Below are 72,089 nucleotides of genomic sequence, written 5' to 3' on the forward strand. Positions count from 1 at the left end.
ATACTTTTTTTCTGGAAGGTGAAATAAAAATATTATTTACTTTTTTCTTTTTAAAAAAATCTTTATTGTTGAAGTATTATAGATGTCTCCCCTTTTCTCCCCCACTGACCCCCTCCTCCACACTCCCACCCCCCTCCTGCTTTCCCCAAACTATTTTCTGTGTCCACTGATTATGCATATATGGTTCTTTGGTAAACACTATTATTTTTAAAAGAAACATAGCCATTAACCAGGTGAGGTTTTACTTTGTATTTCTTTGATTACTAGAGAAATCAAACATTTTTGCATGTTTAATGACCTTTTTTGTCTTTTATATTTTTATTCAGATTCTTCATCCCCACCCCCCATAATTTTTGGTGTAAGCATTTTTGTCTTAATTACTGTCTAAGAACTCTTTGTACTTTATGTTCTTATCTAAAGACAAAATACTGAAACCACGAGTAATAAGGCACATGTTTTTCAGGAGCAAGTAGGGATAGGAAGAATGTGAGAAGGATAGATAGGCAGCAGACATTCAAGTAAAGATGCTGCTCATGGCCTTTCACACCTTCTCCCCCTTTAAAAATTGTCCCACCCATGGCTGTGGTACCTAGGTGGCCAAGTGTTATCCCATATGACTTTAAAGATCATAGTTGATGGGATGTCTACTCAAAGGTCACCAGTTAATAGGCTGCCAAGGGATTTATGAACTGCACCGGAATCTCTCCCTAAGGAATTAGAATAGCAAGTAGAAAAAAAGATTGCCAATTAATAGCAGATCTGAAAGGACAAACATGCAGAATATGAATAAAGCAGATTCATGGTGGAGCTGTAGAGAAAAAGTGTCCCAAGTTCCTGCACCCGAGAACTCTAAAGCCATCTTCCGTAGAGAGCCGCATCCCAGCCTCATTTCAACAGGGCTGTTTACCTTTCCCTCTTCTTCCTCTATGTGTGTCCCTGTTTCTTGAGCTTCCCTGAGCAGATGTCTATTACTCACATTTAAGTGAACTTGAAGAATCAGAATGATTCTTAGGAAAAGTACCTATGATAGAGATTAAAACTGTCTTAGTTACTGTGACTCTGTACTATCCCAACAGTCATTTTTACAGTTAATTCTTTCTTTTAGCAATTTCTCCAACATAAAATCATTGAGCGTACAGTCTATATTAGAAATTGGGCTAGGTGGTAAAGGAAATCGGTGATGAATCAGACAACCTCTGTCATCTAGAAGCATATAGTTCAATCACACTTTTCTACATAGCGTGGTCTTTCATTACTGCAGATTGTCAGATCAATGGTGACCAACTAGTTGCTAGGCAACTTGAAAGACAAGAATACAGGATGGATGCAGCTTCATTCTGATATGAATTCTTTGAAATGTTTGTCAAGAACTGTGAAGGGTCTGAAATTTTCTCCACTTTAAAGCTGTTAGCCTGTCAAAATTTAATAGATGCTGGCAGAAGACATGTGACTTTTGAGTTAGAGACAAAGGACTTTATTACTCACAGCAAGGCAAGAAACATAAGTTTTATATTTGTTTCTGGTCCCCTTGCCCATGATGGCAATGCAGAGCATCCCAGGTAGATGTGCCACAGCCAAGGAACACCAAGAAAGGGGACACCATGTCTTTTACAGTGGGCTGCAGGAGAACCTACCTGACATTTGCCCTGTAGGGAAGCATTATATTCATTATACTGGGCAGTAACCTGCCTTTCACTCTGCAAGGAGACACACACTCTCTCTCTCCCAAGGTTGTTGTTCACAATCACTGCACACATCCTCGAAAGGGTAGACCAAAACAAAGGCCTTCAGTGCCTTTGCTCAAAAGACATTTTGCAGAAACGCCAAAGACCCACAGAAAATTGTGTCCCAACAATGTTTTTTCTCTGGATACTTAAAAAAAAAAACGATTCAAACTTTTGGTTCTTATTTCTACTAATCCTAAGTATCTACTTACTATAAGATTGTCCTATATTCCTTAGTTTTTGCCATTTCCTGTTTATAGATATACTAGTCAACATTTTGTTTTGTGTGACAGAAACTAACTTTCTTTAACTTAAGCATAAAAGAAAGTTAATGGAAGAATATTGGATTATTTAATAATTCAAAGAAAAACCAAAAACGTGGTACCATTCTGGGACCTTATCAGAAGCTGAGAGTTGTCTCTAGAGTGTTGTTAACAGGCTGAAACTTCAGTGGCTCTCAGTCTCTGCTCTTCTCCACTCCAAGTTTTGTGTTTTTTTTATTAATTTTTTTACAGCTGTCCCTCCTTTTCCCCCCATTGACACGCTCCACTCCACTCCCCCCCTTCACCATACTATTGTCTGTATCCATTGGTTATGCATATATGCATATAAGTCTTTGGTTTATCTCTTCCCACCCTCCCACCCCTCTTCCCTCTGAAGTTTCTCAGTCTATTCCCTACTTCCATATCTCTGTATCTATTTTGTTCATTATATTCCACAAATCAGGGAGATCATGTGATATCTGTCTTTCTCTGATTGGCTTATTTTGCTTAGCATAATACTCCCCAGGTCCCCTCCATGTCGTCTCAAAGGGTGAGAGGTATTTCTTTTTTACATCTACATAGTGTTCCATTGTGTATATGTACCACAGCCTTTTTATCCATTCATCTACTGATGGACACTTGGGCTGATTCCAGATCTTAGCTATTGTAAATAGTGCTGCTATGAACAGAGGGGTGCATATACTCTTTCTGATTGGTGTTTCAGGCTTCTTGGGATATATTCCTAGAAATGGAATCACTGGGTCAAATGACAGTTCAATTTTTAAGTTTTTGAGGAAACACCATATTGTTTTCCATAGTGGCTGCACCAGTCTGCATTCCCACCAGCAGTGTACTAGAGTCCCCTTTTCTCCACACCCTTGCCAACACTTGTTTAATGATTTGATGGCAGCCATTCTGGCAGGTGTGAGGTGATATCTCATAGTTTTTTAATTTGCATCTTTCTGATGATTAGTGATGCATTTTTTCATATGTCTCTTGGCTATTTGTGTGTCCTGTTTGGAGAGGTGTCTATTCAGGTCCTCTGCCCATTTTTAAAATTTTCCCCATTTTTTAATTGATTGTCTTCCTTTTGTTGAGTTGTATGAGTACTCTATATATTTTGGAAATTAACCCCTTATCTGATATATCATTGGTAAATATGTTCTCTCATAAAGTGGATTCCCTTTTCATTTTGACACTGATTTATTTCGCTGTGCAGAAGCTTTTTGGTTTGATGTGTTTTCATTTATTAATTTTTCCTTTGTTTCTCTTGCCCTAGGTGATGTATTGATGAAAATTCTACTACATTTCATGTCTGAGATTTTGCTGCCTGCATTTTCTTCCAGGATTTTTATGATTTCATTAGTTACATTTAAGTCCTTTATCTATTTTGAGTTTATTCTTGTGTATGGTGTAAGTTGGTGATCTAGTTTCATTTTTTTGTATGTACTTCTACAATTTTCCCAGCACCATTTATTGAAGAGACTGTCTTTATCCCACAGTATGCTCTTGCCACCTTTGTCTCAGATAAGTGATATTGTACATAGAAAAACCTAAAGACTCCACCAAAAAACTACTAGATTTAATAAATGAATTTGGCAAAGTAGCAGGATACAAAATCAACATCCAAAAATCATTGGTATTTTTATATACCAATAATGAACACACAGAAAAAGTAAATTTAAAAAAATTCCATTTTCCATTGCAACGAAAAAAATTAAGATACCTAGGAATAAACCTAACCAAGGAGGTAAGACCATTCTCAGAAAACTACAGGACATTGAAAAAGAAATAGAGGAAGATATAAAAAAGTGGAAACATATACCATGTTCATGGATTGGAAGAATTAACATCATTAAAATGTCTATACTACCCAAAGCAATCTATAGATTCAATGCAATCCTCATTAAAATACTAAAGGAATAGTTCACAGATCAGAACAAGTACTCCAAGAGTTTATATGGAACCGAAAACGACCCTGAATGGCCACAGCAATCTTGAAAAAGAAGAACAAAGTTGGAGGGATCACAATACCAGACATCAAGTTATATTACAAAGCCATTATAATCAAAACAGCCTGGTACCAGCACAAGAACAGGCATATAGATCAATGGAACAGAACAGACAAACCCAAAATCAATCCACTCCAAGTTTTAAATTTTCAGAAGAGAGAAGTTGATGGCCCAGCTTGGCTACAGCTCTTCCTCTACCTTTCCAATCCCCAATAGGAAAGGGCCATAAATGCACAGACTTCTTAAACCTGGGCTGCTCCCAAATTAGGAGAGATTCTTGGGAGCTTTGGGAGCCTTCCCAATTGCTTTATACTCTATCTAGATTTGTTTGGTTGATATTCCACTGCTCATAAAAGAAATACAGTCATTGTTTTGAGCATTATTGCATTTATTTTTAAAAAGTAAATTAAATATAGTTTTGCTTTGTGTGTCATTTTTTTTGGCCATCTTCTGTCATTTCTCAAAAAACGTTTTTTTTTGGAGTCCTTTTATGGACTGTTCTAAGCCAACTTAGTGAGTCAAGAGTTTTAGGTAAATATAATTAGCCTCTGATGGTTGAAAATAGATTGACCTATATGTATTTTACCATAAATTTTGCTATTAAGTGTTATGCTACAAGTAGAGCAAAGCTTAGCCCAAATTTTGTTAATATTAAATATGTATAAGCTAGTCATACATCTTTAAGTCCATAATTTCAACAATGAAAATTTATTTTTAACATCTTTTATGCTGTTTTATATATCCTCTGGTATAGATTTCAATAATGCTATTGGAAATACCAGAGTAGCGCCCTGGCCGGTTTGGCTCAGCGGTTAGAGCATCCACCTGCGGTCCGGAGAGACCCGGGTTCGGTTCCCGCTAAGGGCATGTACCTCGGTTGCAGTTTGTCCCCGGCCCTGGTTGGTCGTGCGGGTGGCAGCCACTCGCTGTGTCCCTTTCACATCGATGTTTCCCTCTCTCTCTCTCCCTCCCACTCTATCTGTGCAAAAAAATGGAAAAATGTCCTTGGGTGAGGATTAAAAAAAAAAAAAAAAAAAAAAAAAACTATGCAATGGAAATACCAGAGTAGCCACCTTTTTAAGGTGTAGATTTTCCTAATTAGGGTGTTTCTGAGGTTACTTAATCAGCCCTCAAGTGTGGACTAATGTTACCTTATTAATCACATATACATAAAACTTCCCATGGTAAGGTTTTAAACGTAAATTACCAGAAAGATAATATAATAGGTCAGAATTTAGTCATGCACTCACGCTAATTTTCATATTCCTTTGTAATTAACATTCCTCCTGACTGGATTAATTAGGTTTGCAATAAGTAATCACATTTATAATACTGCAACTGTTCTCAAATTAATTGCTTACATGTTCAATGAGCCATTACATGTTTTCAGTTAAGCAGCTAAGAGAGCCTATGTTTTTAGAGCTGTGATCCTAAACATTTTGGGGAGAAGGGTACAGAATCATCCAAGAATGTGTCAATAAGATGATCATAGCAATAAATGAGAGGTTCCCAAACTTTGGGAGTACATAAGAATCACCTCAGTGTGTTCATTGAAAATACAGATACATTGGCTCCACCCCCAGCAATTCTGGTTAGGTAGAGATTGTGGAATGTCTTGGAAACGTTGAGAAGTATTGCACACTGTCTTCCTAGAAAAAGGCACCTATGCACATGCTTCCAACTTGACCAGTGACTTTAAGGCAGAGTTTCAGAATCCTATGGCTTTAGTCTAGTACAATTTTTCTCAAGACTGACTGCATATTACAATCACCAAGGGAGTTTTAAAACAATATTTCAGACCAATTAAACCATAATACGAGTAGTATAGGGTGACTAATCTGTCTGCATGTTCTTTTCCCCAACCCAGAATGGAGACTAGAGATTTTCCCCAACGTATCAATCCATTGTACTGAATTAGACTCACTTGACAGAAACATAGCAGAAGTGATAATAAAAAAGGAGCCCAGTTACCCCATAAATCTTATAAAATACACAGTTTAATTTGTGTATTGGTGAGAAGGCACATCATTTTTGACATTGATTTGTCTTTCTCTCTTCAAAGGTTCAAAGGATTTAGTGGACTTTGTACTCTGATAGATAGCTCTCCCAAGCTCAAGAGAAGAAAAGTAACCCTCTTTTTATAATTTATTATGGCAAGGTGAGTGTTTATTGTGACATTTTAGTTGAAGAAAATCTAATAAAACATGTGGAGCTTCAAACTGGCCATAAGTTCCCTGTATTTTAATGGCATGCCCAACAATAACTGAAAGTAAATATTTATTATGAATAACCCAGAGAAATGGTTAAATAGACAATTTTATAGATTTTATTGGAGGAAGGTTTTTTAAAAAAATTCTTTTGATTAGAAACATGTATATCATAATGAGCAAACTAGAAGATGGAAACTTTCATGTAGTTATATTGATAAAGTTTAAAAAATTACTTTAGATTTCTGTATTACAGGGCGAAGGAGACCTATAATCAGTGACAAAAAAACCATGTTGGAAATAACTATAATCAAAGCTTCTTCCGTGTTTCTTTGAAGTGGATTCACTTATAATATTATTCATATAGACATTTGGAGCACTGGCAATAATAGGTGATTTAATGATATTTAAAGCCCTTGAGTAAATGTAATAGGCTGAGAAATTTCCCTGAGGACATGAATTTAATAATTATGATCACTTCTTGTGCTGATAACTCTTGAGTGAGGATTTCCACTACCAGAGACAAAGTTTTAGAAAATCAAATTGTGAAAATTAAGTGTCAGAAGTTTGGCTAATTTAACATGTATGAGTTACAGTCTGTGTAGGACTGGATTCCAAATAAGCAAAAATACCCTTTCTAAGCTCAGAAAGTTTTCTCTCCAACACTGGATGCACCTAATGGCACAAGGCAGAGATCAGTTGAATGCAAATTGTTCTTTTTATCAGAAACTTTACTTTTTTCCCTGTGAAGATGGAATTGTTGGATTTTTTTTTTTGTAAAAAGAAATGGTTTTCAATCTTTTAATAAAAGCACAGTGCCTTTTTATTGGATTGTGGAGGACTCATCAAAATTGTGAGGGTTTGAACCTTTGCCGGAATCTCTCTGTGGTAGGAGAAATCGAAGTGTAATTGAATTGTAGATGTGCTATCATTTTAGGTCACTGCTGGTGGAGAAGATAGGACTTGTGGAAAGGTGATTACTTTTCTTAGCTGTGGAGTTAATGCAGGGAAGATGCAGCCTCATGGGGATAATGAGAGCATGGTGCTGGATACCTACTCTCCATCAAATTTACAAGTTGTAGACATTCCTATTTCTGATCCTAACAATCCTGTGGGTCATGTGATCATTATCCCCATTTTATAGATGAGGAAATGGTGGAGACAGGATTCAAATCCAGATAGCTCTGCTTTCGACTCCTCTGTTCTTTGTGTCACCATCCTCTTGTCTCTGTTTCATATAATCCCTAAAACCTCTTGCTTAAATCCTGAAGGGTTACTCACTGCATTTGGGGGCAACATTTGTAGTATTCGACGGTTCTACTCATCCAAAAGTCCATTCTCCTTTTGAACTCATGCTTGTCTCCTTGTGATTTCTACTTACCAGAGAGATATTAAGGTTAGATTAGAGAGGGTAAGAAGAAAGGGAGGCATTGACGAAACGAAGGTAGACCACGGGGAAGCTGAAGAGAAGGCTGTGTGTCTGGGCAGACAGGAAATAGGCACAAGAAGCAGTTGTTCTGTCTTCTCCTCCTAAAATTGAGTTTTCGTTCTCTGATGGTGTGTGCCTGTGGCAGAAGACTGGGGTGTTCTATTATCCAGTCAGCAGGGGGAGCAGTGAACTTGAAGCGACATCCCGCAGGGAGAGAAAGGCGTCCTCTCAGCACCCTGGTTTATGAGTAGGTGTTCTTATCCTGCCTGGCATTAATAGATTCCATTAAAAAAATTGTTTCTGTTGGTTTTTTTTTTCATGCTGTTTATAGTTAATTAAGACATTGGACACCAAGAGTAATTTTGCAGTAGGAAAAAATATTCACGTTAGTGGTAAAATGCATTCTGTGTTAATGAATTTCAGTTCTAAGGATACCTTTCTAGAATTTATTAGGATTGTTAATTCTGGCCAGAATTACTCTTATACCTTGGGCTCAGAGTAATCGCTCTGCTTAGGGGCAGTCAGATGAGGAGGAGACATTTGGTTCTATGAGGTGATCTGAGGGTCCCTGAAAAACATGTTCTAATGTTGATCCTTAGCACCTTTTATGGTGCCAGGAATTGCAATCCTTTTAGGTTAAGGCTTCTTTTTAAAAAATAGATAAGTAGCCCAGCTGGTGTGGCTCAGTGGATTGAGCGTCATCCCATGGACTGAGAGGTCCCAGTTTGATTCTTGGTCAGGGCACATGATCTGGTTGTGGGCTCCATCCCCAGTAGGGGGCGTGCAGGAGGCAGTCCATTGATGTTTCTCTCTCACATGGATGTTTCTATCTCTCTCCCCCATCCTCTCTCTCTAAAAAAATCAATAAAAACATATTTAAAAAATATATAACTAAAATATCATATTTTACCTAAAAGGACCAACACGTTAATTGATCTCCATTACTGACTTTATTTGGAAAGTTTAATACACCTGTGGCAGGTGTATTTTGATTTTGCAAAGTACAAGTCTGGTTCATGAAGCATCTGCCAAGCCTTGTTGAAGGATGGGACAGGGAACAGACAACAGGGAAGCGGAAGAATGAAAGACAAACCTCTATTTTCATTGGGGCTCGTGCTGGTTGGTTTTCCTAGGTCTTAGAGTAGGAGAAACAACATGTTCAGAACAGTCTAAGTTTAATGAAGTGAGCACTACTTCTTTGGGTTAGTAGTTCATAACATATTTTTTGGTCATGGACCCCTTGGAGTATCCAAAGAAAGTTGTAGGCCCCAAGAAAAATTCACATATACACAAAAATTAGCATTCTACTCAGGACTTCGTTGATGTCCCCCTCCCCAGCAGTCCCTCATGAATCCTTGTTTAAAGCAGTAGTCTCTCCAGTGGGGGTAGGGAGGAGCATGCACCCTGGGGTGTGTACAAAATGATCCAACGGCGTATGGGATTTTCTATTTGTATCGACTCTCTGCCTTGTAAAGTTTTTATTCCGTGTAGGTTTCACGTTGCACATAGTATACTAGTACCATACTACACATACAACATTTATATATAAAAAGATGAACAAAATCCATTGTAAGTGCTCACATTTTTACTGATAGGGCAGCACAACTCAACATTGATAGACTACCAATTTAGAGAATGATGTTAATTAAATTTAAATTACAGTCTCTTCTCTTCCTAAATTGGACTGCCAGGGATGGGAGAGATGACTATCCGATCCCTGGCACTCCAGGGATATTAATCAAGAGGTGACTACTGGTGACTGGTGACTGGGAATTTTTGACCTAATGATGACAAGTAACATTCGCCCACACTTCGCTAAGCACTTTCACACCTGCCCCACTGATCCTCCTGCTGGGCGAGAGGTAGAGGAGGTATGCTAATGGCAGTCTCTGAGAGCAAGTATGTTTACCAGCTTCTCAGATAACTTAAGACACTTTCCCAAGGGCCAGTGGTGGAGCTGGTGCCCATAACCTTGGCTGCTGACCACAAATTATGTGCTCATTCCACTGAACTGCAGGGATAAGTCAATCATCAGGGCTGCCTATGGCCCCTTTGCTGCAGTTACTGATGCTCCCTGAGGACACCGAGTTGTTGAATCCCTGGCTGATCAGGCACAAGGATAGAAAACATATTTTAGCTACTTGATCAGAGGGCCAGGAAGTTGAGCTAACAATTCAGCATTGCTCCCTCCTGTTGGTACTGTAATACCAACATATTTCAAAACAGATAGAGGGCTCTGGAAGGGTTTAGATACATCTGTGTACAGAAAAGATTTATAATGGGTTATTAAATGGGAGTTTTGAGGCTGGCTTCACGGAAGGTGCCAACCACAGTTTCTCCCAAATTTCCCCTGGTGCCACTGTTGAAGGCGAAGCGCTCATCTAGACGGATTGTTGTTCTGACCCGAAATGACATTTCCAACTTTTCTTATACATAATCCAATTTCTGAACTTCCTTTTCAGTGATATTAAGTGGAATAGCATGAAAAAGACTTTTGGCATTAAAGATAATAAATGCGTTCAGCATTGCTCAGGTGTCTTTGCTCTTTGCCAGTGCATTAACCATATTGATTTTAGAATTTTAAATGACCCTTTTACCAGACTTGATGAATATCTCCTCCTTTCATCTTGGTTACCTTGCTCCTTCTCTCTTTCATGTGTGATGGTCTTCCATCTCACACGGGCACAAGTTAGAGAAGGCTGACCTTCACATGACCAAGGGTCAGGAGATACTGTGAGGAGAGTCTCTCTGGCCTGGAGACTCGTCTCTAGAGAGGGGGCTGGCCATGCAAGGGTCAAGCTTCCGGTACATCGCCCAGGCCCTGGGGACAGTCACAGTGGACCTCCTGGCTGGGTAAGCACCAGACTTCTCATATGTGACTTCCAGAGAGAAAGCATTTAGACAGAGGGCTTGAAGGTGAAATGAGATTTCTGGCAAGAGCTGGCCAGCTCGATCCAAATATCACTGGTACGGCATGAGGCTCAGGTTAATTTCCTGAGATTCCCTCCCACTAATTAAGAGTGTCCTCTGCTATCCTCAGAGGACGCTGTGTTTGAAACGGTGTTCACACAGTATTTTATTCTCTCTGTGCAACTGAGCTGCGAGAGCCCCGAGGATGCTGCTGCCCCTGCCCCTGAGGAGGTACGGCTGTGTGCACTCCGCCCCAGGGTCCCGGGGTGGCTGGGACAAGACGAATGATGACTCCTAGCCGAGGGTTCTCCTTCCGTTAGAAAATATAGGTGGGCAGAAGGTTGATGAGCCGTTACCTGGAGCTGCCATTCTGCAACCAGGATCGTTTCCACGTGTTGACTGCTTATTTCTTTTCATAATATTTTGAGGGTAAATTTGTTGTGGATGATTAAAATACTATAACTGTATTACAGCACATGTGGAAAATTTAGCATAAAAATTATGTTATTACTAGGTAAATGCACCCACTCTTTAACATTTTTGTATGTATTTTAATATATTTCTGAAAGTATACTTGAATATTATATTTAAAGATTATGATGTTATAATATTACAAACATTTTTCTTTTGTTTAATCATCCTCATAAATGTTAGTGGGATAACAAAATGTATTTCACTATTTTCCTATTATTAGATACACCATTATTTATTCATTACTGGTATGTTTATTGGATATACCATCACTTGTTTCCTCTTTGTTTTCTATCAGATATACCATTATTTATTTAACTATTTTCTGGTAGTCTCACACCAATGATGAAAAGATTTTTAAGTGACCGTTGGCTTAAGAAATCTACCTATTTGGATTCAATTTATCAAATGTCATTATTATTATCTAGCATGGTGTTTGGCTTATAGTTGGTACTCGATAAGTGTTGGTTTTCTTCCTTCTTGTCTTTCTCCCCTATTTATATCATCCTTATTGTTGTATCTTGTACTGTGAGCCTAGGGACATAGCATATGTTTAATCCAGAGATTTCTAACTGGTTATCATGCACGTTTGCCTTGGCTATTTTCAGTCACTAATTTGTGGGGAGTTACTAGTATTGTGATCCCAGAGGTTTAGTTTTCTTTATATAGTTTGGTCAGGTATGTTGATTCATTCTTGCCAGACAGAGAATATTACAGCAATAAAGGATTTTGGAAATCACCTTAACCAACGGTTTCCCAATTCGTGCACATCAGAATTTTGCAAGGTGCTTTTAGAATACCGATTCCTTACATGTCTTAATTTGGATAATAAGAACCGAGCATCTGCATTTTACTAACCATCCCAGTGTTTGATTCAGGGAGCAGAAGGATCATAATTTGAAGTTACAATTTGGTTAGTAGACCTTGCTAACTTTTTAGAGTTAATGTTTGATTTTCATCATGTTCAGTCTTTTGCTTTAAAAACTAATTGAATCTTGAGATGACTTATAACAGGAGGCAAATATTACAATCACAATTATGTTCTGCAACAGGAAACAAGCTCTAAATGAATCTTAACATTTTACTTGACACATCACTATGTTTAAGTGGATTAAAGATGTCATTGAAAGGTGCAGGGAAGGAAAATGAAGTTGATTTGGCAGGTGGGTGTTCATGGTACTATTATCCACAATTGTATATGCTGATTGACAGCACACACATTACCTCTTAACAGGCATTGTATTCAGTTGCATCAGATTTAAGTGTATGGCATTTTTACTGAATATTTGAAACTGTTTTAGTTAATAGTATTAATTGTGCATAGACCAACTTCCAGCCACTCTTTCAAAGTGCTTAATGGATAATAAACCAAAAGGTTCTATGGCCCCCTTCTTAGAGTAAACGTTAAGTCAACAATGCCATGTTGCTTAGGTCTTATGTATTCTGAGTAAGGCAAATATTTAAGAGTTCAGAGAAGGGATCTCCTCCATATAATAGATAAAGAAAATGGAGCTCAGGAAGGTGAAGTACTCAAGGTCAACGAGCCAAAAGGAACAGAGCCAGAATCAGTGCTCAGATCTCCTGGTCCCGTGTTCTCTGCTCTTTCTACCTGCCAAACTGCCCCTTTGCATAGTTTCTAGCTGATGAGAAACACTCGGTCTAATGGCTGGTAGAGATGCCATAATCCATATTTATGTTGCAAAGAGCACTGAAGCAAGGAATTTTACTCAATATTTTCTTTTGGAAAACCAAACATGCTTTATTTCATTTTTTCACAATTTATTTAAACATCTCACATATACAAAATAGGTACAATTTAATTTTTCTGCTTGTCTGAGAAACAAGGCTTCTTTGGAACCATGGGAGAGGATGGAAATGAGATTGGCAAAGAACAAAAAAGAAGAGGACAATGTTGGGCAAATGATCTGCATACTTTTATTCAGGGATAAGATGGAAATTACTGATGCAAAATCAAATGAAAAAAATAAACACACAATACAACTCAATACAGAGAAGTATTTCTTCTCGAATTCTTCTAGCACCATCAACATTCTTCAAGTATCTGAAATACTATTAATTAGCACCTTTGTGTTTTGAACAAAACAAAACAAGTACCTCAGCTCATCTCTGTCTGGGTCAGCACCTAATGGTATGGATCACACTCACAGGAAAGTGTTTTGAGGTAGTTTAAACCATTGGAAGTTTGGGTTTTAAACTTCCCTCTGTGGAAGACATTCAAAAGCCACAAGTGGTGCAGATGTTCATGGTTTTTATTTTTCAATTTTTATTTTGGTTTTCTTACAAAGGTTGACATTTTCCACAACAGGTGTAAGAGTGTTGAAAAAAAATTCCAAATCATTTGGGGAGGAAGGGGAGGGAGAGGGAATTAATTAAATTGTATTGCACAATGCTCTGATCAATCCTTCTCCTTCTCTTTTGCCCACAATTTAAGCAAGTAGATGTGCAGAAGAAATGGAAGGATTCAGCTTTTAGTTAAAAGGAAGAAAAAGAAATGGCAAAGAGAGAAAGTTGTTTTTTAGATTTCCTTTCTTTTAATTTAGGTTGAGTTTATTTATTTGAAACAGACTGGGCCAATGTCCAAACCGAATTCTTGGTCAGCGCCACCGATGTCCAGAAGTGCAATGTCAAGGAAAGGCAGACGAGATGGCTTATTTGTCTTGTATTCGATGATTGTCTTTCCCCATTCATTTGTCTTTTTCTATTTAAGAAAGAGAGGGGGAAAAAAAATACGTAAAGCAGCAATATTGTGGAATCGAATATCATCTGAACCTTGTTGAACATGTGTCCCTGATCAATAAGTGCATCTGTGAAACAGAAGCATCAGGGGTGTCTTTAGGGGGAGAGGCTTCCTACTACTCTAGTTAAAAAAACAAGATTGCAATACATATTCCAAGTGATTTATATCTCCATTATCATTTTCATTGTGTGTGTCTGAGGTGGTGGGGAGAAGAGCTGGAGCGTATGCACTATTGCTATTAGTGCATTTAAATTTTTCTTCCATCTATAGCATGTTGTAGAGAAAACGTGAAAAAAGTTAAATGTAGGCTATACTAGTGAGTAAAATAAATTACATATAACTATAAATTATAGCTTGCATCCTTTTAAGCTCCAGTAATTTTAAGTGACGGGTATATAGTATCATTTACGGAAAGAAACTAATAAAAAGAAAAACGACTAATATATGGACATGTTATATATTTCAGTATTTCGGAGAATTTCAGAAGGCAAGATCTGATAAGAATACTCTGGATTTACCATCTGAGTTTAAACAAATATATTCATGAAAAATGATTAAATAAGTTAGGCCCCTCATTGTTCTGTTCATCTGCTGATCTAAACCAGGACTCCGCCCCTCACCCCCCAAGTAAGTGCTATTCAGTATCCCCATATTTCACTATTACTTACAGAGCAGCCGTCTACAAGAACGGTGTAAGTGAACCTGCTGTTGCCCTCGGAAACAAGTTCAACATCATTGGAGCCTTGCAGAATGACAGACTTCTTCAAGTTGCCAGTTTCATCATCCATGTATGCAATGCTGTTCTTGCAGTGGTAGGTGATGTTTTGAGAGGCATGGTTGGCCAGCAGGCGCATGAAGGCAAGTTGGGTAGCCATTTCCTTGGTAGTTACTCCTTCAACATTATATTCAAACTACAGAGAATGAGATGGAAATTCCAGTTAAGTGGAGAAGGACTCAGATACTTAGAGTCAAATTTGCAAAAATAGTATGGTATAGGGAAAAATGATGGAATCAGATCTGTACCTTTAGAAGAAGGTACTTTTAAAGGAAATAAAATATATTTGTCTTTGAAATTTTAGTTACCTAGAAGGGACATGGGAACAACCAGGCTGTGGCAAGGTCATCTCAAAAAGCGACCTCTTTCAGACAAGCCTTTTGGTCATGTTTCTTATTTAGAATAAGAGAGCAGGGAGATAGAAATGTTTGTCTCTTTCTTTTTCTGTAATTCCCACCAGTAGACATTCAATAAATTGGTGAAAAGGTAGATTAAACATTTAGAAAAGCTCGTGTTCTGAAAATATATACGCATGGCCAGTATCATTAAATGACATTAGTCAGTTTCTCCAGTGATTATCAGTTAAGTCAAATTTGATTACAAACTGAATTGTATGAATATGTTCCATCAATGGGTCTTTATTGTGTAATCCAAGATAGAACTGGAACCCCAAAAAAAGGAGGTTCTTTTAATAAGCCCATTTTGGTAAAGGATTCAAAAACAAACAATCCTAACAAAATATTGTTTAGCAAGGGAAGGAATGTTTATAGGGTTCCTCACCTGGGTACCACCATTGATGGTTTCTCCTAACCAGATGTGCTTCTTGGCCTTGGAGCTTCTGTACCAGTTCTTGGCTGCGATGTTTTCAGGTTGGGCCCGGATGCAGGTTTCGCCAGTAGAGAAATCACAGTATACTTTGATGGCATCCATAGTGCATCCTTGGTTAGGGTCAATCCAGTAGTAACCTTTTAAGAAAACAAGACCCAGACCATAAAACCTCTCATTAAATGGAGCATAAGTTCTAATAATTACTGGTCAAAGATTTGGATTCTCATCAATAACATTTTTTATTGTACTGTTATATTGTCTACCCCACATTTAATAGGAAGAAGGAGGCTATTTTGAAGATTAGACAGCTTCTCCTCCCCTCCCCTCCATGAAAGATCAAATCAGGGTACACGGGAACCTGAAAAGGGATATAGCTATATAATTTATATATAAAAATATATACATATTAAACTTGAGAATGGGGTATGGCTAGGAGAAAACAATGCTTCATTAATTGAGTATGGTTTCACCCAATGCAATTTTTACCCAAATACTTCTCATTCTAAGTATCAGTGGCAACTGATTTTAAAAAGCCCAACTTGTGGGAAGGGATAGTCTGGCTGGGACATCTTGACATACCACTGCTCCACTCTGGGTGGCTGAGTCTCAGGTCACGGCAGGTGCGAGCTGGGTTCTTCCTAGAGCCTTCGGGAGTAAGAAGGGTCTCAATCTGGTTGTTGAGAGATTTCAGAGTAGCATCGACTTCATAATCCTTGGGTCTGAGAGAAGGTGGTGAACGAGGCTGGTCAGCCCTGTAGAAGTCTCCATCGAAACCAAAGTCATAACCACCACCACTGATGCCGGGGGGCCCAGGAGGGCCGGGGGGACCAGGAGGACCCTGCAAGGGTGAAAGTGAGAAAGAGGAGGCTTTGTATTTGGTTACGTTGAGATACATCAATGACAGCAGGTCTTCAGATGGGCATCACACAAAGGCATGTTTTAATAAGTGAAAAAGAGGATCGAGTCATGTAAATAAACAACTCGCTCCCAGGCATACTTGCAGGGATGGGCTTAAGCCACTCATTCCATACAGACCACGTTTAGAGATTTTGGAAAACATGGAATAAGGGGACTACTTTAATGTGTTGATATAATTCTGTTGGTTTAGTCTGAAGAAAACATTCCTTAGGTCAGGATGATTTTTAGTCTTTCCCCAAATAATACTTACAGCAGGACCCTGGCTACCCTGAGTGCCACGGATTCCAGCAGGTCCGACCACACCGGGATGTCCATTGCGACCGTCTTTGCCAGGAGGGCCAGAGGGACCAGCAGGGCCCTAGGGAAGGAGGACTGTGTGAGCCAGTGAAGACCCCATCAGACAGCAGAGGCCTGGGGCTCACTGCCTGCCACTGGCTTTATTGCAGAGATAAATGTCTCTTAGATTAACCTACCCGAGGACCAGCAGGACCCACAGAGCCAGGAGCACCTTGGTCACCATGATGACCCTTAAAAGAGAGAATAGGAAAATCCCATATTCAGAACACACGTCAGTAAATAGATTTTAAAAAACAACTGACTGGAAAACTTTAGTTTCAATGAACTCTGGATTGAGAAGATGTAAAATGTAAAACGGGGCTCTTTTCTTTCATTATGTCTATTATATTCAATTATTTTTTTCCTGCAAGCTATTTCAACAGTGTAATATTAGTCAATCCTCTAATATTTATTTTAAGTGAGGTTGAGGGACATTGTTGCCAAGAGATATAAATCTATGTTTTTTTTTTTTTTTTTATTTCCCTTAACCCTCACCTTTTCATGTTGGGATGAAAGTGTATTATCTCCGAGAGATGAAGTTAGCCAGAGAATGGGAAATGAATATGATATAGGACGTTTTAGAATAATACCAGTGAAAATCTCGGAAAAATAATTTTGAGTTGAAGTACTTTAAGATCTGCATGTATGATGGATCTCTACATTTTACTTACAGCAAGACCAGGAAGACCTTGCAATCCATTGTGTCCCTTTAAGCCAGGAAGACCTCTGGGCCCCTTCTCACCAGGCTCCCCCTTATCACCTCGAATACCTTGTGGGCCCTGTAAGGAAAGTGTAGGACATTTACCTTTTTAGAAAAATGACACTCACTTCTCAACAAATATTGTTCAATCTGCTGACAAAGGTAACTCAAGACATCCAAAGGTCTGAAAGCCATGTGGATGCTACTTCCCTCTCAATCTATTTTACTTGAGCTGTCTGTAAGGTTGGCTAGACCTTTGTGATCATTTAATACAAACAAACAGAAGAGTTTTGAAATAGGAGAGATTTGAAAGCTATTTGTAGCAATTCTCAACATGGACTAAATTAAGAAAACAGAGCCTAGCCTATATAGTATTTATTTTTCTTAATGGACAATCTAGACTGCTCCTAAATGTTAATTTGTAAAGAAATCGTCACCATGTACATACACTAGGACCTCTTGGACCAACAGCACCGGTGGGACCAACAACACCAACAGGACCCTGTGAATTGGACAAGAAAAACACAAGTCATCAGCATGCCCAAGATCGGACTCCCAGGCCCTCACTGGTTCCCAAGTGTGGGGCAGTCAGAAGTGAAGCCTATGAGGATGACAGCATTACGGGACTGGTATTGACAACTTACAGGTTCACCACGGTTTCCATGTTTGCCAGTGGGACCCACAGAGCCTTGAGGACCAGGTGCACCCACAGTGCCAACGGGACCAGCATTGCCAGGGTAACCACGCTCTCCCTACCAAAGACAAATGAAGCTTAGCATTAATCTGGCCTGTAGTTTAGTCCCTTTTAAATCAGAAGATAAAGAGGCACACCGACCTTGTGTCCAGGTTGACCATCGCGGCCTGGGGGACCATCGTTCCCAGGGTTGCCCTGTGAAGACACCACAGCAATAAAGGCACTTAGTGAGGCTCTGTAGCTCTCCAGCTCCTATAGTTCAGCTGTTCTGCCTCCATCACTCCTAGAGCTCAATAGCGCACCCCCTTTCAGACTGCTAAAAATGCAGACAAGAACTTTCCAACCTATATTTTCTTAGAGGTTTTTAAAAAGATTTTGGCCAACTTTGAAGTATGCTATTTAAAGACCTATCCCCAGCCCAAGTAATTTTTCTTATTGTCAATACTAGAAATGGTTGGTGTACATAGCTATTATGGAGAAATAGACACCATGTTTACAAACTTGGAACAAGTGAACCTCAGATCAAAATATAAAGTTGCACACAATGAAATATTGCTAGGTTTTGTTTTACAAATCAAGTGTTGGACTCACATCACGACCAGCTTCACCAGGAGCGCCGTTGACTCCAGGATTACCCACAGCACCAGGAGGACCACGGGCCCCTGGTGGACCTGCAATGCCGAGAGGACCAGGCTCACCCTAAAAAGGCAGAGAAGACAAAACAGCATTTCTCTTATTGAACTAAGAACCAGTCTCACATTCCCAGAACCACCCTAGCCAGGGGTTTTCAGTGTAAAAAAAGACTGAAAATGAATACACCTCTCCTACACACTTAAGATGGTCAGCTCTATGTAGTTGTTTTGGAATGGTCTCTAAGGTGAGCCTCGCTTCACCCTATAGCCCAAATGAAATGAATTCATGAGGCTGAACATATATGGAGATGAGATGGTCCTAGTTGCTGTCATCTATAAGGTTTAATGGAATGATTCAGAACTTTCAGAGTTTCATTCTTCCTACAGGATAAATGATGCCAGCACTTCATATTGCAGAGGAGTAAATGCAATTAGAGCTTATATCATTCTTAAGCATGTAAAAAGAGCAAAAATTATTCTGCATAATGTTAAGCTGTGTCTTTATCGCATGTGTCTAAGTAAGGGGGTATTAACACTTCTTAGAGAAGTGACATGTGATCTGTATAAAGAAAATGCCATGAATAAAAAATCTCAAGTGGAGTTATTCAGTGATCAAACTGTCACATTTGAAGTGGCAGCTTTTAAAATCCTTTATTATGTTAATGAGACTAAAAATGGTGTCAAACACTCACCAAAGATCCGGAAACACCTGGTAGACCACGTTCACCTCTAGAGCCTGGGAGACCCAGAATACCAGGAGCACCAAGAAGACCCTGAGGACCTGGGGTGCCAGGAGGTCCCTGAACAAGATGAAAAATACGTGCGTGTTACTGGTAAAGACCATAGCTGATAACACAGGTTGGCTTGAGGATTGTGAGAATGAGCTACCCTCAGGTTAGGACAAATCCCATTAGCAGGACATATCCTTAGATATCTTTTCTCTAGTGATGAAGTGAGTTTCCATCCTGGCATGTGTATTTTTGTACCTGGTTCCTTCTTGAGACCAATGAAACAACATTAAAAAATATGTGGTTGAAATTAATGAAGCCACCTGGGGTTATGGAATAGAGTTTTTATAGAATCTATGCTAGGAAGCAAATTTTGACCTTGGCTTCCAACGGAGTCAGGTTTAATAAAGGCACATTTCAGAGTAGCAATAATACTGGACAATGCATGTTTTAAAGACCTGGCAGGTTACTGAGATTGACTAATATATGGTAGGATGACCACTGCAATGGGGTTCTGTTCTAATCCCAGTATCAGTAAGGTGCCCTCAATAGCTTAAAGGGCTATTTCAGTAAAACAGTGAGTTTTCTCATTCATTGTCATCCCCATCTAGTGCCTTCTGAGCATCTGCTGAAGCTGACTCCTCAATATCTGTTAGACATATTTCCTGGCTCCCCTCGGCTCTACTTGAGAGCCTGCAATGCTCATTAACAAATATACACCATTTGGAAATTTGTGTAAGGGCTTCATTTTGATGCAGCACAAGGTATTAGGAAAGAGGACTTCTAAATCACTTACAGCAGTTCCAGGCTCTCCAGAAGGACCCTTTTCACCAACAAAGCCAGGAGGGCCACCTGCACCTGTTTCTCCAGTTCGGCCAACTGGACCTTGGTCACCCCGAGGCCCACGAATTCCTTCTTTACCAGCAGCACCAGGGGGACCGGGAGGGCCAGTGATACCCTGTGGGCAAATGTACAAGGTCGTTTACTTTCTGTTAATCATCATGCATCTGGAAGAGAGCAGCTGAGAGTCTTGATATTCAGATGCAGGATGAAACAACAAAATAATATTGTGGCCATTTGGGGGAAATGTTTAGATTTTCTAACCTTCTTTCTTTTTTTAAAAATATTTTTTCTTTATTGATTTTAGAGAGAGGAAAAGAGAGAGAGAGAGAGAGAGAGAGAGAAATATCGATGAAAGAGAACATCGATTGGCCACGTCCTGCATGACCCTCACTGGGGCTTTGACCTACAACCTGGGCATGTGCCCTGACTGGGAATTGAACCTGCGACCCCTTGCTGCATGGGTCGACGCTCAACCACTGAACCACACTTGCCGGACCTAACATTCTTTCTTATAGAAGGAAGCAACTCCCATCTTCCTCCTCCTGAGCTGCAATAAAATGAACTGAAGCAGAAGCTACAGCAAATGTCTATGAGGAAATGTGGTACTGTAGCACCAGGGACCTGGCATGTTGCAACCAGGCAAAGTTATAAAAGTTGGTTGTGAATGAATGGCACTTTAGGCTTTGGAGGACTGTAGTCATTTCTTTTTGAAGAAAGCCAATGCTAGCATTTTGTTCATAAATGAGCAATCGCATATGCTCTCAACTACCTTTAATTAAATACAGGGAGTGAGATTTTTCTGTTATGAACCTGTAGCAGGAGTCCAAGAAATCAACATCTTTGCTATTTCCTCCCCCCTGAAACCTTAACTGGAACACTTAGTCCTTGGTAATTAATTAAATTCTCTTGAGTCCTGACAGAAGAGTCTGAATCAGAATTAAATTAGAGGCCAAACCACCTTTAAATTCAGGAACAATTATACCTTAACAACGGAGGCAGAATGTTGGCCATAAAGGGTAATTAGATATAATAGAAATATCTGATATGTGACTAAAACAGTTCTGTTTTTTATTTTTTGAAAAAGACCATGCCCCTAAAAGGGAACTTATGTTCCCACGAATAAAATCCTCTTGAACTGATATCATAAAATGTAATTTGTGATGATTTCGCCTTAATGGTTCAGAAAAACTGATTTCAAACTAAGAAAGTAATAGCTAAATATTAGCAGCATATTTTTACAGAGAGTTTATTGCCAGTGTCCCACCAGAGGCCAGGTCTTTTGGCTAGAGTAAGTGAAGACATATTTTGAAGTGATTTACTTACACTGGGTCCAGGGGGACCAGTACGTCCAGCAGCACCAGGGAAACCAGTCATGCCCTAAGAACCAAGCACATTGAAATTCTACAATGAACACCTACTTCAAAGATGTGGGTAAAATGGAAACTTCTCTACTGACAAATCCTCAATACATGTGACAAGGGATGAACCAAAGAGTAGGTAGTGGCAGCCTCATATAGGGTATTACTTAATCAGGACCCTAAGACCCTTCATCTCTACTGTCTTCCCCATCAACATGTCTCCACTTGCAATATCCATATTTTTCATGAAAGCGCTGATGGTCCTTTTCGAAATGTTAGCATATTACCTGGCGGTTGTAAGAGCCAGAAGCTATGACACAATGCTATGATTACACATTGACGTGTACATTTTAATAACTATCTTAACCATCTGGCTGGGTGCTAACTGAATAAGTAATTTTGTTTACAGGGGAAGCTACCACAAAAGACAGAGTGCTAATTGTTGTCCAGTGAAAGAAGGAAGGAGTCAATGGAGTTCACTCTTGGGGAGCTCTGGGTCCCTAGGGAGTTGGTGTGATAGCATTGGATGCCAAAGAAAAGTACTTGGTCAGACAGAAGAAGGGAGGCGTCAACAAGAGGATAAGGGTACCAAAGAAATGTTTTACCCATTTCACAATCAAACTACCAGGGTTAGGGGTTATTACCTCCAGTGAAGTGGTAGCAACAGACATCATGACACTGAGTTACACTTGGGATTAAGGTACTATCTCATGCACCTGACCTCAACGCCAATGTCAGAATTTCTTTGAACAGAGTTAGCTTGAATCTCAAGTGTCTTCTTATTTTCGTCCAAATTTACCAAAAATGTTCAAAGTTTCAAGTTCTCCCTAGAGATTTTGAAGAAAGAAAAGTTATCGGAGTCCATTTTAAATACTTACAGGGGGGCCACCGTCACCACGACTTCCAGCAGGACCGGGGGGGCCATTTGGACCCTAAATGGAAACAGAAAGAAAAAGAGGGGATCAAATCACAAAACCATTCTTACAAATGTCATTCTTTCCTTCAGCGGTCATTCCCATGTCAATTAGAAGCAAACACAGAAATTAAAAATAATGATCTGTGTCATAAAAGAAATATTCTTACTTCAATATTACTACCCTATGGGATTATCAAAGAAAGGTAACATAAATGAGACTTTTACAAATTGTAAAGCAGTATGCAAACGTTCATTCTTATTTTAAAAATCATCTTCTATCTGGCATATTCCCTGGTGTGTATAGTTAGAACTTGATTGATGTGTGTGTAATTATAAGATTTCATAGGCATTACACAGGCTGTATTGACCATCAGTGAATTCAACTTACAGATGGTCCAGCTGCTCCAACGGGGCCTGTGGGACCAACACCACCATTTTCACCCTTGGGTCCTTTGGATCCTCTCTCTCCTTTAGCACCAGGTTGACCAGCAGCACCCTGTTGGAAAGGAACAATTTTATAGTTCAAGTATGCTAACTCACTCACTTGCCAACTTGGGGTACTTTCAGATTAACATTCATTATATACTCACAGCAGGGCCAGCAAATCCATTGGGACCAGCAGGACCGACCTCACCACGTTCGCCCTAAGTGGGAGAAGAGATGTTTGTGTCTTAGCATCTTAGGTTCATCGATGTGTAAAAGTTAAGAGTGTCCAAAATGACCCAGGTTTCTACTTACAGGGCCACCACGAGGACCAGCAGGACCAGCAGGACCAGCAGCACCGCCTTCACCCTAGGACAAGACCAAAGGTGAATTTGCTAAGTTACACACACAAATGCTCCCAGAGGTGGAAGGACAGGTCGCAGTCCTAGACAGCTATCCCTTGTCAGAGTTAGCAGTTGCGTGGAGAGAGGTCACTAATGCGCATCTCACAGAGTACAATGAAGTACAGTGATACCTCGGTTCTCGAACATAATTCTTTCCAGGAGGACGGTCGAGAACCGAATTGTTCGAGAACCGAAGCAATGAAACCCAATAGGAAAGTGGACTCCACAAAGCGTGACTCTCTCTCTGCACTCACACTGATGACGCAAGCAAGGCACGCTGGGCCGAATGAACACCATTCGGCTCATCTCGGAAGTTCGAGTTCCAAGTATTTGTTCGGATTCCGAGACAAAAGTTTCTCGAATCCTGATTTGGTCGAAAACCGAGGCGTTCGAGAACCGAGGTATCACTGTAGTTCTTACTCTGCTTTGATGTGTGTATCCATTTTGGGGGTTGAGTGATATTGGTCACACACTGGCAGAAACTCTATAAATCAGTGCCTACAATATCAGGAGGAGGACATTTTAATTTTTAGATGAACACAAGGCTGATCTATTTGCTGCAATCTGTGCAAGGCAATAAATTAGGTCTATTTTAAGTGTTCAATGTGAAATGAGCACACTATGTATTTCATTGATTTTTAAAAACCAAATTGCAGGCTTTGAGAGTAAGACTTTAAAATAAATACTAGGGAGTAAGTGATCAGAGAGCTAGCATATAGATAGGAAGGGGGACAGAACTTGAAACAGCGTTTGTTTCCTGCTGCCCCATCACAACACACAGGTTTTTAAGTAAGTGTGTTTAAAACCAAGCCGTAAACATGGATTGCTGGGGCTGTGGGGGACGGAGGCAGGCGGGACATTTTAGATACTGCTATTGCAACTCAGTGGAAACGCATGCTTACCCGGTCACCAGTGGCTCCAGCAGGACCAGGGGCACCGATGGCACCAGGGGCACCCTAGTGCCAAAAAAGGAGACAAGTCTTACTGGAAACACTCCCATACCCTCAAAAGTGACCCCTGCTATTCCCCCCTGCCGTGCTTATACAGTGGCTGACCACCTAACCGCACAGTCTGGGTGGACAGCAAAAAAGCCTTTGATGCATTTCAGTTCTGATTATCAAGATGGTCAGAAGCCACCCCCCCAGGATGAGAGTGCTCCAGTGGTAAAGGTTAGGGGAATGTGCAGGCAAGGACAGGTTAGGAATTGGGGAGAACCGAACTCTCTGCTCTTGTCGTATTCCCTGGAGAGCAGCACCTGAGTAGCCTTGTTTGGAACTGTTAGAAGTGTGTGATTCACAGAAAAGACTATTATGAATGTGCCACAGCGAGCTGTCAGCTCCCAGAGAGACATGAGAAGAAGGGACCAAGGTAGCTTACGGCCCGTGAGAGCCATGATGACATTAGGTGTGGTGGTTATACATTTATGGGGTTGTCTTGGGCATCTCCAAGGCATTAACAGGATCTTGTTAGGACCTTCTGGCTTCTTCAAAATGTAAGTTACTGTTTTTTCCTAACGCCGTATAATAACTTCGACAATCCTTCCAAGTTCCTGGAAGCCCAGTGTTTGGTTTGCCGTTATACTTTGGTCCCGTTAACAATGAGGTAGGTAGAAAATTTAGACTATGATCTTCACAGGGGTAAGTCCTATTGACTTTTTCTGTTGGAATATGTCAAATGATACCCAGGAGGGAAGGAAGTCCTTCTTTTGTCAGTTCTACTTGGGAAAGCGTCTCAGCTCAGAGTGAGCGAGAGGTACAAACGGATCGTCTGAGTACAACCAAACGAACAGGATTTTACTCACTCGGGCACCGTCTCTGCCTGTGGTGCCGACTTCGCCTCTCAGGCCAGTTTCGCCCTGAAAATACAAAGCAGGAGCAACTTTTTTTTCTTTCCTGATTAAATTTGTACATCAAAATTAATCGGAAGTGTTTCTTACAGAAGATGCTTTAATACCTCGGTCATTTAAAATCTTTCGTGATTCCTTGATGCCCTACCATTCTACGAGATGTTGAAAAAAAATCAAGGACCTTTTCAGATGATCGTTAAATATTCTCCTCTAATTTTCAGACCCCTCCCGAAGCACAATCAGGCAACGTACAAATTCATGTGGACGGAATGATAAGGCGACAGCACCATGGGCTTCGGTGCCGGATCGCTCCCATGGCATAACTAAGGCAGCAGCACGGTTCACAGCTGTTCAGTATAGCTTCGTGCCATTAATTAGGGCAGAATGAGGCATTATTGTTAGTGGCATTAAAATGAGCCTCATGTATTACTCAACACCATCTGTTTGCGTGAAATTCCATGGTAGCGAGGAATTCTGCCAGATTAATGAGTTTAGAAATGCGTAGGTGCTGGGTGGCACAGGGAAACACACGCGTATATCAAAATGCTACCAGACCACCCGCCAAGAACTGCACAAAAGTAGGCAGCCTTCTTGCTGGAGTTCATCCACAATATGTAGTAAAGCCCAGCACTGAGAGAGGGTACCTTTTCTCCCTTGCCTCCGGGCATACCAGCAGCACCTCTCTCTCCTGGGAGCCCACCAGAACCAGAGGCACCAGGACTGCCAGGAGCACCGACGGCACCAGCTTCGCCCTGGAATCAAACACACGTGAAATCAATTCTTTCAGTGGCAAAAGACAACAAAGAAAACTCCAACTCTTGAAGGATTCCAATTCAAACATGTAATAGCTAGCATTATTGACTACTCAGAGACACAGAGCAGGGCTATAAAAGGAGGGAGAATGTTAATGGAGGAAGATGCTATTATGACCGGGACTAAAGAGAGGGCAGTGGCTATTGGTCTTGTGATTTTTTTCTATAACCTGCTCCCAATCCTCCTAAGGGAGGCAGGCAGGGAAAGGAAAGAAAAGGATAAGATAAGGGCAGGCAGAGGGGGCAAAATACTTGCCAACCAACCTGTTTGAAGAATAAGACTCAGCCCAGAGAGGAACAGAAAGAGACCCTACCAATTGAGGAGATGTTTACGTTTTAATCTCCCTAAGAGTGGGGATTACAGCTTCCATTTTTATATCAAGCTCTGTAGTTCCACATACTTAAAACCTGTTGGCTAGCTTCTGAGATGAAGCTCTCTGAAAGTAATACCTCACAACCATATTTACTTCCTGATTTCCTCTCTCTCTCTTAACCTTGTTTTTATTTTTATTTTTTCCAGTATCCTTCCACATACCAAAATAGCTTTTTGCAACTAATCTTCAAATTTTTTTTCCTTAAAGGTAAGAATAAAAAGTAGTATTAGTTGCCTTCTCTTTATTGTAGTTAAAGTGATCTGTTTTTCAGAAATGTCTAATTTCACTTATTTAAAAATCTAAACTATAGTTCTATTTTGAAACAAAATTTCAGGCCTATGTTTTGGGGATGAATGTACTGTGCAGTTAATTTTTATCACTAAAATTTCTCTTATTAAAATTGAGATTACTGCCCAGCAGGTGTGCCTCAGTGATTGAGCGTCGACCCATGCCCCAAGAGGTCACCAGTCTGATTCCCAGACAGGGCACATGCCCAGATTGTGTGCCATGTCCCCAGTGTGGGGCATCCAGGAGGCAGCCAATTGATGTTTTCTCTCATCAATGTCTCTCTCTCTTTCTCTAAAATCAATAATGAATAGAAATAAAAATAAAATTGAGATTACTTTTTGCAATTTTACTCAATGACATAGGACATTGAAAAGGTAAAATTTTATTCTTTAAAAATAGTGTCCAAATGTATCTGATAGTTCTAGATTGAAACAGAAGTATAAACAGTGTGATGAGAAAAGAGTGAAAACCCATCCTAATTCATTTATGTATGTAGCACACTGGGGTTTTCCTTTTTGGGGAACAATTAAGGTCCACTAGAACTGGATTGTTATTTACGAAGATGGACATCCTCATAGAACTGGAAATAAATACATAATCAGAAAAATAATTAATTCACTATTATCAAGGATCTACTTATTCTAGAGTATATGGGCCAAACCAGCAATATATAACATGAAATTTTACCTTGTTTCCATCAGGCCCTGGGGGTCCAGAAGGACCTCGGCTTCCAATAGGACCAGAAGGACCAACAGCACCGCTTTCACCTGGGGGACCACGCTCCCCCTGTAGGAAAGGGATTGGAAGAAGTGTTGCACTGGTCATGATTTTCAGACACACTGTTTTACATGTCAGAGTTCACACCTGTTTAGCTCTTGAATCCTGGTTCTGCCACTGATTAGAAAATTATAATAATTGTTCCTTAATTTCTCTACTAGTAAAATGAAGGGATGGGATGAGATGAGCTCTAAAGTCTCATTCAGCTCTAGTATTCTACGGCTACAACACCAAAATTTGTTGCTCCTAGAGTATAATATTCAGCCTTTGGAATTTATTTCCTTTTTCTGTTTGTCTGCTTTTTTGGTGATGCATAATAAAAAATAGATGCCAGTGATGCATAATATTTGAAGGAAAATATTGTGTCATTTTAGGTGAACAACAATGCCAGGTTTAAATAAAATTAGGTATTATAATTTTTAAAAATTGTATACAATAATGACGCAACAGTTACAATATTTAACAGAGGAGACATAGATATGTATAAGTATGCATATTTGTGTGTCTCTCCATCTATCTAAATATCTTCCAATTTGTATGTAAATATCATTATGACATGACATTCTGTGGCCCAGAATATTTAACAAATCCACATTGCAACTGTTTCAAAGTCCCTTGTTTAACTTGGTTCTATGGTACTATTGTTCTATGATACTAAATTTGTTTGGCCATCCTAGATATATAATAACTAGCCACATAACACATACCAGGACACTTTAGGGGGAAAGCTAATCATCCCAGTTATTCTAATGACCACAGACAGATTAAATATATTTATATATTTTTGTTGTTGTTGTTAAGAGTAGACTTATGATTTCAGTTTTAGACTTTGAACATCAAGCACACATTTCAAAGATTGACTTTAAATCTTAGTAAGATATTACTTTCCTTTGGCTAAGGTTGAGCCACTGTCAGAAACATATCATGCTTGTCTATATAAATCACTAAATATAATACATATATTAATTAATTTATGTTTCTTATAACCATATAGTTTCTGAGTAAGAAATATGAGCAATTAAATAAAGAAGTCTACTATCAATTAAGAAATCAAGTGCTCTCTACAGATGATATTTAACTACAGAAGAGTGTCAGGAACTTGCTGCAAAATCATGAAAAATTTTTAGGCAAAAACAGTACTAGTTTTAAAAATACCTGCCCAGAAGTGTATGAAAGTTAGTTAAGTAACACTTACTCTTGGACCAGCAGGACCAGGGAGACCAAATTCACCAGGGATACCCTAGGAAAAACATGAAAATGAATAAAGCATGAAATGTAAGTATGTTCTCTAACTCTACTTATGAATATGGTGTTAAAAGTTTTAAAAGAGTAAAATAAAGCCAGATAGGCCCTACCTACATGAGTATAGATATGCACGGGAACAAGAGAACTTTTCATGGTGTTTGGAGAGATAACAGTGAGAATCTGTCGATCAAAGCTGTATCTATCCTAGACCCTTGTGTTAGGAATTTTAAGTTTCCCATTGTTTAGTTTACTGCTTTCAAAAAAGTGGCCAAATAGTCGATCTCCTTTGATAATATGATAGCAATGAACAATATCCGACATTACCTATTTTTAGTTATATAACAGATTGCCTGTTTATTAGAAATGATCATGTTATGCACATTATCTAGTTAAACTGTGTACCCAAGTGTATCTCCTTTATTACTGACCAGCTGTCTCCTTAATGTGCCCCACTGTTGACAGAGGAGACCAGGCCACATAATGTAACTGAATTGAGAAACATTCATCACAATTACAGAGGAAACACCTCAGAACTCATGCTCTGATTGTGGATTGCAGCATCATGTACGAATGCCAAGAAAAACATTAAATGCCATTTTTCATGGTCTAGTTTGATGAAAAATCAGTGCATTTACTTTTTCGCTACAGAGAAAGACATGATTTATACTCTAACATTACCAAGAGCATTAAAAAGAATAAGGCTATTAAATGGAATGTTCATTGATTTGTTTTATTTCCATAGTGTGATGTTTCATTCAATCCTCAATACAAAGTTATTTAAACAAAACTGGGTAACGTGGCTCATTCACTCCATCAGTACCAACATATGTAGAACACTATCCTTAACATATAAAATATAAAGTTCCCTTTTGCATATTATAATTACACTGCAGTAAGGTATTAAACAGGGGAAAGTCCCCAGTTTAGGTGAATTTACTGTAACTTGTTTTACTCACCCTTTCTCCTGGTTTTCCAACTTCACCAGTTGTACCTGCGGGGCCAGGCAATCCCTAGATGGAAGAAATACCAATCTCAATCTCTGAGTTATATTCAGGGCATTTGCTAATAATTGAGTTTTGGGGGGGGAACTAACTATGTAATAGCAACTCTATTTTATTGCATGTTATTAAAGTATTACACAAAAATTTGCCTCGAAAAAAATGCACCTTCTTTGATTCAGTTCTGAGCCCATCCTCTCCGTGGTGGTGGAGTATGGTGATTTACAGCTGCAGAGTCTGACCAAAGGCAGAATTCTCTGTGTTTTACATGACTCACCTGGAAGCCTGGAGGACCAGCGGGACCCTGTTCACCTTTTCCACCTTGGACACCCTGGAAGAGACAGGAGGGACAGAATAGATAATGGTCATCTAGCAACCTCACTTTGGGACTGGACAAAGGAGATGGTCATTTTGGGGGACTAGATTTATTTTAGGACAGAAAGGACCAAGAGAGGGAGAAATACTCACTTGCAGTCCAGGAGGCCCCTGAGCACCATTGTTCCCATCAGGACCTGGAGCACCCTAAAATGTTTAACAGAAGGGCTCAGGGTCAACTGTGAGTCAGACAGTTTAAGATGCCTCAAAGTCTCAGGCATTATTTGCTCAAAATAGAGCTTGTCATTTTAGCATGAATTAAACTCAGTATGGGTCCCTTGCCAAGGCTCAAATACCACCCACTAACTTTTGATATGGTTCACAGGAAGTCCATGGACGGAGGGCAATTAGTGAAGGTCAGAGAATGAATTAAATAAAATCCATTTATGGAAACATCCATAAATATTTCTGACTTAATATATATTCAGTTTTGTCGTAGCTTACTTCCTTGTCAGTGTAGTTTAAAAAACAACAACAACATGTTTTTTAATGGTAGGAGAATCCTAGGGCATGTCATCTTGGAAAGGAAGTGATGGAATGATATCAAATGGCCTCCTGGGTGAATACTACGTGGACAGACCTGCACTGAAGTGAGCACCTACCCGAGCGCCAGCAAGACCGGCATGACCTTTTTCACCACTTTTGCCAGCATCGCCCTGTAGTAAACATTAAAAAAATTGCACATTTAACATCAAATTAACCATGACAATTTTGAAATGTTAATTTTTTGCTCTTTTTTTCTTAGATCCCTAGTTCTTGAATTCTATTATCCCAGGTAGGACCCATCATTCTGCGGCTCCGCATACAAGGCACACCCCTGTCTGCAGAAGCATGACCCAGGAGATGGGTTTTCAGCAGGTGTACAAGAATACACTGGAGTCCAATTTTTAATTTGCTAAGTGGCTTGCAATTTTCCCTTGTTGAGAGGAATCCCCGTGAAGTAGAGTAAAGGAAGGTAAGAGAGAAATACTAGAGTTTTGGTGAAATGTGGTATACAAAAAAAGTGCCAAGGGAGAGGAGACTGTAGTGATTCTTACAGTGGGGCCTTTGGGTCCAGGGAATCCAATGTTGCCAGGCTCTCCTCTTGCTCCAGCGGGGCCAGTGGGTCCAGGCCTGCCGTCAATACCAGGGAGACCCTGAAAGCAGAGTTTATGTCAACTTTACTCAGCATCAACAGGGTATCACGACCTCAGGCCTGGGAGGCTGCACGGGATGAAACAATCATTTTCTGCATGCTCAGAGCTTCCCGTGTAAAGCATCTATGGATTATGAATCTATTTTCCTTTTCTAAGTAGGATATCAGTACACACACAGGTGGTCAATTTCATGCGTACACCATTCCCTCTTTCCTCTCTTTTCATACCCTTGTCACCTTTTTCAATTTTCCCTGCCATGTTTTTTCTTTTTCTTTCTCTCCTTTCAGTCCTGCATTTGTTCAGACTCCGTAATTACAATCCATTACATCGCGTTCCCAGATGATGTATGTGGCTGATATTTATTTCCAACATGTTCATGTATAAATAAGCCACAAAATAGACTTGATAAGAGTGCAATAAGTGTCCTTGAAAATATAATGGAAAATGCACAGTACTTACCACGGGGCCTTCTTTACCAGCTGGGCCAGCATTTCCAGGGGATCCAGGGAAACCCTATAAAGCAAACGAGGATGCTCTCCTATGGGCTCTTTCATGCGCATCTCCGATTAACGTGTGCACGAGGCTCCGATGAACTGAGATCTCACAAAAGCACTGTCCCCTCCTTTTTGTTTGTTGCTTGGGGTGAATCATTAGAAGTATTAGCCACTAGCTGGGAAATAGGAAAGGAACCCTGAAACCTTGTTGCTTTATATTTTTTGTGCTTCTCCTTTCACTAAATTTTAGTACCACTGATCCATTTGTAGACATCTCAAGAAACTGTTAAGCAACATGCTATATGGGCGAAATATATATTATTTACTCATAACAGGAAAACAAATACTTTTAGTAAGCAATTTTCAAAGTGGATTTTTTATCACTATATTTGATATCTTTATTACTTGTTTATGGTACAATTACAGTTGATAGTTGTCCATAAGAGATAACGGAGGGGAAAAATTACTCTATTGCTATGGATTAGAGTGTCTATGGATCTAAAGGTCATTTCTCCATAGCAAGTATGATGCTGAATACATTACGGCTCTTTGTGATCACTGGAGAAATGTTTTTACTATGCATCTAATAAACCGGTCCTGTATAGTCCTAATACATTTCATGAACACCTTATGTAAAACTCACAAATTGAGATAAAAGATGCATGCTGATAGGAGAACCAACCTAATCTGGATATATGAAAATAGATCTATTCTTCCCCAAACCCCATAGCCATTGTATCAAGTGACAAATAGGAAATTTATGAACTAACCAAATTTATATAAAATCTCTACTAGGCTTTGATGACGTTAGATTAAAAAGGCAACCATCAGCAAGCCTACTAGCAAATTGACTTTTCTTTTTTTTTTTTTTACTGTCGCCTTCAAACATTATTCATCTCTTTAAAAAAGGAAACAGCGTCATGTGTGACTTGCTCAGCATCAATCTGAAACTTACTCGGGGTCCCATGAGGCCGGGCTCTCCAGGGCGGCCAGAATCTCCATTGGGACCTCGAACACCAGCGGGACCAGTTGCACCACGTGGACCAGCAGGGCCCTGTTACAAAGAAGGGGGAGTGACTGACACACCTACCACCAGAAGCCTCAAGCCCCTTCCCAGGAAAGGAGTAATAGACAACCTACCATGACACCAGCTCTGCCATCAGCTCCAGGAAGACCACGAGAACCAGGATTTCCCTGTAAGAAAGTACATGGAACAGAACAGAATCGGAGACAATCCCTGAATCAGATAGGGCAGAGTTTATTGAAACACGACATGATGCAAGAAATCTTGATTCCCTTAAGGTGGAGATATGAACACAGACCAAGTTAAAAACTTTCACCCAAACACCAAAGGATTGTGTGGAGGAAGCATTTTGCAAAAGTAGGTCAATATAGTTTCCAGATCAATTTTGTAACATACCAAAATGAGAGTCACTGACTTAATAAAGCAGATGGAAAGCAGATGCTTCCTTCGTCTAGAAAACGCACCCAATAATTCTGACCAATTCCCAGTGAAAGGGTGTTATCATCTGTCTCTGGTGTGTCTGAGTGTCAAGAGCATTTGGAACCTACTCTCAGCCCAGCAGGTCCTGGGGGGCCAGCGGCTCCAGCTTCACCAGCGACACCTCTCTTTCCTTCTTCACCACTGGGACCAGGAGGACCTTGGGCCCCAGCTGAGCCCTGTTTAATAGGGGAAGGAAAAAAAGAGGAGAGAATAGGAAAAATAATTTTTTGTCATATCCCCCCCCCAAAAAAGTGATAACTTTTTTTAAAAAAAAGTAAGGTATTACTTTTTGGATTGAAAAAGTAATAACTTCAAAAAATTGTGATTGTGGAACTACTTACAGGCTCACCCTTGTTACCAGTCTCTCCTTTGGAACCAGCTGGACCGGGCTCACCCTAGGGTTGAATACAAAACAGTGATCAAATGACAAACATCTGTCACAACTTTCTTGCAGACGAACACCTTGGAATGGTTATGGACCAAGGTAAAGAGAAACTCAAGTTCACTAAGAAATGCGCCCAGTTCACACGTGAACAGCTTCCAGGGCGGAAGTGTGCCTCGCCCACCTCCGGGACATATTCTGGGATGGCAGGAGGGGTGTGTCTGCGTGTGTGTGCGCGAGAGAGGGAGAGACCGTCCATACGTGTACATGCACTTATAGAAGCAATACAATCTGAGAATGCTAAGGAAAGAAAAATAAGAGTATGAAAGTCCAAGAGGAAGTCCAGATGGTGCTGAAATGATGGTGGAGAGGTAGCGCAGGGGGGTGAAAGTTGCAGCTCTGACCACTTACAACGAGTCCTCTGGCACCGGTAGCACCAGCAGCACCAGGAGGGCCAGGAATACCCCGGGGTCCAGGGAGGCCAGGGGCCCCAGCAACACCGGGCAGGCCCTGGGAAGGAAAACGCGGAGTGGTTAGTCATGAGGCCACAGGGAACATTCATTTAATGCCTCTAAAATCCCAGCAGCAAAGTTTAGTCATCGCCCCTTCCCACTACCCTCCCCCTCTCCCTCCCCACCCTGTACTCACAGCAGCACCCTTAGCACCAGCAAGGCCATTGGCTCCAGGGTTACCCTACAAAAACAAAGGAAGGGAAAAAAATATCAGTTAATAGAAATATTTCTCTTCTTCTTTGACCCCACCTTTACTCTCCATATCCCCCCCCCCAACGAGGTGAATAACTTACAGGGGGTCCAACGGGGCCAGAGAGACCTGGAAGACCCACTTCACCACGGGGACCCGCAGGGCCAGAAGGACCAGGGTTACCAACAGGTCCAAGTTCACCCTAAAAGAGGGAATGACACGGAGGCATTAGCCAGCAAGTAACGAAATAGCATCTCTCCATTTGTAGGACCCCAGTTTTATTACATTTCTTCAGAACTGCAATTTCCCTTATCTGGTCTGGACATACTACAAAATTTGGGTTTGGGTTCTTACTTTCCTGGCCTGGTTCTGCCATCCGGGCCACCATTGCTACCTCCCCCTACCTCTGTCTCCCTGTGGCAGAGACTCTGGTTCTTAGCTAGTTAATCCCACCTAGTTTGGGAGTATACCCCAGGGAAACCCCGTGGGATCACTTTCTAAGTTGCCATCTCTACCTATGTTCAAGGTGCTCAAGTGCAGAGAGATGATGTATTTCAAAGTTGAAGAGAGAAAACTGGTCATTCTGTATCCATTAAGGTACCTGTCCTGAAATGATCTATCTGCAAACACAGTCTCTATCTTTCTCAAAACAATAAACAGTTTATCAAGATAATGACAGTGGTCACCAGGTTTTTACCTTGGGGCCAGGGGCACCTGGGAAGCCTGGAGGGCCAGCAGATCCAAGGGGACCCTGCAATCAAAGTAGAACATGGTAAGAAATTTCCTCCCAGTAAATTAGCAACACAACAACAACAGAATGCTGAAGAGCTTACAGGGGCTTGATCTTGTTTAATACTGGCAAAGAAAAAACTGACAGCTGGTCTGTTGTCGGTAGTATCTTAGCAAAGGGAAGACATTCAAGGTGTCCAAGGTAGAGTAGGTTTTACTTTATACATCATTCAAAAGTCCAGGGATAGTACGTATAATCAGAACCTTCAAAAGGCCCCATTGAACACTTGGTGGGATATCTCAAAAGGTGTTATTTCATAGGAAATTAATAAAGCAGGTAGCTCCCATCACACTTTTCAGTGTCAACACTTACAGCAGGACCCACGGGACCCACACTTCCATCACTTCCACGTGCACCCTACAAAGACAATAAAGAGAAAAAGTCAAGTGGAAAGTTCAACGGTAGTTATTAGAAGATCTTCTAAAAGGATGCAAATGAACAGAAACGGAAGCACTCACAGCTGGACCAGGGGCACCCACTCGTCCTCGCTCACCAGGCAGCCCACGGGCTCCCTAAAAGCAGAAATATTGTCAGTGACATCCAGAAGGCGAATTTAAAAAAAGTCACCGGCATTGTTTCCTTTGTCCAACTTCCAACATGCACAAAGCATCCACTAGAAGTAAACAGTTCTTGCTCTAATTCCAACTAAAAGGTAATAGATTTTATTAAGTACGCAGAAGGCTATTAGAAAAATGTCAAAGAAAACAATGCCGAGGGACATATCGATTAGCGAAACTGCTGAGAAGTCCCAGCTTGCAAAGAGGGTACAGATCTGGGTTACAGCACAGTGGTCATTACTTACTGTTTGACCTGGAGTTCCGTTTTCACCAGGGGCACCGGGTTCACCCTGCATGGAACACGATCGAGGTTGTGAGATACATATATAACTTTTTCTGATTGAGTAATGTTTACCCTATTATATCCATTTGAACCATTCATATAATTTGTAACATTTCTTACACATACGGACTGTCGGTTAATTATGACAAACATTTACAAATCATCTAAAATATGGGCTTTTATTTGGATAATACCAGCTATCCCAGGACTAGGAAGATATGATTAAGTGTTCCCCCCTCCCCAATTTTCCCCTTAGATTTTGGATATCATTTAGACTAGGCTTATACATTAAAAAGGGCATCATAAGAAGAAATGGCAGAAGATACATTTGTTTTCGGTATTACCATATTTACCTCTCTTTTAACACTCAATATTTTTAGTTTTGTAAAATACATATGAAAATTTGAACTTCACAATACTTTTCGGAGTTGTCTTATTTATTACCAATCTGTATTCTTGGGTAAAAAGCATGATGGTAATGGTAGGGGTGGTTTAATTTGATACCATGGCACAGGTAAAAAAAAAAAGAAAAGAAAAATTTCCTTCAAGATAATCTTAGATATAGAAGAAATAGGGTTTGAGAGATCAGTTAAGGACCCTTCATTTCTCGGATTCGATACGACGTGTATTGTTTGGGGACAAGCACTAGAGTGAGAGTCAGCAATTCCAGCCTGTGTGCTTCCCACTACTAGATGTGACTTGGGGCATGTCACTCATTCTCTTTAAGCCTCAGTTTCCCTAGTCTGCAAAATGAGGAAGTGTCCAGAGCCTCTTGCAAGCTTTAACATTTTATGATGCTGTGATTAGTCGTCTGAGATGTTATATTAGGCTCCAGAGAGAATGAGTGTGACCTTATCTGCTTCTGTGGCAGCTGGAAAGTTAGAACAGAGTCTCCATATTCATGTTCATTTTTGGTCCCGCTAGTATTCGTTACTCATTAATTTGTAATTACGTTGGTATTCACTTTAATATCACATTATCTCCTTAATGGAAGAGAGAACATTTTATAGTTGAAAACGCTGTCAGCGAAGAGCCTCGCCAAGAGATAACACACTTCTGAGACTTTAATTACCTAATTAAAAAATTTTTGAGTGTGCACAGATAAATCCTAGGAAAGAGGTTGAAAAGTGTACAGTGACATGAATGTACCTATCTACTTAGTGCAAGGCAAAGGAGAATGTACAGTTTAAAATAACACACGGTGTCCTAATATCCGACTATATGTTTATTTACTTTTATTTTGGCTGCAGAGATCAACTGCAATTATAGGAGGAGAGGAGATGGAGTAAAAAATGATTGACATTTTTCTCTCAATTGTAGAGTCGATATTGAATTAGATAAATATTATTAATAACCGGCCTTCTGTCCCAGAATCCCATTCCCCACCATTGAGGGATAGAAGAGTGAGTAAGATATTTTGTAGACAATGAGCAGCTTTCAGTCAAAATACACTTTCTGGTGGTGATGGGAAATCGCAATCAATTATTTTAAAAAGAACATTTCTGATGTAGTATTTACCTTAATACCTGGAGCACCAGGCTGTCCCTTCAATCCGTCCAGACCATTGTGTCCCTGAAAGGCAAATCCTTACTATTAAAATGTTGTTCGATACAGTGCTTGTTCCTGTCTCCTGGGTGAATCTCGTGACTGTTTCCGCAGAAGGCAGTCCTGGGGCACAGGTCCTCCGTGTCCCCAGGAGAGCTCCCTGCGTCCGGAAGGGGAGGATTTAGGACTACATGCTCTCTTTTGTCTTTTCCACCTTTAATAATGTTACTGTCTTCAGAGGGCTGTAAATACCTCTTAAGCCATTTTATACAATTTTCTCTGTAGGGATGGATCCTTGTTTCTCAGAAGCTATGAACAGAAGGGAAGAAACTACGTGTTCTCCAGCCATCCTTCACTCTGTCTCTTTACTCTGGCAAACTCCAGGACTTTGGATGCAAATATGTATCACCCAGGAATTTAAATATAATTGAGGATTTTCCTAAAAATAACACGTTCTCTCATGGGGGAAATAATGTGCTCACCCTAATGCCCTTGAAGCCAGGAAGTCCAGGAGTTCCAGGGAAACCACGAGCACCCTTTAAAAAAACACACACACACACAGAAGACGGATAACGTTTTTGTTCCAAATATAAAGACAATTATTTCTTCCCTCCAAAATATTTCTTCTTATCAAAATCCAAGCTTGGAATCAAAGACTAATATATTTTTAAGCACAGAGCAGTAAAGTAAGTTGCTCTATTTGAGTAACGAATACTGTGGTGTTTGTAGAAAATACCGTTTAGTTCATCGTATGCTTGCTGTCATTGATGTTACATTATTTGCATGAATAAAAACTGTACAGATTCTTATTTGTCAGATGTCTTCAATAAGTGTTATAAGTACGCACACATCTGTGTTGTCATTTGGACTGATTTTAGCTTCAGCAATGATCTTACATGTGAGATGCCTCTGATGTTATATACTATATACTATTGTACAAAGTCCTACCTGTGGTCCAACAACCCCTCTCTCGCCAGGTCGTCCAGGTTTTCCAGGGTGACCCTAAAACCCAAAAGCATCATAGGGTTAACCTTGCCTTGGTCCACTATCAGTTGAAAGTGGGGCGTCTTGGTTTCTGCAACGGGGAAAATGTGGATCCAAATATATATTCAGTTAACAATGATATTTTCTTAAATACTATCCAATTAATTAATATTTCATTCAAATACTATTTTCCATATGGGGACAGTTATGTCGGGCATATTCGGCTCTTGGCAGAATACTTCATTTGAATCTAGAAATTCCCCGTCGAGGCAGGAGGATTTAAATGGCATTTGGAAATGCTTAAGAGTAAATAAATACTTACATCCTCACCAGCCTTGCCAGGAGGGCCAGCTGGACCACGAGCGCCCGCAGGACCCTAGAGAATGGGAGACCCATGACTGTGTTAAGGATACATGAACACCTTTCTGGAAAAAATTATTCATCACCAAGGGGGAGAATGTACTCACAGTTTGACCAGGTTCACCAGGCTCACCAGCAGGTCCTTGGAAACCTTGAGGGCCCTAAGAGAAAACAATATGTCACACTCCAAGCCTTCGTTTAATCCTGCTTTTTACATAAGAGCTTTCTTTTTACACAAGGTTTAGGTACTTACAGGGGCTCCAGATGCACCAGGAGGGCCTCTGGGTCCCATCAAACCCTGCAAATAGGACAGATATAGTTAGTACTGACAGTTGTCATGGCCTTGGTTAGGGTTAGTGCCTTGACCGTAGATATTGTGTGATAGACAGCTGAACAGAATCGTCCTGGTTTTATTGCATAGTTTTTGTCCTTCCCCAAAGGAAGCATCTAAGGACCCAAGTTTCCTCCACTATTCCTCTGCCTTTGCCTCTCCTTTTCTACTAACCCAAAGCAGTAGAACTCAATGCAAACGAGACGAGGTGGCCACAGGTCCTTACAGTTGTGCACAGGGGGCATACTGAGACTGTTCCAGGGCAATGAAGCTAATCACTCGTACACAGCATAGAATATATGACCACCTTCTATGCAACTGATGAATATTTCCATTTGGATTTCCTTGATCATATGTCATCTCTCCATGTCATCCTTAGCTAAGAAATGGATATTTTTATAGCCACAGGCTTAAAATTGAAAAGGATTGGAAAAAATCCTTTTAATAATTAGAGGAAGGTTTATTATAACCTTAGAGCTCCTTTAAGGGCTGTTGGTGACTGACGAAAATGCCAAACAAAATTGGATGTAATGAGGGGTAAAGGAAAAGTAAAATATTATTGAAACATCCTACTAGAAGAGTCTGTTGTATAATATTATTATTGAAAATATGGCCCAAAAGAAAGCCAGTGGTTCTCCCCTTTGTTCTTGATTCTGTAACACGCAAGTAGAATAAAACAGAAGGTTATTAGTTTGCAAGCTAAATATCCATTCATGACTCCCCTTTGCAGTAATCAATGACCGTGCAAGCTCTCCTGCAGGGGCCCGTTCCTCTATCGCTGACAGTATCACACAGACAGTCTCGGGTAATTTGTTCCATGACACATGAAGACTCTGCTGTCAAGTCTGCCCCACTGCATTAATGCAGAGAGCGAACTAATATGAATTTGATGAAAAAGCACATCATCTTAATTATAAGAATTATTTATTTGGTTTCGGAAATTGCGTCGACGTTAAAAGAAACTGTCACTTTTCAATCCAAATAACTTTTTAGGTATACATTAAAAAATCATTTTCTCTGACAGCATGAATTTTTAATTATATTTATTCATTTTTCCATGTATTTGCAACAATTTCATTTACATAAAAAGGAGTTTATTTTGTGGAGGCTGCGAGACAGACAATGATTACTCATTAATTCGGGGAAGAACCCTGTGGGGTTTTATAGTTATTGATTTTCCAACATGCAAAATTATTTTAATACTTTATTGCTGCCTATATTTCCTATTTGTGGAATACATATCTGTTGATTACATATGTCTGTGCATGTGTGAGTGTGCAAGTTTAAATTAGATCTTATTGATATTTAAAAGTAAAACACTCCACACTTTATGCCCCCCGGAGAGGCATTCCAAAGTCAGGGCAATCTGAAATGCATATTAATTTTCTGGGCTTATGTAGGCTTTTTTATTTTTTTACTGGTGCTTTATTTTTTTCCCCCCTTTAGCGTCTTCTTGAAATATAGGTACTGCTTTAAAATTGACTAATATCCAGCATTAGCCGAAATGGCTAATTTCAAATATCTAATATAAACAAAGCCAAAAGAAAATCTCTAATTCTTCATTTCCTATATGAATGTTTTAAATTACCAGGAAAAGTCAGGAAATTGCAAATAATCAATTAAAGGCACATTACTTTCAAGTGAGAGTTTTAATTTACAGAAAATATTATCTTGCCCTTAAAGTGTATTAGTTTATTGTGGCCCATTAGCTCTAGCCAAACATCTTCCTTTGAAAATAGAGTATTGAATACATTGTCCAGGTAAAATTTATTTTTCAAAGACCATGTTAGCTTTGGGCAGATAAATACCTTTGTTGGGAAACAATTAATTAAAATCACTAAACCGTATGAGTGTATTAAATGGTAATGTTTAATCAACTTGATGTTTTTACTTCAACATACTTTCCCTCCATTTTATTACATTCTAGTATATGTTTTGCATGCTTATATTAGTTCTTTTTTCTTAACACCTCTCACTAATGCTTGTTAAAATGTTTACTTGTTAAAAGAGAGACCATCACTGTTGTGATCATACAGGAATTTTTTCTAAATGTCACTCAAATTAAGGATATATTGGTGACTATTTGTGCTGAGTGATACATTTTACGCACATTCTCTCCTATATTGATTTGCAATTAATAGACTAAAAAAAGAATTTTTATCAAAATGAATAAATAGAAACATTTCCTACATTTCCAACTCCTTGAGGGAGGGTGAGAATCTATCATATTTACTATTATATCTCCAATGCATATTACAGTTTGGGGTTCACTGAAGGCCTGATAAATATTTGTTGAATAAATTAATATTTTATTCAAGTACTAGATGCATCATGCCATCCAGTATCAGACATTTTGTCTAGCGGTCAGTCTTGGTCTGTCATCAGTTACCTGCTTGACCTTGGGAAAGGGCTTGAACTCTCTAATTATAAAATAACTGGTCTGGACTGGAACTTGCTGATCCTTCCCAATAAGTTTATAGAACTTAATACTTCTGTGTCTCTAAGGGTTGCTTAAAATTCTCAACAATGTCAAAGAATATAAAAAAATTAATCAGAGTGATTACTCTTTTTAATTAAATTGATTTACCTAAGTTATGATTACTATATCCAGAGATTACTTCTTAGATATAAACATCTGATTCATTCTAAGGAGGCACGTTTACAGAGAAAATTGAACCCCCTTAAACTAGGCTAAGATTTTTATAGATTTGAATACAAAAAAAGTTGCTACTTTTATCTGATCTCAGTATCGAGTGCTAATCTAAGTAGCTAAATTAATGGCAATGTAAAATTTAACATAAAAGTAATTCTCCATTAATTTTTTTCACTAAGATAAAAAAGAGATAAGCATACCATTGGTCCAGGGCCAGCTCCAACTCCTTTTCCATCATACTGGGCAGCAAAGTTCTAGAGGGGGAAGAGGAATATATATATATATTAAATATAAGCATATATATGTATTATAATTACCAGCCATGTAGTTTATTTCCTTATTCTACTTGTAAAGGTTTTTCTGTTGTTCTTTGAAAGGGAGCAATGTTTTTGATACAATTATTAGTTTAGAATTCCATATTGAGCTAAACTCCTAAAAAGTTAGGGAAATACAAGTTTAAAATTTAGTTCACACCTAGTTTGAAGTGGGGAGCTTCCGTATTTTTGAACCCTTTCCTGCCCTGTTCATACTCTCTCTCCACTCCCATATCCAACCTCTGCCCTGGGCAGGGGACGCTTTCTCAGCTTTAAGTCCCTGAAGGCCCCTGATAAACCAAGCAGAGATCAATTCTGCATTTCCACCTGTTGCTCCACTCCTCCAGAACAACACAACATGATTGAGAGAACTTTTTCTTGCTGGAGTTTCAAAAAAGATATCAAGAGTTTTCAAGTTTAGAGGAAAATTAAATTAAAATGCCCCTTAGAAGATTAAACTTTTAAAAATAGTTCACAGTAATAACTTTACTGTTAAAGATCTCTCTTATAGTGGTAGATCTATTAAAGAAGGTGCAGTTTAATGCACTCAGTAGATAAGCAATCATAATAAGATCTTTGGGGGAGAAAGATCTGACTTCACTGGCGTACAGTTGAGTACTGGAAGCAGGCTTCTGATTCATAGTGCTAACCAATTAAGCAAATATGTTTCCTTCCTGCAGTGAGGCCATTTGGCACTCGTACCATTGTTAAAGACATAAAGCTAAAAGAAGATATTAATGAAAAAGGGAAATGTACTTTTCTCAAATTAGTTTCAAGCAAATTAAAACTAAACTGCTTGAATGTTGGTTCAGCAGACTTCAAGCCAAGGAGAACAAAAAAGAGTAGAATGTTTGCGAAATTGCTTAAGAGCAAGGATTTCGGTTATAATTCAACCTAATCAAACTCTTTAATAATGCAACACCTCTTATTTGTGCCCTACTGATAAAAGATATTACATTCTCAAATTAAATAATGGTCACGAAGGCTGCAGCTACCTTCGGCACACACAAAGACCAGTGCTTGTAATTGGCAAGAGCTCACAAAGAGAATGGGCAAAGCAGAATCTTGAACTGAAGAAACCAAAGAAATGAAATAAAATACACTAATATCCACATAGCAAACTTAACTGCTAAAAATAAATTCCACAATAAGCCTTCTCCCAATAGAGGTATAAGAAACCAAAGTTAGCTAAAAGTTAACAATACTTAAGACACCTTACCCCACCAAGACCAGGGGGGCCAGGAGGACCAGGTGGGCCAGGAGGGCCTGGGATACCATTATCACCATCTTTGCCTGGTGGGCCTGGTGGACCCTGTTATGTAAAAAGTAGATTAGATCAGGATTAGACTGACACCATTGGAATTTATACTTGGAAAACGATACCTACGGGTACATGTGGTAAAATCAGTTGTTCAGACCTTTCAATGCACAAGTGGTGTGGAAATTTAATATGCCATATTTGTCACTGATTAAAACTGACTTACGACAAGGGTCTATTTTAGAAGGTTTAGTAACTGATCTATGAAGAAGATACAAGACAGGGTAGTTCCTCCATGAAAAGGAATATTTCAGCCATTGAATATTAATTCATAATGGAGCTCCGGTATTCAAATAAAGACAGAAATTACAGCTAAATTCTATGATGCTATAAACTTCATATGGCTAACAGTGATGAACTATGTATATTGATTGCCAGTTTCTGACTCTGATGAACTTATTCTATTGTTTGGGTATGTTATATGTGAATAGTAGGTTAATTAGTATGATAATTAATAAAGCAATTTTATCACAGGGTAGAAAATCCTGCAGATTTCTACTGTTCACACTACTTACGTCATTAAAGCAATTTACTGACTTAATGCTACCTCTAATCGATTGTTTGAGTGGAATACTTTTAAGTCTGCACTTTCCAATAGATATATAAGATACAAGTAATTATGTATTGGCAAAAGTGTCATATAATGCAGAACTATATATGCTAAATAAACACAGCCAGGAGATCTACCCATACCATGAATAAAATGTAAGCCTAATCTGCACATTTATGACAGGTTGACTGCTATTTCACTATTATTCCCAAGCTACATAAGATATCTCACTTGAAAAGCAAACAAATGCATTAAAAAGATAAGGAATATGTGGTGGCAAGTAGATACATTTCCAGTACATATGTGTTGGACAGGTCAACTAAAAACAAAAAAGATAGACCAGGCAAAAAATATGACTATCTGTATTAGTTTTGCTTTTTTGAAGGATAATCTCAACCTGAAAAGAATATTGATTATATATAATAATGCTTATTTGCCTCTTTTGTGGGGCATTATCTGCTTAAAAGGTGGTACAGCTTTTGGGATATATAATATTCCTATAAATTGTCAGTTTCTGGTAGTTTCTAATATGTAATTATTCAATTATGGGCCAAAGCCCTTTGATAGTTCAAAAATTACATACCCTTTCTCCACGTGGTCCTCTATCTCCATTTGGGCCCTTCAAGGAAGATACAAATAGCACAATTCTAAATGGCTAAGCAATTTCCAGTGAACAAGCAAAGCATTCTTGATAAAAATTAGTCAGGGAGACTGATCTAAATACAATATTATTAGATAATAGCTATAAAAAAGCATAATTCAATAGATAAGAGTATATTGTTTTTATTATAATTACATGTAATTTTTTTTTAAGCTGAGAGATTGGAGGCTATAGTCATCAGTCATTAGGCCAATATTATAACTATATTTTTAGAAGGATGAGGTCTGTGGATAAAATTGCCTTTTTTTTTTTACATCATTAACAGCATATGTATATAGTCAAAGCCCTTTAAAACAATCTTTCATCTATTACCTATAATTAACATAATAGCCCTTTCATCTTCAGAATAAAAACAAATCTTTCTTTTTTTTCATTAGTATGTAGATCACTTGTATAATATAAGTGTAATTAGAGATGATTCTGTAAGGTCAAACTTTATCTTAAACATCAAAGCTACTTTATCTTATGGTCTACCTAATGCATATTTCTGTGGGCAAATCTTGGTAAAGTATTTTTCTTCTATAGTCTACTATAAATTTAGTAGAATTAAAAGTTATCCCTGATCATTTCAGATACTATAGAGAAGTATTGGACTCTTACCTTTCTTGCAGTTACCTAAAAAAGAGTAAGTAAAACTTATTATGAGAAAAACTGTAAACATGTATTTTAAAATGAATCTCATTTTTGTGTAGTATACAAATATAGTTACAGAGCATATATATATATGTATATATATATAATGTGTGTGTGTTACTATTATCTTAAAATTTCAAAGTACAACTTTAAATTTTATAAATAAAAAAAAAAATATGTATAAAACCAAAATATATACTTATCTGTAATTAAGGCTCAAATTCAATTCATGGGCTAAGAATTTGTTCATAATACTCTTGCAAATGATTCCAAGGGAATGGCAAGATTCTCTAGTTGTGAGGTCTTCTGCTTTGTAGTAGCTGATGTGAAAACCCAAACTTTCACTGAATTATTTACTCTCTATTTCTTATGGGTGTTCTTATGAGATTGGTCTTATTCAGTAGCCCTGCCCATTTTAGAAAATGGGGTGGGTACTTTTTAAGGCAGCCAGAAAGGCTTGACCATATAACTCTTGATGATCTTCTTGGGAACCCAGTTTGGTCAGTATCAGTATAGCCTCCCCTTCCTCCCCCAAGAGGACATTACTGTGGCCAAGGCAATTGAAGTATAAATAAACAAATTCTCAAAATAATTTTACTTACCTCTAAAGCTGTAGAAGAAAGGAGAAAATAGGAAATAATTATTAGCATAATTTTATTGACCAAAAGTAGTGATTACCGAATAGTCTATAAAATTAACTTATCTAATTAAAGAACCAATGGTATTTTTTATTAAGGATATTCTGATGACTTGGAAATTATGCAGGTCAAAGTATGGCAGGGATCAGCAAGGTGATTTGCATGCAATATTAACATGTATCTATTTTGAATTCAATAGTTAATTATTTACTATTTTATAAATCTGTGAAATATTAATGTGTCTGAAGGATGCTTCAATGCTTAGTGATTAAGCTGGTAAATTGCACAGGTAGTAAGACAAGTAGGTTGGTGAGGAAATAATTTATGGTTTAGATAATTTTTGATACATAAAAATATAAAAAGGGGAAAATTTAGGAAATTATGTTACCCAAAGTAGGCTTTGGTTTTTCTAAAACATTAAAGTTCCTTAATACTTGTCTGAGTTTGTACCAGTCTTAATGTCCTTTTACAATAAGTCTAACCGGCAAGTTAGTCACTAAGAAAATGAATTCATTCAGACATCTGAAATTTTGCTTTAAATTGGTTCGCTTAGATTAGGTAAGTTCATTTTACCAATATGCATTACTTTTTCCCCTTAGAAGGAATTGCTCTGTATAAATGGAAAAACTGTATAAATGGAAAATCTTGAAAAATAATGGGAAAAATACACTAAAGTAATATTCCCTCCTTTGCCATAATTGCTATAAGTCCTTAAGACTGAATTCCTCTCCTATGATATAAAAATTACAGGTTAACACAGGATATAAGTGTGGCCAAGCTGGCAATAAGAAGAATCTCCCCTAAAAACTGCTTTAATTAGGTGGCCAAGAAGTGTGTCATTTGGAGTGAGAACATCTGTTGCAATAGTCACAATTCAGAAGGGTGGACCACATCCAGCACAGACAGTTTAGGACATTTATGAAAATTACTTTTAAATTAGGAAAATGATATGTTTACTTCATTTTGTCCATCAGCAGGAAGAATAATTATGCTTGGACTTGATTAACAGGAAGTCCTTATGATTTTGGAAATTTGACTTTTAATTACTCAGACTGAGCAATTTTAAAGAATGTGTATTCGGTAACATTCACTCCAGGCTGTGTTTGGCTGTGGATCAGAAGGTGAGCTGCCTTTTGTGCCTTCAGACTTCCGTGGGACTGTTTTAATCTTTCCTGTAGGAACCAGCTCTTTCCTCCCACTCTCAGATCTCATACAAAAAGAACTTGGCAATATGAATTTGTTCCATGCAATCACTCCTTAGTATCCACCGTATGTATACTAAAAATGGATGAATGTAGAAAACACACACACACACTGCATCGGCAATGATGCAATTGTAGACATTGTGGCAAGTGGGTGGAGCAAACTTTTTGGAGAGTTGGGTGTGGCCGGACATCCCTCAAACTCCATCAAGTTAATATCTTTGGTAATTAGGCAACCATTTTCCAGACAAAAACGGACCGATTTTCTTCACTCTATCTTGACATGAAAGTCTGGTCATAAAACTACAGCTGGAAAGTGGCCTTGAAGTCCATCTAATCTCTATCCTGAATTTTAGAAATGGCTCAGTTTGATTTGCCCAAGGTCACATGGTAAATTAGTGGCAAAGTCATGGGAAAACCCCAGCCTCTTGACTCTCAAGTCAGTGTTGACCTTTCCCAACTTGCTGTGTTCAGAATGTCTGCTTGTGTTGGAAACAAGTCGAAGAGGTAACTCTCAGGCTCAACAAAAGGCAGAGCAGATTTTGGTTAAACAATGTTACCATTCCCATGACCTTATAATGCATTGAGAAGCTAATGTTACTTTTCAGAATGTGTCCTTTCCAAGCAGCATCCACTTTCCTCCGCAGAATACACTGATTAGCTATTGGGAGTGGCTTCCACCAGAAAGGCAGATAACCTCTCTATAAACCTGAGAGTCTTCCATTAGCTTAAGGCCTGGTCCCCATGCACTTTCATGATCCTCCCTCCAGAGGGCGCCTCATCATCATGATCATCATCATCATCATGATGATCATCATCTTCTTCTTCATCCAGACAAGTCTTAAAGCACTCAGAAGTGAAAAGCCCTTAGGGGCTTAGTTTTATATTACTAAATCAAAGAGCTTTCTAAAGCAGGCCTCAAGTTTTACAAGGCGGGCATCAGTGCAGTTATGGGGCCTGTTGGAGCCTTTTGCCCTCCTTCATCACATCAGCTGTTAGCCCATTCTTGGGGAAAGACTTGTTCCCTTGGAGCTTCACTAACCTGAAGATCCAGATCAAGTTAATAGTCTCACTCTGAGTTCAGAAAAGTTCCCCAACTTTTGGGGAGTCGGGCCTTGTATGTTTACATGTCTGTTACTCACATGCCAGAGAGCCTTCCCTCCAAGCTGCACTTCGAACTTAGTTTAGGTTTTCCTTTCCCTTTTTGCCCAACCATCTGAACTCTCTCTCCCCCCTGCCCCAAACAAACTGAAGGCACTTACATTGGCATGTTGCTAGGCACGAAGTTACTGCAAGCAGCAACAAAGTCCGCGTATCCACAAAGCTGAGCATGTCTACCACTTAGACATGCAGACTCCTTGTGTCGCAGAGCCCCTGGGTCACCGGCGGAGGTATCACCTGGCGGGCGCAGGCATGCAGTCGTGGCCAGTACCTCCAACTTTGGCGAAACCTCCTGCCGCCTTGGTGCTAAAATAATAAAGCCCGGATCTGCCCTATTTATACGGCCAAAGTTTCCCTGGCCGGAGGGTGCCTCCAAAAGCGCTTCCACCAATGGGAAGGCTGGGGCTGGGGGCCCGGGCAGCCAGAGCTGGGAGGAGACTGCGGGGGCGCAGAGGAGGGAGCGAAGGGGGGAGGGACGTGGCCACGGGGCTGGCTTTTTAAATTGGTTCCATTCTTTTGAGGACGTGGACACTTTTGAGGCTTTCAAGGGGAAACTCTGACTCGCTGTCTGCATACCTCCGCCCTCCCCATCCCCCCGCCCTCCTCCGCCCTTTCCAAGTTTGGAAACACTCTTAGACACGTCGGAGCACTCTGCAGACACCGGCCTGGGCAGTGCGCAGATCTCCGGGCCGTCGGGCAGCTGGGCAGCTGGGCAGCTGGAGAGGGGACGGGAACCCGGAGATCAAAGCAGGAGCTGTCCAGCCCGGCCTCACCTGTGCCCTGCGGGCCACCGGCAGCGTGAAGGGGGCCAGGCGGGCGCGGAGGGGGCAAGGGGGGAGGGAGCCAGCACCCGACAACGTGGCGCAGCCTGCGTCCGTTCTCCCCCGCCCCCTCCAGCCCGCCCCCCGCCCCCCCCCAGCCTCCGCCCAGCTTTTCTCTGGCGTTGGAGAGTTTGTGAGCCCACTTTTTCAGCAATAATTCTCTCTCTCCCTCTCCCTCTCCCCCTTCCTCCCTGGCTCTAGGAGAGGTTAATGGGGAGGAGGATCTGGCTGTGGAAGGTTGGGTGGGCTCCTACTGTTGGGGGATGGGGTGGGGAGTAGTTAGGGGCAGCGCGGCACCCAGCACCAGGGAGGATATGCTTTGTGCACAACCTTTGGTGCACCAGACCAGGCCAAGCCGTAGGGAAGTCCTTCCACCAGGCTTCCCTCTGCTGAGGCTAATTTTAAACGGACTTGAGGGATTATGTGGTCTGCAAAATGACTGCAACAGATGGATCTTATGTGGTCTCCTTTCTGACTCCGCCCCTTCAGGTTTCCAGTCTCCCCGTCCTCTTCTTCACAGACCCCTTGTCTGCATTTACTAGCTCCATCCTGAACCTAGACTGAGGTAACCCTCTAGTGAGCCCCTCTAGTCCCTCTTGACCTCCTGTCCATTTAGTGACCCCAAGCACCTTCCTGCCTCCTTCCCAGCTCCTTCCAAGGCTTAGGAAAACCGCTTAGCCCATCTTGAAGGGCTTCTAATTGGAGGCTGGGATGCAGTCAGTTTTCTCTGGTAACACCCAAAAGCAGCACCCCATCAATGTGGATGATAACTCTCTCCCCAAGACTCAACCTCCTTCTCCCCTGGTGGCCCCCTGCCACTCTGTGTTCCTCACCAGGGAGAGAAGGAGCTGGGGTCTTGACCTTGAACACCCACTGGGGGTGGGAAGCCCCCGCTCCTGAGAACTGTGGAATACTGAGTGCAGTCAACTTCAGTGGATAGCCCCTTTCCCAACCCTCTTGGCGTGTCATTGCAGGCCCAAAGGAAAGATCATGGGTCTGGGCTGTGCCTCTACTTGCCCATTACCCCCAGTGCAGCAGCCCTGGATTACTTAAGGCCCATCCTCGCCCAGAGGTCCACGCAAAGGGGCACCTTCAGGTCAGTTCCATCTCTATCAAAGAGAAATCGAGTGGGCTCTAGTTCCTCACTAATCTTTCCCCCTTTCTTCCTTTCATGTCTTCCCTCTCCTCCCTTTTTTTGGGGGTTGTACTTTAAGGAAGAATTTCTGTCTAACTCATCAGCAGCTGCTATAAACCAAGAGACTGAATATTCTTAAACCGTTTGCTCCCTCTAAACTTAAAGACAAACAAAAAGGTTAATAGAAATGAAAGAGAACAACCAAAAACTATAATAAACTCTTCTTTTATTCTAAGGGTACTGACTTGGGAGATAGCTTTGAAAGGCTTTTTGAAATAACTTGGAATGAAAGAATTTGAAAGGGTGTCAGGTCTGTTCTCGGAAGGTGTTCACAAAGAAGAATGCATTCATAGTCAATCTGATCACTTACATTTTAGAACAGTTTGTGAAAGTGCAGTTAGCATTAACATGCTCAGCTAGTTTTTGAGAATTAGAGAAATATGAATTCAAGCACGTATCTATAAACTTAAAGGAAAAACATCTCTGCACAGTAAACTGATAACTTGAGAAGCATTCCTGGGAACTGATGCAAATACCAAATGCTGCGGGGCTCCCTCCCTGCTGATGTGGCAGGGTTTGAAGCAGGCAGCCCTCAGCCATTGGTGGGAGGTGCTGGCTCCAGATGGAACAATGAAAATGGAGAAAACGGATGGGGAATTTTTCTTTTTAAAGTGGGAGACAGATTCCAGTTCTAGTAGTTTTTACACATTCTTTTGAGCCTCTCTTTTTCTTCCTCATCACTCAGTGGGAAAGATAGGTAATCAAGTGTTGGTGCTATAGGAGGAATTATTTAATGCTTACATTAAAAGCTCTTTAATATATTGGATCTCCTAACAGTGAGAGGCTTTTTGTGTGGGTGGGGGTGGAGCTGGGAAGAGAGCTGACCCAAAGCCTAAAGTGAGTGTCCTGGGGATGGCTGTGATGGTGTGTTTGAGTGTAGGGGAAGCCTGGTGGCTGGAGGCAGGGATGGGGTTATTGGGGGGTGGGGAGTTTGGAGAAAGAGTGGGAGGAGCAAACAGTAAGGGAAAGGGATAGAGGGGGTTAGCGGTTGAGAGTGGAGGATATAAGACAGGAAGCAGAGATCAAAGACTTCTACATTTTGCTTTTAGACAATTAACACCTGGGTTTCTATTTCTAAATCATTCCCCGCTACAAAAAAGATGATCTTTTCAGCTCCCTATGACCTACAGATGACAAACTGAGGCACACTCTAGAGTATGGTAAGAGAATGGCTGGAAGCCAGACTGCTGAAGGAATGCAGAACAGCTTGAAAAAGCCACATTGTCTTATACTTTTTTTTCATTTCTTTGATCAACGCAAGCATCTGACTGACATCTCCTTTCAAACACTTATTAGAGATCCACTCTGTGGAAAGCATTAATGCCACACTACCTCATTCTAGTTCCAGCTCTAGCTGAGTTGGTTGTCAAACAATTGCTAAGTAGGTATTAGCTGACAATTCTGATGGTAGCTGAAGAGTTTTGAGGGCTGACCTGTCTGTGTGACGTTCCTTTAAAAAACATGGAAATCCCTACCTTACATCATATCAGTGGGTTATTCAGGTCTTGCTGATTATTTAAATGACTATACATATATTTTCAAATAATATTTAGTGTTGTGCCAATTACTGTATTAATTGGCAGGTGTATGAGTGTGAAACAGAGTGTCATAATCATTGCCCGGAGGGGCTTATAGTCTGTTGGAGGATAGAGAAGAGTGTGGGAAGTACAGAGAGCTTATGTACCTATGAGAGGGTTTACAACGAACAACTAATCTACATGTAGGTGGGTGGAATCAAGGAGGGCTTCCTGGAGGGTGTGACAAGCTCAAGCCTTGCATGTGAACAGGATGTAGAAGAGATGGGGACAGATCCAGGCACAGAGGCATGAGAAGATTTGGCAGTTCTGAGGAAGGGACGTCTTTCAGCATGTGAGATTGTGGAGGGAAGGGGGAGACTGGAGGAAGGAACTAGAGATGGGACTGGCGGATTTAGCAGGGACCAGATGAAACAGCACTATATTCCGGTGCTTGTGTTTTCTCAACTGTGCTATAGGGGGTGTTTGGATACTTTAAAGCACAGAAATTATGTAATGAGAGAGTGCTTTTAAAAAAGTGACTTTGGCTTCAGTGTAGAGAAATTATTAGAAGGGGAACACAGCAGAGACAGAAACCAGTTAGGAGACAGCAGCAGTAATTCTGAAGGAAAACAATGGTGGCGTGCTGGTCTGAACTAGGGTAGTGCTGGTGGAGTTGGAGAGAAACTGGCGGGCTTTAGAATATTTTAGAAATAGAAGAAAAAGACCGTGAAGTTTGGTTGCAGCGACTGAGGGAGAAAGAGGACCAGAGGAGCATCACCGGGCTTCTGGCTGTAGCACCTGGCTGCCTGCAGGGATTCTTGTCCATCCAGTTGGGAAACCTTTGAGAGGGAGAAGGCTTGGGGTGAGGGAGAAGATGAAAAAGAGGTCAAATCTGGGTATGTTCAGTTTGGGTGTTTGTAGACCATTAAGTGGATCGGTCTCGTAGATGATTAGATATTTAAGCTTGAAGCCCAAAACTTATTCTTGGCCTAGATTTATGGGTAAGAAAGCATCAGATTATTGATGCCATTGGGGTAGAGGAAATGCTCCAGGTTATATGTATGCATGGAAACAGACAATAACAAAACCCAGGATAAAACTCTGAAAAGCTCCATCATGTCAGCAATGAATCAAAGAAGAAAATATAAAGGCGACTAAGAAGCAGCAGCTACGTGGGGGTGGAAGAAAACCCCAGTGTCTCCATTATTGAGGGCAAGGTAAAGGTTGTTTAGGGGAGGAGAGCATAATTTTGAGGGTGCTGAAAAGTTTGTGTTTCTGAGAGGTCAAGTAAAGGCTAAAAAGATTACGTAAATTAGCAACTTGGAGGTCAACTGGTGACCTTGGTGAGGATGGTTTCAGTGGATTGCAATCCGGCTGAAAGAAAATGGAAGGGTGAGGCAATAGACAAATCTGAGAAATGTGTTAGGTGATGTCATGGTTGTGGGAACAGCATAGAGAATGCACGTTTGCAAACCTAGACTGTATAGCCTACTACTGTAAAGCACGTGCTATACTTTTATCCAACTGGCAGCGCAGTAGGTTTTTGTTTACACCAGCATCCCCACAGACATGTTAAGTAACGCATTGCACTACAATGTTGCAAGAACTACATCACTAGGTGGTAGGAATTTTTAGCTCCATTATGATCTTTTTTAAAAATTAAACTTATTCAGGTAACATTGGTTGATAATATATAAGTTTCAAGCGTTCAACAATATAATTTGATATCTGTATACTCTGTTGTGTGCTCACCACCAAAATCGAGTTTCCATGATAAGTTTGTGGGACCTCCATTGTGCGTACCATCATCCGTGGGCCAAAAAGTTGTTATTTGGCACATGACTGTATAACAGAAGTCAAGAGAAAGTTGGGGTATAGTTTAAGGATGATGTTAGGATTAATATGGAAGAGAATTTTGCATGTTAGGATCGAGCATCCAAAGCAGATGTTTAATCTTACTCCATTTTAAAGATTTCCATTGAAATGTTCTCCTTCTTGAGGTTTCCTTCCTATACCCCTCCTCAATTGCTTTTAAGTTTTAAAGCAAGAAGCACTTAAGTGTTTGCAATTTTTTTTTTTAACTTGGTAGTGAATGGTCATTTTTTTGGAGGTCCTTTAAAATGTGTAGACAAAGTCAGTTTATCTAATAGTCTACAAATCCCAGTTTAATCTGGGGAATTAATCTTGGATTTAGTGCCCCATTTTTCAAGTTTAGAAATATGAAATAACCACTTGAGCTTTCATGCACTCATACTGATTGTATGGATATAGCTGTGTTTGTGGTGTCTTGTTGTTGACTGTTCCATAGTCGATAAGGCACACAAATTTCAGCTTTAAATTAAGTCCACCTTTTCCTCTGAGAAGATGCTGATCACATTTCTTCAGCTAGTTCCAAATCCATCCTTAATTTGTAGAGCCCCAGAATGCTGATGCATTCCAAAAGTCCACTCTGGTTTATTAGAAGTTTGGTTGGCTTGGTTTCCAAGTTCATATTTTTCAATTCCTTTCAAGTGACTGGAAGAAATAAGGAGACTTTTACTTCAGTTGCAAAAAAGGTTCTGCGTGTTGGTAATTGATTGATTCACCCATTAAGTTGAAATCAAGATACATTCTCTTTGGTTCCTATATTTTTATAGAAAAAGAATTATAAAAGCTTAATTGTATGTAATACCATATTTAGAATTTATATAATTTGTTTACATGATTTGTATTTCATCCTAAAATACTAGCATATTAAGTTAATGGTACCACCGACGAACCCTTTAGAATATAAAATTTGATTTTGACCTTTGGCATTTTCTACTTGCATGAACAATCTTTCAGTTATTTAATGTGACATCATAACTACCTATTATAGAGTGTGCTAAGCACTGTGCCAGGAATTTTACATAAATTGCCTCAAATCTCCAACAATCATCTAGAATTTGGTGGGGTGTGTTTTATTATTCCCGATTTTACAAGCAAAAACCCGAGGCTTCAACAGATGAAGTGATTTGTCTAAGGTTTCCTAGGCACCCTAGAATGGGTCAAGTTCACACATTGTACATTTTCAAAATGCTTTGTACTCCTAATATCTAGTATCTATTATAATGATAATTGATGAATTAATTAAAGGAGTTAATTGTTCATTGACTGACTTCACTTGAATGTGAGGTCTTTAATAGCAGAGATGATGCCTATTTTATTCACACCTCCAACCCTAGATCTGGGCACAGTGCCTGCTGAATAATAGACACTTAACCAGTGTTTACTCTAGAAATGAAGACGGATTTGGCATGACATAACTGGAGACTATGGAACTTAAATGGAAATTCTAGTTATTTTTTTCACTGATGGCTTACCATTTAACCCACAGTTTTTAAATTTCCTTTTTATTAATAGGCAAGAGTGGCAATTAACACATGAACTTTACTTGAATAGTATGTGAATGTATTTGAACCAACTCACCCAATAGTAGCATAATTACTCCTTGGTATCTCATAAACATTTTATTTAATTAAGTCAGATTTATGAAGAACAAAATGATTGAAGAATAGGAAAAAGCTAATTTTATTCATTATAAAGTCACAAAATTTTAGAGTTGAAAGGCAATTTAGATGTCATCCAAATCACAAGTATAAATATGTAGAATCAGAATTTGTTTTTCTGTCATATTTCTGAAGTCTGGCCAATATCAGGTAACAGCAGGTATTCAATACGTGTTAGTTGCATGAATGAATACATTTCATAAATGAGTAAACATACCTGGAAAGGTGATGTAATGGCCTAGCTTATGGTAGACTGTAACTGGGAGGTCTCCTGGTTCCCAGTCTTTTGCTCTTTCCTTGAAATTAAAATAACATCTAGCATTTGTCTGGCATATTTCACAATATTTAACCTTTATAACAGTCTGAAGATTAGTTATTATTTTACAGAGGAGAAAAATGAGGCTCAGAAAAGTTAAAGATTTTCTCCAGATTTGTGCTTCTCAAAGTGTGGTCCCTGGACCAGTAAACACTAGCATCACCTTAGAACTTGTTCAAAATACAAATCACGTGGCCCCTCTCAGAGCTGCTAACTCAGAAACTCTGTGGGCTAGCAGCAATCTGTGCTTTAACAGTCCTCCAGGTCATTTAGTTTTGCGAAACAGTTAAACTTCAGATAGATCTAAATTTAGCATCATGGAGAAACAGATGAGAGCAGGGCAAGGTAAAAAAGTGGGAGAGGCCAGTGAAAAATAGTGAACCCCTTTTCTTTATTCTTCTTCAGTCCAAAAAGACCCCTTCAAATCCATTTTCACTCTCTCTCTTTCACATTCATGTTGACTTACTGCTTCTTTTCTTGATTCTCCTTGGTTCAAGGGGATAGGTAACTGAACATTCTGAAAGACTATTAATTGTTCTTTATTTGCAGTATTTGTCACAGCAAAGGAAGACAGTTTTAATCCCTTTTTGTTGACTCAAATTCTATTTAAGACTATTTGAGTAACATAAGATTTACAGTGGAAAAATGTGTTCTGAAGGTTTATACATAATCTCTTGAAGAAAGCTAAGTGTGATTAGCCCAATGGTTAGAACTCAGCGCTAATAAAGTCTGGACTGTAGCCTCGGCTCCTTATGGACCAGTTAATGTCTCGCTGGTACAGTACTTTGGAATTCACCCCTCTGTGGACCTGGGATGGAATTCCCTATGGAATTAAACAATTCAAGTGAGACAGGAAAAGATTCATGGTTAACTAAATCCATTCATTAATCATTCTAGAAAATTCGCCCCCTCCCCCCAAAGCTCAGAGGGGTTTTGAAACATTTTACTTATATATTGACATCACAGACATATGCTTCTATTCCCTGCAGTTCCCACGTCACGTTTCGATGCTTGAATAAACATGGCACTCCACAGCCTTACGAAATGGACTTTCCTTTTGAAGAACTCAAGAGGCTAAGTAAGAGAGTAGATCTTCCTATTTGGGGATGTGGAAGACGCTGGACTAAAACACTGGAGAAGTCACTGTTTCTGTCTGTGAGTCCTGATGGGTTTTCTGACAGGTCTTTATTTGATAAACTGTGGCCTCGTAGGCACCTGCAGATCCAGGCCTGCACAGGCAGTGGAAGCAGGTCCTATCCTTGTACCTGATGAATTTAAGAAGCTCCGGTTGTAGCATTTTCTAACTGCCATTCATTGGATTTCACTGTATGGGATTGTTCTTTTTCTGGGCTTCATATATCTGAAACCCAATCTATAGTATATGCCCATTCTTATAGTATACCTCCCATCTTCTTGCACCTGACTTCCCCTTTTGATAATGCACCTGTTTCCTGGATGTTTGACTTTTTAAAATTTTACCTACTCATTCATTTTTTCATTCACTCAACACATCTACTATTGTCTATGCAAGATACAATGTTGAAAACTAGGCCTGCCCTGGCCGGTTTGGCTCAGCCTTTGAGCGTCGGCCTGTGGACCAGAGAGTCCCGGGTTCGGTTCCTGCTAGGGGCACGTACCACAAAAAACAAACAAACAAACAAACAAACAAACAAACAAACAAAACAAGAAAAGAAAACTAGGCCTGAAACATGATCTTGGCCACCTTCCTGTTACCACCCTTTCCTGACACCCTGGAGACCTGAGTCCTGCTCTAAACTTCAGCATCGGGTCTCTATGCTCATGTCTGTTACTGCTGCAGACCTGCCTGCTTGGATTTGCAAAAGTGCGCCCCTGGGGCTCTATATTCCAGCATCTGTTGCAACACATGCATTCCTCTTGCAGGAGCTGGTTGGCCCAGCTCATACTGGTTATCAACATGCTTTCCCTGCTTCTGACTTCCTTGCTGTTGCCTGCAGCTGAGTCCATTTCTGTGCCTGCTCCCAGTCTCCCCTTTGTCTCAGAATCTCCAGCTGAGAGAAGAGGATGGGTTTTGCCACTTCCTCTTGCCACAGCGTGTTTTGGAGTGTCTACTCAATGAACGATGATGGTGTTCCAATTATGTGCCAGGAGCAAATGCAGAGATAGACAGAGGGATAAGATATAGATTTCAAGCTCAGAAGTTGACACCAATAAAGTATGTCCTTCCCAATTGTGAGGATAAGGAGATATTTCAGGTACTTAATATTTTAGGGGGAAAATAAGGTTATAGAGAGACTAAATGCAAAAAACCCTTACAAATCTCTGTGTAATCTCTAAAGTAGAATGATCAAGACAACATGCTAAATAAGGAGAGCATCAGTGACATTTTTCACAACTTACTAATAATAGTTATGGTACAATTGATTTTCATTTACTATTGCCCTGGCCGGTTTGGCTCAGCCATTGAGCATTGGCCTGCAGACCATAGAGTCCCAGGTTCGGTTCCTGCTAGGGGCACATACCACAAAAAACAAACAAACAAACAAACAAAATAAGAAAAGAAAACTAGGCCTGAAACATGATCTTGGCAACCTTTCATTAAAAACATGCGATAGGTTTCAGGTTGATGGACAAGTAAAGAGACAGAATAAAGATATTTGATCTCAAAATACAACAAAGATTTTTTGTATGTATTCAGTGAACGATGTATTAAGAAGGTTTATGGGAGTTCACAAGGAGGATTGAAGAGCAAGAAGTACTGGATTTTCCTCTGGAAAATTCATTTCTATTGCTCAATAGAAATTTCTCAGGGTCTTTCTCCCCTGTCATTTCAGTGAAATACCTATAAATTTGCTTTGCTTTGCTGAAGACAATATACATATGAAAAAATTTTCCCCCCCATATCTGGTTCTCCATTCAAATTCTCAATGCCTTTCTGATTTCAGGTTTGGATTTGTTGACTCCTGCATCCCTAGTCTCAGACATAACTCTCCAGAGCACATGCCACCAGGACCCTCTTACACAAACATCACCTCCCTCTTCCTAGCAGCTGCGGGAGCGCCATTTGAAGGTCCAAGTTTATGTCTCCTCTTATTCCTTATTCCCTAAAGCCTCAGGGGAAAAAAACCTCTGCTACTCCCATGCCATCTGCTTTACTTTACTTTTTTATTCCTAACACCATTCTTTTTTCCTAATTATTCCAAATAGGAGTGAATCATAATTCTTATATACTGAAATTGAGATTCTTGTGGTTGGAAAAAAAGATGCATAACTAAATCTGTACATACTGGGCTCTCTTGTTGACTGAAATTTGAAGTAGGGGCAATTTACTAATGGGTGGGGTTACTTTACTTAACAGGAGAAAATGGTGCATTAGCTCATTAAAAGAAAGGTATTTTGATCCCTATTTCTATGAGTGTGTGTGTGTGTGTGTGTGTGTGTGTGTGTGTTTAGATTCCACATGGAAGTGAAACCCAGAAGGGAGAGGTGGGGAGATGCATGAGAAGCTGAAGGGGAATATAGCCAACAATATTGTGATGAGTCTACACGGTGGCAGATGATTACTAGGATTAGTGGGGTGATCACACTGTAAGGCATAACAATGTCAGGTCACTGTATTGTACACCTGAAACTAACATAACCAATAAAAGATTGTATACCAACTATACGTAAATTTAAAAAGGTAATAAAATATTAATATGGAAGCATATAATGCATTTAAGATTATAGGGATAATTCCCCAGGATGTTTTGAGATAAGCATTAAAAACATGCGACAGGTTTCAGGTTGGTGGACAAATAAAGAGACAGAATTAAGATATTTGATCTCAAAATAAAACAAAGAATTTTGTATGTATTCAGTGAACCATCTATTAAGAAGGTCTATGGGAGTTCACAAGGAGGATCGAAGAGCAAGAAGTACTGGATTGTCCTCGGGAAGGTTGAGTAGGCCAAGGGAACATTGAAACTGAATCTTGGAGGAATTCACCAGCCAGAAAGGAGAGGAAAACCCTTTCTCAGGAGGCAGGTGACATTTATCATTATTTCTAATTGAAAAAGAATTTCTGTTCTAATTTTCTCTAAAAAGTGAAAATTCCAGAGTGATTTTGCCCCTAGGAGACGTTTGGCAATATCTGGAGACAGGTTTTGCTGTCACAAGAGAAAGGTGGGTGGTGGGCTACCGCATAGAGGTCAGGGATGCTGCTAAATATCCTACAAACACAGGATAGACTCCGTAACACACAGTTATCCACCTCAAGTGTCAGTGTTGTCACTGTCCTATAAGGTGAGGGCTGGGACCTGGCCTGTCTTAGTCACCTCTGTGTCAATAGTGTGGTTGGAGACAGAGTGGGTACTCATTTAACGTTTGTTGTGTGAATGGAGGCATGAAAAGGAAGGGGAAATGTCTGGGGAGAAATACAGCAGGTCCTTGAATAAGGTCTTTTCATTAAGTATTGTTTTATTATAATTTTAATGAGGAAAAAAAAAAAGATTCCTGGCCATTACAGCTGTCTCTATGGAATCTACTGTTCCCCCATGTCTATCTGGGTTTTCTTTAGTGCTCCAGTTTCCTCCCACATCCCAAAGGTACGCATATGAGATGAACTGGCATGCCTCAGTTGTTCCAGTCTGAGTGAGTGTGTGTGTGTGTGTGTGTGTGTGTGTGTGTGTGTGTGTGGTGTGCCCGGTGAGGGAAGGGTGTCCTGTCTAGAGTGGGTTTCCACCTGGCACCCTGAGCTGCTGGGATAGGGTCTTGCCATCTTGTCCCTGAACTGGAATAAGCAAGTTTGAAAAGAATTCACTTACTTGTTTTTTGTTCATCTTTCTTAAATGTGTATAGAGCTCACATTTATTTCAATGTTTAATATTAACTTAATAGTAATACTTGGGGACTTTATTTAGAAGTTTAATGACGTGTTTGTGAACAGAACTATGCCTCAGGAATTTAACTTTTATTTGTATCAATCAGCCTCTGGTAAAATTGGCTTTGTTTCACATCCTTTCACTAAAAGTCATAATTCCTCCCTTTAAGTGAGGATTTACAGTATGTATGAAGTGTTAGGGTATAATTAAAGAGCTGTGGGAAAATAAGGCTATTGATAGGATAAAGAGAAGTTATGAAGGGCACCTAGTGCTATATAAAGGAGTCTTCCTTTAATGTATAGTCCATGGATAGAATGACCGGATAGTTTCAAGCAGGAGAATGATACCATCTGATATAGGTTTCAGTAAGATAACCGAGCAGCAGTACAAAGAGGCTGGGCAGTCACTTAGAAAGTATCATAATAGTGCAGGGATGATGAGGCCCTCATGTAGGGCTAAAGCAGTAAAGACAGAAGAGGGCTGATCTGAGAGCTATTTAAAACTCAAAATTCATAGAACTTGGTGATTAATTAAATATGGAGAAGTTCTTGCCTTGGATTACTAAGTGAATGTTGATGTCATTACTTGAAATAAGAAAGATAGGCGGAAAAGCAGTGTGTGTATGTGTGTGTCTTTGTATATTCATTAAAACATTAACTTATATCATTATATTCAGCAGACTTTTGATTAACCAATTACCCAGGTACTGAGGATATCAAAATATATAACTCTAGTCCTTAAGAAGCTGACATATTCAAAGCAGCACTATTCACAATAGCCAAAAGGTGGAAACAGTTCAAATATCCATCAGCGACTGAATGGATAAACAAAATGTGGCATATCCATACAACGAAATTCTATTCAGCCGTAGAAAGACACTAGGCACTGATACATGTTTCAGTATGGATGAACCTCGACAGTATTATGTTAAGTGAAGGTAGTAAGACACAAAAGATCACTTAATGCATGATTCCATTCATTTGAAATACTCAGAATAGAGGCAGAAAAAATATTTGCTGTGGCCAAAGGGATAGAGGGAAAGGGCAATGGAGACTGCTTAATGAGTGTGGGGTCTCCGTTGATGATGATGATGAAAATGTTCTGAACTCTATTGTAGTTCATGGTTCTACAACACTGTGCATACACTAAATGACATTGAATATTACATTTTAAGATGGTTGATTTTACATTGGGGGATTTAACTTAATAATTTTGTTTTTAAAGAAGTTCACAGTCTTGTGAGAAAGACCAGTAAAGAATACAGCAAATCAATGTGAGCCATCTATAATTTTCCCATATAATACAAAATGTTCTTCAAGCTGAAGAAACTGTCTGAATAAAACTTTAGCAGCTATGAAAGCCCATAGCATGAGTGGGGAGCAAGAAGGGACTTAAGAGTCCATTTGGTCTATTTTTACAGTTCTGATTGCCACACTTCAAGTGAGGCATAATGGAGTCATTCCAGAGACACAAAGTGGTTCCATCAATGTCTTGTAACCAGTCAATGGCAAGAGTCTGAAATAGTACAGTTCGCTGATTCTTGGAACTTTAATCTTTTCCTTCTGTAGACTTCATCTCCGAAATATTTGTACAAAGTACAGTTAGAAGATGATATTGACAATTCAATGAATTACAAATGGAAAAATAATTGTTTAAGAAAGAATAGTGGAAACTCATGACATAACTTAAAGTTGTATGGTCTTTAATGTTTTAGATGGATTTTCCAAAGAGCATTAAGGAATCTGTACTATTTAACAATTATTTTTAAAAAAATAAACAATGGGCCCAGCTGGTGTGGCTCAGTGGTTGAACATCCACCCATGTACCAAGAGGTTGCCAGTATGATTCCTGGTCAGGGCACATGCCCAGGTTGTGGGCCAAATCCCCAGCAGGGGACATGCAGGAGGCGGCCGGTTGTGTTCTCTCTCATCGATGTTTCTATCTCTCTTTCCTTCTCCCTTCTTCCCTCTCTAAAATCAATAAAGAAAAAAAAAACAAACAATGGGCTAAAAGATATACTATAGTGAACATATTTTAGGAATTGGCAGAATTGTTTCACAATTAACTGAAGGTACTTTCCTAAGTAAAATGCAAAATAAGTGTATTTACAACCCTCATTTTCTATACCTCTTTTAAAAATAGAATATTGTTTCTTGTATATTTATAATACCTTTCAAATACCTTTCAAATATGGTAATGAACAACTGAAATCATTGAACAGTTAGGATAGCTCCATTTCTCAATATTGGAAGAAATATTACTTTAACCTACCTCCTTCTCAAGTGAATCACTTATCCATTTATTTAGCAAACACGTATTGAATCATGGGCATTGAGGAGAGAAGAATGCTTAAGATGACAATTGCCTTCAAGTTGCTCATGATTTAGTGGGGATGTGTGAGAGAGAAACAAAACAGTGTGGTTAAGCTTTTTCTTGGGAAAACAGAAAAGAGGCATCTATCTTAGCCTGAGAATATTAAGGTGGGTCCCCAAGAGATGATGAGTCTTGGTGGTTGAGGGTTTGTTAGGTTGACACTGCAGGAAATACACAAGACTATGTAAAAGCATAGCAGCGTGATGGAATAAAGGCATTGATAATCTAAGGCGAGAATGTTCTTACTCTCTTGATCTTAAAGTCTAGCAGAAAAGACAGGCATGAAACAAGTCTGCACCATTAACTGTGATGAATCACCTGACAGGAAATCTGTGGGATGCTATGGGAGTACATGGCAGGGGCTCTAGCTATGGGACACAGGAACGGACTCTGAGGAAATGACAAACTCAGAATTAGAATCGTGTCTTAGCTTGAGCTCTCATAACAAACTACCACGGACTGGATGGCTTAAACAACAGACATTTAATTCTCACAGTTCTGGAGGCTAGAAGTCCAAGATTAGGACCATCATTTTGGCTTGTAGACTGCTGCCTTCTTGCTGTGTCCGAGAGAGAGAGAGAGAGAGAGAGAGAGAGAGAGAGAGAAAGAGATTGAGAGAGATTGAGAGAGCGCTCTGGTCTCTCTTTCTTTTCTTAAAAGAACACTAATCCCTTCATGTAGACCTCACCTTCGTGAAGGCATCTAAACCTAATTATCTCCCCAAACCCACCTCTAAATACCTTTACATTTGAATTTGGGATGATCTGGAGGGACACAAACATTCAGTCCACAACAAATAGGTGCCATTTAGCTAAAGGAAGGGGGATCAGTGAGGTAGGGGTTGAATTCATGGAGGTTTGTTTCAGGTAAGCTAGAAAATAATTAGGGAGGGCCTTGAAAGACATCTTAAGATATATATCCTAATGTCAGTGAGAATCCACCAAAGAGTATTAAACCCTAACCCAAACACTAACCCTAACCCTCTAACTCTAACTTTAACCATGATCAGATTTTGTTTAGAAAGAGAACTCTGTCCGGTGACCTAGAGAATGGATTGGAGAGGGGTGAGTGAAACATGACCCTTTAAGAGACTTTCAGATGAGAGATGAATGATAATGGGACTTGAGGTGATAGTATTGGGGATGAGGAAAATTAGGCAGATTTGGGATTGAGAATCAGGAAAAGAAAGAATTAAATATGACTACCAGGTTTCTGCTTTGTTGTGGTAACATTTCTGAGATAGAAAATCCTTGCTGATGAGTGTATTTGAGTTTGAAAAAAACACTTAATTCCTTTTCAGGCATGTTGTCTTTGAAATATCTGCATATAATGTCTCATGTTTGGAACATGGGGGCTGTTTATGGTAAAGAATCATAAGAGAAGTGAAAAGTAGGCAGCATTCATGTCTTGGAGGACAAAGATTTATCTTGAAGAGATAGAGAATCATTGAGGGATTTTCAGTAGGACATTTCTGTGCTTTAATTTGTGTTATAGAACATTGATTCTGCAGTGAGAAGGATGGATCATAGGGAGTTGGATTGGAGGCAGGCAGTTAAAAAAGCAATTGTATCACATAACATGGTAGTAGGTTGGACAGGGGAAGGAGGAGGGGACTAGTATATTTCAAGGACAGGTTGATAGAATTTGTTGAAAGAACATGGGGTTAAGGAAAAAAATTCCTAAGTGGGCTTTGGAACCCTGAGTGGATGGTGGTGGAATGAACAGAGATGAGGAAAGCAGGGGGAAAGGTAGACTTATGAATCTGAACTTGGATTTGCACATTGTATGTATGAGATGATGCAGGACATCCATCTGTTGCTGACTAGCAGGCAACTGCTGCTGGCTTCTGTGACGTCACAATCGGTTGTCTTATTTATGATGACCTATCATAGTTTCCCTCCATAACTCCTGTCTTTCTCTTGGTCCATATAGATAAGCCTCCTCTTTCTGTCTGTATATTATTCCTCTGAAAAGACTTTTATCAAAGAGATAAATTAATATCATTACCACTAAAGGTTCACTCTTGTTCTATGAACTCAATGTTAGCCTTATATAGACAACTAATTCTGGATATTTCAGTTAGGATGCTTTGCCATTTTCTCAATTCAACATACTCATAGCCAGGCTTTACAAAATTCTTTCATGATATCCAGAATCCTTATCATTTCTCCTGAGTCTCTTGGTGCAATAATCTTCTCCTAGATGTACACACCTGAAACCTCAGGATTATCAGAATCTCCCATAATCTTGGTTGTTCAAATTCAGTTAATCATAAAGTCATATTTTTCCCTTTACAATACCACTTGTTTCAATCCTTCTTATACAGCTATCTCTAATGTTCTGGTTGATAAAAAGAAAATTAAAAACATTTATTAAAATGTCACAGTTGCTCAGATTGTAGTTCCACTGGAGAGATAAATATGTAAACCAACAAATGCTATGTAATACGATGTGGAATCATTATAGAGTACAGTGTATTGAGGAGGCCTCAATAAGCAAGCAATTAATTCAAACCATGAAAATCAATGAAAGTTTATAAGAGGAGCAAAGCCCTAGCTAAATCTTGAAAGGTGAATTGGAATGGCATGATAGATAAGAAGAGAAAGACATGGAGGTAGGGGGCTCAGCAAGAACAAGAAAGTTGGTGCTTAGAAAATCTATGGCATGTTGTAGCCACCATCCATAGCTAGTAGGGCTGGAGTACAAATTGTGTTGCAGAATGTAGCTAGAGATAAGGGTAGGGAAGGACCAAATAAATAGTCCTAAATAAAGAATGCATCACACTACACCCAGAGTACTGTCCCAGCTCTCTAACCATTTTTGATGCCTCTAGTCTAAATACTATATTTTATATGGTATTTAGAATTAGTTTTCCAAGTACTGTCATATATATGATCCATTTAGCCATCACAACAATCCCTTGAGGTTGTAGCAAGCTCAAGTTAATAACTTTCTCAATATCAACAAAGCCAAGTTTAGACCCTAAATCGTCTATATCAAATTGCCAAAAGCTTGGCATTTGTCTATGCATTTTGTGTATTTCTTCCAAACTATCTTTCGTACAATGCTATGATTATCATTCTACTGTTCAAAAACTTTCATTAGCTTCCTATTATCCTATATCAGCAAGAAAGCCTCTCTGCTTGACATTTTCAAGGCCCTCTATAATTTGGAACCATCATACATATTTAATCTTATTTTCTACTACTCAACAAAATTTGCCTTTGTGCTTTGGTTATCTATTGCTGCCTAACAAACTAGCCCCAAAACCTAGTGGCTTGAAACAACAGATTTTTTATTTATGGATCAGAAATTCAAGTAGGGCTTAACTGGGTGATTATTCTGTTCTACTTTGTATTAACTGAGTTCACTCAGGGTTCAGCTGGCAGCTGGTCTTGTCCAACTGGCCCAAGAAAGCTTTGTTCATATATCTCTTGCCTTAGCAGAGATGACTAAAAGGCTGGGCTCAGCTGGGACTGTTGACAGAAATGCTTCCATGTGGCATCTCTAGCACAGCAGTTGAAATTCTTATTTGGCTCCTGCAGAGTGTTTTAAGAGACTAAAGCAGAAGCTGCAAGACTTCTGCTGTCTTAGTTATGGAAGTCATGCAGTGTCACTTCCATGACATTTTATAATCATAAAGAGAACTTCAGTGGCAACTGAGGTTGAAGAGGATGGTACTACCCAAGAGTATGGTTACCTAGAAGCGTTGTTCAATAGGGAGTTACTTTTGAAGACTAAGAAACACACAACGTCAGTTAAACACATTCTTATTGGATGTGCACATGCCATGCTGCCATGCTTATTCATGCATCTGGACCACTACACGTGTTGATCTTCTCACCAGATTCGATTCCATCTTTCCCTTGACTTACCTAAATCCTTCCTGTCTTCAAGGACCGTTCAAATCTCACCTGGAGCATTTTGAATCTTTCTCTGAATACTCTTGTTCTAAAAAAATCTTCCCTATGTTTAAAATACGATAGCATTTTGTAGTCTGGCAATAGGACTAGCAAAGAGGAGACTGAGTTGGAAATATTTGGGTGGAAGTATCAACATTGAGCTATTATTTACAGAATCACAAAATACCGGATGAGCATTGGGTTTGGGAGGAAAGATTAATTTTTGCTTGAACATGTTACTTTGGAGGTAAGGGGAAGAGCCAGATGTAATCTTGCAAAGAGTAAAAGGAAAGGAATGGAGACTGGGAGAGAGGTCAGATTAGAAAGATAGATCTGGGACTCTCCCAAGGAGGAGGTGCTTATTTGGCTGCTGCAGAGAGTGTTCTAAGAAACTAAAGCAGAAGCTGCAAGACTTCTGCTGTCTTAGTTATGGAAGTCATGATTGTAAAGAGGGCTTCAGTGGGCTTGAATAAGCTTGCCAGAGGAGCATTTGTAGAGATGAAAAACAAAAAAAACAAGGGAAGATTTTGGGGGAATTTTTTAGCAGAAAGACCATGAAGATCCAGAAAAAGAGCAAAGAAAGACATAGCAAGAGACCTGAGGGAGTTCAGAGACTCAAGTTGGTGAAGATGGTCAAGTATTGAGGCTGGAAATATGTTTAAGAAGCAGGGGACTAGAGAAGACCATGGAATTTCATGATTAAGAGGTTATTGGCCACTGATCTAAGAATTATTAGGAGGAAAGCTACATTGTGCCCAGTGTAAGTGGGTGATAAGGTTAGGAAGCAGGAGTCTTGAGGGCAGACTGGCCACTTTTTCGAGAAGTTTAGCAATAGAGAAAAAATAGAATATCAGCTGCAATAGAAATAGAACTCTTAATGATGACTGTTCTTCTCTGATGGTAGTCATTAAGTGGCAGTAATGTGTGCATCTGTGCATGTGTGTGTGGGGTGGGTATGCGCTACGTAGGAGAGTTTTCCAAGCCAAGCCCGACATTACAATCACTGGAGGACTAATTATACTTCCTAAGGCCCCAAACCAGATTTACTGAATGAGAATATTTAACAGTGGGCCCCAGGCATCTGCAGGATAGGAAAAAAAGACTCTTGGAAACTGACTTCAAGATTTTGGTATATCCAGAGATCCGGGGGTTTTACAAAATTGTTGATGTCTTCATGGGGGTAGGTCTCAAATGGAATTAAGTTGTTAAAATGGAAAATTGCTAAATAAAAACTACAGTAAGAATTCAAGATGTAATAAAGTATAAATATAGAAGACGTATCTCTAATTGAAGACACGCAGTTTAGCAGCTACAGAAGAAGGCATATACTTTAGATAGATTTTTTTTTTTTTTTGCCTTAGCAAGCAACGTGGACAATTTTAAGCAAGTCTATCATCAGAATGCTAAGCTATTTTCCTTTTCCTCATCTTTTTTTTTTTTTTTCTTTTTTTAAAACTGGGCTGGGGGAGGAGGGTAAAAAGAATGTGGTTTGTGAGGCAAACTAAACCTCAGAAACTATTTCAAACCAAACACTCTTTCTAACTATTTGAAGTCTGGAAGTCTGGTTATTGGGGGCAGGGGAATGAGCCAAACTTGGGCTGTGGAACCATTTGTCATTTCCTGGGAGGTGGCCTGTACTTAACCCTTAAGGGCAGCATGTCTGAATACACATCTGAGACTTGATCAAGGGCAGGTCCAACCCTAGCCTTTTCTTCCATATATTTCAGATCGGTGTTTTCCTAACCTACACCTCAGTGGAAAAGAGGTGTTAGGTTGTGCGCCCGTTTTACCAGCGAAATCTTTATTGAAACGGAACGTCTGGCTTTCGTTTTGCACCAGCGTGCCGGAGAGGGTTACAGAAACCTGTCTTTTCTTGATGTATAACAGCTGGTCAGAAAGCACGGCAGATTCCCTCACTCAGCTCTGAGCTGTGCTAGCTGGCCACCATCACCATCCCCCACCGCCTCCCTACTTAGTGAAGTCTCTGCAAAGTTGAAATCCCGTGCAAAGCCAAGGAGGCAGATTTAGTTCATCAGTTAGGAGAGGACTAAGAATGAGATGGTGGTAGTCAAAGAGGAGGTGTAAATGCAACAACTGGTACGCAGTCTCCAAGATGCATGGTTACAGTGTCGTTCCCGAAAGGAATAGCTCAGGAGAAGAAGCAGTCTTGGTCTTATTGAGAGGCTGAGTCGGTCTGAGTCGGACTTCAAACCGAAATCACAATCAAGTCGGAAAGCTCGGCATCTTCGATTATGTGAACACGCGTTGGAGCTTTTTGCTGTATGCAACTTCCAGTAGATAACAACTCCCATTGTCCCTCTAATCAGTCTCACAGAAGTAAGCCTTGCTCGCTTCAAAGAATCAGAGACAAAGATGAAGTGTCCCCAGAGTGGCACACCCTTGGGTCAGCGTAATAACCACTTAGGTTGTGGAGAAATCCACATGATGCATGAGGTCCCTAACTTAAACACATTAAGGAACTATATATTACATTTCCCCCGAGTCCGAATAAGTGCTTTAAATAGCAATCAGCAAGGAAAGGTCAAAATGTTGGTCTCAGAATGACCTTTCTCTTTCTCTCTGTCTGTCTGTCTCTCTCTGTCTTGGTCTCTGAGTCTATGTCTCTCTCTTGCTCTTTCTCTCATGAAGGTAAAATGTCAGTGTGTAACGCTCATCTTTAGATTAAGTCCCCAAGGAAATAAAAGGAACTCAGTTTTCATTTAGAACCAAGAATAGCCTGGGTGGACCACAAAACTGATTTGAGAGGTAGGGTTTGGGGAGAGAGAGAAGGGGGAGGAGGGAGAGAGAGACAGAGAGAGAGAGACAGAGAGCGAGCAGAAGTTTTATAAAGACAAAACTGCTACAGAACGAGAAGGAGGGTTTCTCGGATGGAGGCTCTGAGATGCTCCCCGCCAGGGCTCCCCTGGTCAGCCACGCTGGCTTCTCTCTGGAAGGGAGGGCTGTCGGGCGCAGCTGGGCTGGGCTCCAGCTGGTCAGCTATGTGGCACTGCTGCTATTGTTGAACAAAATTCTTTCCTTATTACACATTGCTCTTCTCAGTTCAATAGAAAGTACAGTTCTCGGGATTTTCTCTTCTCGCACTTGAAGGAAACCAGAAAAAAAAATGAAGCTTATTATTCTCCTCATTTGCTGAATCTGTAGCTGGAAGCCACTTTATATAACGTTAATCCTAAGAATACAGATAAAAGGAAGAGAAACGTGATCAATAATATAGGATGAATATACAAGCAGAACCCATAATTTACCAATAGAGAAGTAAGTTGGGCTGATTGGCTGGTTTTAATGAACTCTAATTATGTGGCAATTTGCTTTAAATTGGTTGTATGAATTTAATGATCAGTCTAATATTGTTCCTATCATATGTTAAGGAAAACTTCTGAAGCTAGAACATTACTCTTTTCTGGCAAATTATTAAAATCTTGGCAAGAGCAGAAATGAGACAAGGGTAAGAGTCTCTTCAAGACTCTTATCTGTACCTTGGGGGTGATATTTTCTTGGCCTACATATATAGAATGATGAACAGAACCATTCTTTTTGAATTCATCAATTACTCTTGAAAATCAAGTGGAAAGGCTTTGCACATTATGTCAGAGATTCTCAACGGGGGTGAGAAAGTTGGAGGAATAGGAGGAATAGTCACCTAGGTTTTCCACTTGAAGAAGACTGTTGCCAGATATGAGGACACCGAGTCATGATCTTTTCCCTCAGTTTTAGGTTCTGAGGCTTCTAACTCCTGGCTAACATGGCCCCAAATAAGACAGAATTTTACAGTATCAGTTATCTATGAGTTGGCACTCTTGTGTACTTCAACAGTTTGAATATTTCAGGCCCAAACAAATTAAAAATCACAAATAAACCCTGTTTTTGCTAAAAATCAGACTTAAAGAAAAAAAAAAAACATTTTTAAGAAGTAGGAGTAGTGATGCAAATTCTCTAGAGCACTGTAGCTGTGACAGTCTAGCCCAGCCATGCCAAACATGTGGTCCCTAGATCAGTAGAATCAGCATCACTTAGGAAATCTGCCAGAAATAGAAATGCTGATCCTCTTCTCCGGACCTTCTGAAACAGCACAGAATATCTAGGGGCGGGGCCTGGCGATCTGTGTTTTAACAAGGCTTCCAGGAAACTCAAGTTTGAGGACCACTGACGTAGTCTAATTCTATTGACTACTTGGTCATATTGCCTGCATGAGAAATGACCATTGTTTTTCAGCCTTGACTTCTCTCTCCCTCTAATCCTTTCATCACATTGTCACTAATTATCTTCCTAAAGCATCTTTTTAATCTTTTCATTCCTTCTGTCAAAGTGTCTCAGTGGACCCTGTTATCTACCACCTACATTTATGTAGAAACAGAAAGTGGTCCTCGCTATCAAATTTCACCAACTCGTTTTACAACTAGAAAGAGACTCTTCTGGGCCAGGGAGGTAGGGTAGGGAAGACTGGGCAAATCAGATGATAAATCCAAGACATCAAATGAGTGTATTTATATCTGGTTAAATAAGCAATTTTGGAGAGTGAGGAGATATGGAAGAAGAAGATACCATAAAAGAGAAACACCAATTTGGGGGGTGTGTTTAGAAGGGGCACAAACTTTAGGGATCCAAGCCTACTGCTTTTTGTCATTTGGGATAGTCCAACCCCTTTTTAATTTTCTTGTATTAATTTGCTAGGGCTTCTGGAACAAAGCATCACAAGAGAAGTGCATTGTCTCACAGTTCTGGAGGCTGGAAGTCTGAGTTCAAGGTGATGGTTGGACTCATTCCTTCTGAGGGCTGGGAGGAGAGTTCCGTTTCACACCTCTTTCCTTGGCTTGCAGATGGCTGTCTTTTCCCTGTGTCTTCATATTATCTTTCCTCTGTGTCTGAATTTCTCCTTTTCCTAAACAGACACCAGTCATCTTGGATTTGAGCCGACCCTAATAACCCCATTTTAAGTTGATTGCCTCTTTAAAAATCCTACCTTCAAATAAGGTCACGTTCTGACTTCCTGGGGGTTAGGACTCAACATTCAGACTTGGGAGGTTAGGTTTCTATCTTCTCCTTTTCCCTTGGATGGTCTAGTGTAAGGGCCTCAAAAGGAGTGGTGTGAAATAAGAGTGGCGGGCGGGACAGGTGCCATTCAGAACTCAAAAAAAATTCCACGTGGGAAACAACTCTGGTATTAACTCTAAGGCTAGAAATGCAGGATGCTGACACTGGAGGTTCTTTTTTTTTTAAAAAAAAATATAAGTTAATTGGGGTGACACTGATTAATAACATTAATAAGCTTCAGATGTACAATTACATCATCTCTACTTTGCATTGTGTGCTCACCACCCAAAGACTAACCTCCTT

At 39.8% G+C, this 72,089-nt stretch overlaps 1 protein-coding gene across 1 annotated transcript; it reads right to left on the bottom strand.

The window, feature by feature from the left end:
* Positions 1–12,861: 12,861 nt before the first annotated feature.
* Positions 12,862–48,529, bottom strand: COL1A2 (collagen type I alpha 2 chain). Its single transcript, XM_036247505.1, has 52 exons — positions 48,344–48,529; positions 45,844–45,851; positions 45,209–45,223; positions 44,531–44,566; positions 43,299–43,391; positions 41,966–42,019; positions 39,035–39,079; positions 38,889–38,942; positions 38,744–38,797; positions 38,386–38,439; positions 37,920–37,973; positions 37,411–37,464; positions 35,855–35,899; positions 35,511–35,564; positions 35,365–35,409; positions 34,960–35,013; positions 34,366–34,464; positions 34,209–34,253; positions 33,972–34,070; positions 33,520–33,573; positions 33,247–33,354; positions 32,815–32,868; positions 32,630–32,728; positions 31,640–31,693; positions 31,082–31,180; positions 30,647–30,700; positions 30,138–30,191; positions 29,947–30,000; positions 29,628–29,681; positions 28,622–28,666; positions 27,337–27,435; positions 25,820–25,927; positions 25,131–25,184; positions 24,232–24,285; positions 23,241–23,294; positions 23,093–23,146; positions 22,891–22,998; positions 22,465–22,518; positions 21,552–21,605; positions 20,182–20,343; positions 19,350–19,457; positions 18,617–18,724; positions 18,167–18,220; positions 17,976–18,083; positions 17,780–17,833; positions 17,303–17,410; positions 16,769–16,822; positions 16,546–16,653; positions 15,957–16,215; positions 15,330–15,514; positions 14,443–14,685; positions 12,862–13,735 (listed from the first exon to the last, which is right to left on the bottom strand). Exons 1-52 carry the CDS (start codon positions 48,411–48,413, stop codon positions 13,589–13,591), a joined length of 4,098 nt encoding a protein of 1,365 aa, XP_036103398.1. The 5' UTR covers positions 48,414–48,529; the 3' UTR covers positions 12,862–13,588.
* Positions 48,530–72,089: the final 23,560 nt, after the last annotated feature.

Source organism: Molossus molossus, unplaced genomic scaffold (genome assembly GCF_014108415.1).
Source record: "Molossus molossus isolate mMolMol1 unplaced genomic scaffold, mMolMol1.p scaffold_m16_p_7, whole genome shotgun sequence".
Taxonomy (NCBI): Eukaryota; Metazoa; Chordata; class Mammalia; order Chiroptera; family Molossidae; genus Molossus; species Molossus molossus.

Excerpts from the sequence above, each read along its gene's own strand:
- COL1A2 (XM_036247505.1), bottom strand. The coding sequence starts at position 48,413 with ATGCTCAGCTTTGTGGATACGCGGACTTTGTTGCTGCTTGCAGTAACT. Across the intron at positions 34,465-34,959 it reads CAGGTGCCCCTGGCCCCAAG|GGTGAACTTGGACCTGTTGG; the intron begins GTAAAAACCTGG and ends TCCCTCTTTTAG. Across the intron at positions 30,001-30,137 it reads AGGGGCCTCCTGGACTGCAA|GGTGTCCAAGGTGGAAAAGG; the intron begins GTGAGTATTTCT and ends TGTCTCTTCCAG.